At 34.9% G+C, this 72089-nt stretch overlaps 4 protein-coding genes across 4 annotated transcripts; 3 read left to right on the top strand and 1 right to left on the bottom strand.

Annotated features, from left to right (window-relative positions):
* The first annotated feature begins 9899 nt into the window (after nucleotides 1–9899).
* On the top strand, nucleotides 9900–10442 carry LOC127135942 (uncharacterized). The gene has a single exon (XM_051062564.1). It carries the CDS (start codon nucleotides 9900–9902, stop codon nucleotides 10440–10442), a length of 543 nt encoding a protein of 180 aa, XP_050918521.1.
* A 5335-nt stretch (nucleotides 10443–15777) lies between these two features.
* LOC127135943 (uncharacterized mitochondrial protein AtMg00820-like) lies at nucleotides 15778–16212 on the bottom strand. The gene has a single exon (XM_051062565.1). It carries the CDS (start codon nucleotides 16210–16212, stop codon nucleotides 15778–15780), a length of 435 nt encoding a protein of 144 aa, XP_050918522.1.
* A 27192-nt stretch (nucleotides 16213–43404) lies between these two features.
* On the top strand, nucleotides 43405–44791 carry LOC127073159 (glycine-rich cell wall structural protein-like). The gene has a single exon (XM_051014279.1). The coding sequence runs from the start codon at nucleotides 43743–43745 to the stop codon at nucleotides 44589–44591; it is 849 nt and encodes a 282-aa protein (XP_050870236.1). The 5' UTR covers nucleotides 43405–43742; the 3' UTR covers nucleotides 44592–44791.
* Nucleotides 44792–66648: 21857 nt separating this feature from the next.
* Nucleotides 66649–67137, top strand: LOC127135944 (uncharacterized). Its single transcript, XM_051062567.1, has one exon. It carries the CDS (start codon nucleotides 66649–66651, stop codon nucleotides 67135–67137), a length of 489 nt encoding a protein of 162 aa, XP_050918524.1.
* Nucleotides 67138–72089: the final 4952 nt, after the last annotated feature.

Below are 72089 nucleotides of genomic sequence, written 5' to 3' on the forward strand. Positions count from 1 at the left end.
GGAAAAGGTAAAATTCTTATACGCTTAAAGAATGGGAGTCATCAATTCATATCCAATGTCTATTATGTTCCTAACATGAAGAATAATATTTTGAGCTTGGGACAATTATTAGAGAAAGGCTATGACATCCACTTGAAAGAACATAGTCTTTTCTTAAGAGATTGTAGACATAACTTGATTGCTAAGGTGCCTATGTCAAATAATAGAATGTTCCTCTTGAACATTCAAAATGATTTTGCAAAGTGTCTCAAGACTTGTTATACCGACTCTTTGTGGCTATGACATCTACGATTCGGACATCTCAACTTCGATAGTCTAAAATGTTTGTCAAAGAAGGAAATGGTGAGAGGTCTGCCTAGTATAAACCATCCAGACCAACTATGTGAAGGATGTCTAGTTGGGAAGCAATTCCGGAAAAGCTTTCCAAAGGAATCAACGTCAAGAGCGACAAAACCGCTAGAGCTCATACACACTGATGTTTGTGGACCAATCAATCCAAACTCTTTTGGTAAGAGTAAATACTTTCTCCTCTTTATTGATGATTATTCTAGAAAAACATGGGTTTATTTCTTGAAGGAGAAGTCAGAAGTGTTTGAAAACTTCAAGAAGTTCAAAGCCCTTGTGGAGAAAGAAAGTGGTCTTTCCATTAAGGCCATGAGATCTGACCGAGGAGGAGAGTTCATTTCAAATGAGTTCCAAAAATATTGTGAAGACCATGGAATCCGCCGCCCACTAACAGTGCCAAGATCACCACAACAAAATGGAGTAGCAGAGAGAAAGAATCGGACCATACTTAACATGGTGCGAAGCATGCTTAAGAGTAAGAAGATACCGAGAGAGTTTTGGGCCGAAGCAGTGGCATGTGCGGTTTATCTAACAAATCGTTCCCCAACAAGAAGCGTGCATGAGAAGACACCACAAGAAGCATGGAGTGGAAGGAAGCCTGAGATCTCTCACCTCAAAGTGTTTGGAAGCATTGCCTATACTCACGTTCCTGATGAAAGGAGAACAAAGCTCGATGATAAAAGTGAGAAGTATGCATTCGTCGGTTACGACTCAAGCTCCAAAGGGTACAAGCTCTATAATCCAAATAGTGGAAAGATCGTCATAAGTCGTGACGTGGAGTTCGAAGAAGAAGATTGTTGGGATTGGAGTCTTCAAGAAGACAGGTATGATTTTCTTCCTTACTTTGAAGAAGAAGACAAAATGGAACAACCAATGATAGAAGAAAATATTACACCACCGATCTCACCGACACCAAGGTTAGATGAAACAAGCTCAAGTGAGAGAACACCACGACTAAGGAGTATTGAAGAGCTTTATGAGGTAACCGAAAACATAAATGACATTAACCTTTTTTGCTTTTTGGGTAATTGCGAGCCTCTAAGCTATCAAGAAGCAGTTGAAAACGTAAAGTGGAGAGACGCCATGGAAGAAGAAATCAAGTCAATCACGAAGAATGATACATGGGAACTTACTACACTTCCACAAGGACACAAAGCAATCAGAGTAAGATGGGTGTACAAGGCGAAAAAGAATGCAAAAGGAGACGTGGAGAGATACAAAGCAAGATTGGTGGCGAAAGGATATAGTCAAAGACAAGGTATTGACTATGATGAGGTATTTTCCCCTGTTGCTCGTCTTGAAACTATTAGACTGATCATTTCTTTGGCAGCCCAAAATGAATGGAAGATCTATCAAATGGATGTGAAGTCGGCCTTCTTGAATGGTTTTCTCGAAGAAGAAGTTTATATCAAGCAACCACAAGGCTATCAAGTAAAAGGGCAAGAAGAAAAAGTCTTGAAGTTGAAGAAGGCATTGTACGGACTAAAGCAAGCACCGAGAGCTTGGAATGTTCGAATCGACAAGTACTTTCAAGACAAGAACTTCATCAAGTGTCCATATAAGCATGCACTCTATATTAAAGCGCAAAGTGGAGATATTTTGATTGTGTGCTTATATGTTGATGACTTGATCTTCACAGGGAACAATTTAAGCATGTTCGAAGAGTTCAAGAAAGACATGTCAAATGAATTTGAGATGACAGATATGGGGCTCATGGCATATTATCTCGGCATCGAAGTAAAGCAAGAAGACAAAGGAATTTTTATCACCCAAGAAGGTTATGCCAAAGAAGTCCTTAAGAAGTTCAAGATGGATGATGCCAATTCAGTTGGCACCCCGATGGAATGTGGAAGCAAGTTGAGTAAGCATGAAAATGGAGATTTTGTTGATCCAACTCTTTACAAAAGTTTGGTTGGAAGTTTGTGTTACTTGACAAGTACAAGGCCAGATATTCTCTATGCTGTAGGAGTCGTAAGTCGCTACATGAAAGCTCCAACAACAACTCACTTCAAGGCGGCAAAAAGAATCCTTCGATACATTAAAGGTACAACAAACTTTGGCTTGCACTATTACTCTTCTAATAATTATGAGATTATTGGCTATAGTGATAGTGATTGGAGTGGAGACTTAGATGATAGAAAAAGCACTATTGGTTTTGTGTTCTTCATGGGAGATACTGCTTTCACTTGGATGTCAAAGAAGCAACCTATCGTCACACTATCAACTTGTGAAGTTGAGTATGTTGCTGCCACATCATGTGTTTGTCATGCAGTTTGGCTAAGGAATTTGTTGAAAGAATTAAAAATGCCACAAGAAGATCCTGTCGAAATATGTGTTGACAATAAATCAGCATTTGCTTTAGCAAAGAATCCTGTATTTCATGAAAGAAGTAAGCACATCGACACTCGTTACCACTTCATAAGAGAATTCATCGAGAAGAAGAAGGTGAAGTTGAAGTATGTGATGTCTAGAGATCAAGCTGCCGACATTTTCACCAAGCCACTCAAATTGGAAACCATCGTGAAGCTAAGGAATATGCTTGGAGTCACAAATCAAGTTTAAGGGGGGATGTTGAAATATTAAACTTGATTTCGGCCTAATTTTATTATTTGATTTTGGACTTAGTTATTTGGGCTTAGTTTATATTGGATAATGTTTCTAGAAAAGTCTTGTAGTATTTAGAGTATCTAGATATTTCTTAAGATTGTAATATTTTCTAGAATACTCTTTGAATATCTAGAGTTGAGAACTCTCTAGAATTAGTGTGTTTAGAGTTCTCCTTAGAGTACTATAAATAGAGATGTAATCCAACACTTTTGAATCAAGCAAAAATACAAAGTTCTATCTTCCATAAATAATTCTCCTACCTACCAAGTTTTTATTCAAGCCTCTAATATTCCCACACACTTTTCCTAAACACAAAAGAGTTTATTTCCAACACAAATTACAGAACAATTAGATAAATGTGGCTGGTAGTTAGCTACATTTCCAACAGCACTCATTGACAGATTACAACATTCAAGAGATTAATCAAACACTTAACCATTCTTTGGAACTAAGAACATGTACCTATCCAACAATTTTTCAAGCACTTCATGATCAAATTGGTGAACTTAACTAGCATCCATCTAAAAATAAAACTGACCATCACATACCCATTATAAAATCAATGAAAGTAAACAACAAACATCACAAAGGACATATTTTTCATTTTAGAGAATCCCATCCCTAAATTTCAGTTTTTCATAGTTAGTAAATTCACATATATAAATCAAATCATTAAGCTAGATTTAGTTATTGAAACATAAACAATGAAAATGACAGATCATTAATCTTGTGGCTCGAAAGTTCAAATAGACAAAAACCTAAACAAAATTTGCAGTCATGTTCATTGTTGACATTACCATACTAATGATATTCAACACATACATGATTGAAATCTAGAAAAACCATGCAGATTTTCAATAGCCCAAAGTAAGCCTACACACAGAAACTCATAATTGTGTTTTCTAAATAAACCACCACAAGCAGCAGCCCCCGACAACTGTAGTGTCTCCATCACAGTTGCATTTATTCCACAAATGTATGGGAGGAGTCCTAATAAATTCAATACTTCGAGGGGCTTTAGATCCATAGCTCTTCCATGGAAGCAGAAATGCATTTGGTATAATTTCCAATTAAGGACATTGAGGAGAATATATTATTGACGGTAGTGCACTAATGAATTATTTTGTTTTCAAATCTTGCCTGGTTTCTACTATATCAATTGGAGTTACTTTTTTAGATAGTGACAAATGTGATTATTAACTTGATTTAAGCTGACCAAGCTTTGTGGGAGATGCTGAGAAAATCAGAAATATTATAACTATTTATTTAGATATTTAAGACATCACTTAGCTAATTGAAAAATGCTGAGCACAGGGAATATTAACAAAAAAATACGTGATACCTCATTATTGGGGAGATATTTAAATTCATATACTTGAATTTTAAGTTAGATTTAAGAATTAAGCTTTGTCACTTATTCATGTTTTCTTTTAATTTAACTAAGTTTGGATAAAGCACACTAGGTGCTCTCTTTTATCATTTTATGTGTTTTGTGTTAGTGCAGAAGTGGCTCTAACGACAAATTATATCACACTATGAACTTAAGAATACCTCCTAGTAGGCTTTGGACCAAAAGACGCAGATAAGATTTCTCAACTTTAGTGATAATACTATTATAAAATATATCTTTGATAACATTATTTTACTACAGTTATTCAATCCATCGTTGTAATATCTCAAAGTGGAAGTGCGTGATATTTTTTTATTAGAAGACATTTCATTACGTTGTTTGAAATAATTGTGGTGATAAACTAAGTGTTACAGGCTTCGATAGCAACAATATTTTTCTATTTTCCTATTAAAAAAAGTGTGTGTCCCTAAATTCATAAGTTAAACAAAAATTGAATTTTTTTAAACTACGATTCTATTTATTCACCGTGGTATCAAGTTATGTATTTCATTACGGTTGTTATTATCAACCTTGGTGAAAGACTTTACTGTCAATTAAAACAAAACAAATTCCTTATTTACTTCATAACATGCCCTAAGTGAACCTGACGACGGCGATACCAAACTCTTCATCTTCACCATCTTCATTCATTTGGAACAAAAATCTTCACCATCTTCATTCATATGGAACAAAAATCTTAACCATCTTCATTTTATGTTCACCATCTTCATTCATTTGGTCTCTTCCTCCTCTTCGAAGTATAATATGTTACTTTACGTGGTTGATGTTATTTGCTTTTATTCATTTTTTGTTGATTTTATCGTTATTTTTCAGGGTTGATTTTCATTGATTTCATTGCATTTTTGAAACTCTATCAACTCCGTCAGAATAGTACAATCACAATGGACATAAATATTGCAGTGTTCATATTGTTCTTGGCTCATAGTTCATCGCATTTTTCGTGGTTAAATATTATATTGTTGTGATGGATATGCATATGCTTTAAGTTTAGTGTTATATTGTTGTTATGAATATGTTTTAGGTTTCAATATGCTTTAAGTTTAGGTTTTGGTGTGTCATTCACATTATTCTTTTGATATAAATTTCAGAATTTATAATGGATCGTAGTTGGATAAAAGCTGATGGATTAGATCCGGTATATGAGAAAGAAGTTCTTGAATTACTTGAATATGCTGAACAAAATCTTCCCAAAAAATGATGGTATATTTTATTGTCCTTGTGTTATTTGCGGGAATGTCAATAAAGGTACAAATGAAGAAATATTCCATCACCTATGTTGTGATGGCATATGTCAAAATTATACTATATGGACGTGGCATGGTGAAATGGATAAAACGTGAAACATAGTCACAAATATATGAAGTTGATGAAGATGAAGATATGGATGACCGACTAGAAGAAATCTGTGATATTGGAAAATCTTCTTTTAGGAAAGCTCATATTTATGATACTTTATGTAGTGATAAAGACCCTCATTTATATAAGGGGTGCAAAAATTTTACACGATTGTCTGCGGTGTTAAAAAAAAAATTTTGAAGGCAAAAAATGGCTGGTAGGATAAAAGTTTCACGAAATTACTTCATTTGCTTAAACAAATGCTACCAGAAGATAATAATTTATCAGGTCGTTGCTATGATGCCAAGAAGATATTATGTCCAATTGGTTTGGAGTATATCAAGATATATGCATGTCCTAATAATTTCATATTATACAAAAAAGAGTGAAAATTTGGATCAATGTCCGGAATATGGTGTGTTGCGTTACAAGTTGAAAGACAATAATGATGATGACAATAAAAATGTTAATATGAAGCATCCTCATGTTAAAGTGTTATGGTACTTGCCAATAATTTCAATATTCAAGAGACTTTTTGCTAATGTGAATGACGCAAAGAATATTAGATGACATGAACATGAAATCTAATATTATGGAAACATTTGTCATGTAGCTGATTCTTTGCAATAAAATAAAATTGATTCGTTGTTTCCCGATTTTGGCATTGAGCCAAGAAACCTTAGGCTTGAGATTTTCACAATGGAATGAACCCCTTTGGTAATCTGATTACTAATCATTCTTCGTGGCCCGTTCTTCTCATGATTTACAACCTATCTTCTTGGTTGTGCATGAAACGCAAGTATATGTTATTAAGTATGATGATTTCTAGACCACGACAACTTGGAAACGATATGTATGTTTATCTAAGTCCATTAATTGAAGATTTAAAATGTTTGTGAGAGGAAGGCGTTGAGGTTGATGATGAATAGTATGGTGAAAAGTTTAAGATGCGTGCAATGTTATTTTGCACAATCAATGACTTTCCTGAATATGGTAATTTGGATGGATATACTGTCAAAGGATATAAAGTGTGTCCGATATGTGAATATAATATATATTATCACCATCTTGAGTTTCGAAAAAAGACTGTTTACCTTGGGCATCAGAAATTTCTAAAACCTAGTCATCCTTATCATAGACTGTGGAATGCTTTTAATGGAGAGCAAAACTTAGATATGGCTTCTAAACCTTTAACCATGGATGAAGTTTATCAAAGACAGAAACACATTAATATTGTCATTGGAAAGAGATAAAAAGAAAAAGGTCTAGTTGAGAAAAATATATGGAAAAAGAGGTTTGTATTCTTTTGATCTTCCATATTGATCAAGTCTCGATGTAAGATATTATCTTGATGTGATACATGTGGAGAAATATTTGTGTGATAGTTTGATTGAAACACTTCTAAATATTCCAGGAAATACTAAATATAGTAAGAATTCTCGTCTCAATATGGACATGATGGGTATACGAAAACAATTGACTCCAATAAACGCAGGAAAAAAGAACTTATTTATCTCCGACATGTCACACTTTATCTAAAAAGGAAAAGAAATTGTTTGTGAGTGTTTGCATGGTATAAAAGTCCCCTAAGGCTACTCATCAAACATCAATAAACTTGTATCAATGAAATATCTCAAATTAATTGGTTTAAAATCTCATGATTATCATGTCTTGATGCAACAACTTCTACCAATGGCTATCTGTGACATCCTACCAAAAAATGTGAGAGTAACTATAATCAAATTATGGTTATTATTCAATGTTATATGTAATAAAGTATTTAATTTCAAAAGATTAGATGAATTAGAAGATGAGGCTGCCATAATCTCATGTCAATCAGAGATGTATTTTCCTCCATCATTTTTTGACATTATAGTTCACTTACTTGTTCATCTAGTCAGAGAAATAAAATTTTATGGTCCAGTTTATTTAAGGTGGATGTATCCAATAGAGTGTTATATTAAAATCTTCAAAGGATATACGAAGAATCATCACAAATCGAAAGTTTTGATTGTTGAAAGGTACATCATAGAAGAAGCTATTGAGTTTTGTACAAACTATTTGTCAGAAACAGAATCTATAGAAATTCTAAAGTCTCGTCATGTAGAGAGCCATGAAGGTAGAAGTACTTAAGGTTTAAATGTTAAGTCAATGACTCAGAATGTAGTTCTTCAAGCATATTTCTATATATTGAATAATCTTGATGATGTTCAACCTTACATAGCTCCTAAAAAAACACTTGTGAAGGAAAAAAATCCCCGAATGAATGATAAGTAATTGTTGAAAGAGCATAATAAGAAATTCATAGATTTATTTAATAAAGAAATATCTAATGATGTTAGTGCATGCCAAAATTTAACGTGATAACTTGGACGGAATACGACATTGGTCTTTTTTTCTTTTTATACAAAATCAAAAGATGATTGTAGTACAATGTAAAAAAGTGGGGTTATGGTTGAGGCATAATCCATGTATTTCTCTAGTTCGAAAGATAAGAATCCCATATTGGCATCTAGAGCGTTCTATGGTGTCATTGAGGATACTTGGGAGATTAATAATGTTATTTTATAAGTGCCTTTATTTAAATGCAAGTGGATTCCCAATAATAATGATGTACAAATTGATGACTTAGGATTCACCCTGGTTGACTTTGGCAATGCAACTTATATGACCGAACCATTCATCATGGTTTCTCAAGCAAAATAAGTTTTCTATGTGAACGACCCTTCGAACATATCATGGAGATGGTCAATCGTGCTCCAGAGAAAACACATTTCTCGTAATGATGAAAATTTTGATACTCCTTCCACTCCTTCTTACGCAACATAAGTGCCTACCTCATATGATGAAGTTGATAGAGATGATGTGCATGCTATTTGTAATGATCATAAAGAATGCATATGCAAAAATTAACAAGTAAGTATATTATTCTTTATTCATAATTTATTGTATGTTATAATTTCTAAGTTTATTTACTAACAAGTATAATTATTTGAAATTATACGGTTTAAAGTCAAGACACCAAGAGACAAGAAACTAAAACACCAACATTCAATTATTCGATGTAATGATTTGTAAATTGTAGGTTGTTTTGTGTCATTTTAGTTTTGATATAATATACAATTTTTGAATTCGATGTAATACAATTTTTGATATGATACGATTCACAAATGCGTGTTGTTGTTTCTGGTCTGACATGATTAACAAAAATACACGTTAATATATATATATATATATATATATATATATATATATATATATATATATATATATATATATATATATATATATAAAAGCAAGTGATTTCACCAGGGTTGCTAAATTCAATTGTGGTTATATGTTGAATGCTATCTAGAACAATTTAAATCCCAAAAATGACGTTGATGGGAGTCGAGCCAATAACCTTTAGACTTTTTACGGTGGTTATGCATCACAATTATGATGATAGGTAGCGTGCATTCCAGTTTTCTACAACGATCATGACTATGATCGAAAGTAACACATATACAATCACACGTTACTTAACAACAGTTATTCCTCCATAATTATATATTTTTGCCAACCATGATTATATGTATTTTTCGTAATATCATGATTGAAATAAATACATACAATCACGGTTGGCAATGATACATCCAAGCATTAAATATATAATATTGATGATTTTCTCAATTCTTATAATATTGAAAAAATTCTAATAGGCTAAGTAGGAGGAGCCGAATAAATAAGCATTAAACACTACAAGACAAACATTATACATGATTTTCTAAATTCTTTGTAATTTTTATTTTTATTATAGTATATAATATTTTCAATTAAAAAAATTGATTGAAATAAATGCATCTCTTCTTTTGGAATGGAGATTTTGGGTTTCCTTAATGCCCACCTTTTGGTTTATGTGTTTTTTAAATGATTTTTTTGGCCTCACTAGTGTTTTTATCTGAGGTGTTGACTATATTATATAGTATATTTTTGTAAGTTTTTTAATGTTTTTTTTAACTTTCCCTTTAATCCTTATTTTTATCATATTATATAATATATTTTCAATAAAAAGCAGTGTACTAAAAAAATACATAAATTAAAGTCAATTAATGATGCAATATATAAGTGGTTTCCTATTTAAGAATTATTTCATCCATCCCCTCTTGATCTTGCAAACTTTCCCTCTATTGTATCTTCCTTCTCTTTTTCTTTCAAACAAATGAGAATGTTGAAACCATTAGCATTATTCTTTCTCATCTTGTGCACTATCCACCCAAACCATGCCCTAGATGTAATAGAAGAAACATGCAACAAGACTTCATATCCTACCGAATGTGTTAAGTTCGTGAAATCCAATCCAAAATACAGTGCAGAAAATCCGGTTGAGATAGCAATAATCATGTTTAATATAATGAGAGACAAAGCCATGTCTACCTCAACCAAAATCAGTAAACTTCTTGCAGAGGGTAAAGCTCGTCCCGGTACTCCTGAACATCAAGCACTTCAGCAATGTGCTAATTCATACAATAAAATTGCAACATCTGATTTTCAAAGAGCCCGTGCAAGTTTACCTAGAGGAGATGCTAAAGTTGCATTAGATGTCGCAACTTATGTGTTATGGAAAGTCAGTAAGTGTGAGGTGAGCTTTTATGGGAGAGCTGGTGGTGACATACGCACACCCCTCACTGATGAGAACAATGATATGACAGTTGTAGTAAACATAGCTGCAGCTATTGTTGATTCATTCGTGTATACTATCTAATGCTTAATAAATTAATTTTACAAAATGTTCATACGGTCTTCCAAAATGAAGGTTATACTTCCTAATTAAACTTTGTTAGAATGATTGTGAGACAGATTATGAAATTTCATTGGAATAACTGTACATTGTAAATCAAATTTGTGTAATTCAATTCTCCATTATATCAATGCAAGCTCTCTTCTTCATTTCAATTGCATTTTTAGCTTATCTTTCACAAGGTATCTTAGACCTGTGACTACAATTTTATCATTGTCGCTGCATAATCTTCACAAGTCCCATTCCCTCTTTCATCCTTTCCTTTGCTTCTTCTTCCTCTCTTCATCATGTCTACTGAGAGTTCTTCCAGTACCGTTGATGGTCAAACTCTGTTATAGCAGAACAATTCTTCTTCATCTCTCAATAAGGATTATCAAAATGATACTCTCAATCTTTACATCATGCATCTTATTGGAAAAAATAGATAAAAGCTGTTATATTTTATTTGTCAGCCTTAGGCTGATTTATATAGTGAAGATACAACTATTACAATTGATTTTCTCCTTAATGGAGAATAAAGAAAAATAAAGGTAGTATTAAAGACAATAACAAAACCAAAAATAATATATTTTCCAACACCCTCCTGAAGTTGGTCCATAGATATCTATCATACCCAACTTGTCTATCAAATACTCAAAAGTAGGTCTTGTCAATCTTTTGGTCAGGATATCCGCAGTTTGTTGACTTGAAGTCGCGAAGGGTAGACATATGATTCATGCATCTAACTTCTCCTTTATGAAGTGTCGATCAATCTGGATATGCTTGGTTTTGTCATGTTGAACTGGATTATGAGCTATGCTAATAGCAACTTTACTGTCAGAGTACAATTTCAATGGAAGCTCAATTTTCATCTTAAGTTCTTATAGGACTCTAAGGATCCATAATCCCTCACAAATACCTTGAGGCATAACTGTAAACTCGGCCTCTGCACTACTCCTTACTATAACTCCTTGTTTCTTGTTCCTCCATGTCACAGATTACCCCCAAACATAGATACAATATCCAAAGGTTGATCTTCTATCTGTGACTGAACCTACCCAATCGGCATCGAGAAAGCAATATCAGGCCGGGTGTGTGACAAATAAATCAGTTTCACAACCAATCTCTGATATCTTCCAGTATCAACAGAAATATTACCTTCTCCTCAAAGTTTAGCATTAGGATCCATATGAGTATCTGCAGGACGACATCCACTCATTCTTGTTTCTTGCAACAAGTCTATAACGTATTTCTGTTATGAAACCACAATACCATCACTACGCCAAAAATTGGAATAGACAGCGCACCTTAGAGGGCGCTTTCTTAAAGAAGCGCACTCTAAAGTGAAGAGAAAAATAAGGAGGAATAGACAGCGCACTTTAGAGGGCGCTTTTGTAACAAAGCGCCCTCTAAAGTGAAGCAAAAAAATAATGAGGAAATGGAGGGACACCAATAGATGGCGCGTTTATGAAAGCGCCCTCTAAGGATACCCTTAGAGGGCGCTTCTAAGAAAGCGCTCTCTAAGTCCATGTACAACAGCGCACTTTAGAGAGCGCTTTTGTAACAAAGCGCCCTCTAAAGTGAAGCAAAAAAATAATGAGGAAATGGAGGGACAACAATAGAGGGCGCGTTTATGAAAGCGCCCTCAAAGGATACCCTTAGAGGGCGCTTCTAAGAAAGCGCTCTCTAAGTCCATGTATAACAGCGCACTTTAGAGGGCGCTTTATTACAAAAGCGCCCTCTAAAGTGAAGCGAAAAAATAATGAGGAAATGGAGGGACAACAATAGAGGGCGCGTTTATGAAAGCGCCCTCTAAGGATACCCTTAGAGGGCGCTTCTAAGAAAGCGCTCTCTAAGTCCATGTACAACAGCGCACTTTAGAGGGCGCTTTATTACAAAAGCGCTGTCTAAAGTGAAGCGAAAAAATAAGGAGCAATAGACAGCGCACCTTAGAGGGCGCTTTTTTTCCACAAGCGCCCTCTAAGGTCCCCTTTAGTAAACATTAAAATTATAACATACTGCGCGTTTTGTTATTTCACTCTCTGTTATTTTCGTTCTTTTTCACGTTAGGGTTCTAAGGCGTTCTCCTTCCACCTCTGTTAGATCTACGACGTTTCCTCCTTCTGGCACCAAAGGCACGTTTGTTTCGTTTTAGCTTTGCCCTATTTCTTGCTTTGTTTTAGCTTTGCCCCATTTCAGTTTTATGTTATTGTTGTCTATGCTACGTTTGTTTCAACCTGTAAAGTTTCAATATTCATAGTCATTTTAAATTTGATAGCGCATGCGTTAAATTTCAAGCCCTACGTTTGTTTGGGTTTATTAGGCAATTGACGGTTGGTTTTTAGTGACCATGATAGCGCATGCAATGGGACTACATTACCCAGTAGTTAGGGTTATACGACCTATGAATATCTGATTTTGTGTCAACACCAGTATCATTAGAAACCTAGGTCCGAATGTGTTTGAACTCTTCTGAAATTGTTTTTTGTTTATTCTAATTAGTAATGGATAATACATGGATGTCTTCCAATCGATTGTCGAGAGAGTACGAGAATGGGGTATTAGAATTCGTTAAGTTTGCCATTGCGCACGCCGAAGACCCCAGTAGAATGATATGTCCTTGCTTGGGTTGTTGTTATGGGAAACGGGTTGACGCAGTTCAGTTGACATCGCATCTAATGAGGCATGGAATTGATCGAAGTTATACATGTTGGAATTTGCATGGTGAGAAAAGTAACGAGAATGTTGAACCGGGGGTTTTGCAAGTGGATCTTAATAGGGTGGGATACAAAGATGAGTCTTTTATTCTAGCCTCTCAAGCTAGACAAGTGTTCTATGTCAATGATCCGAAAAGTACGAAATGGTCTATAGTTCTTTTTTCCAACAAAGTAATTGATGAAAACACTGGAGATCAAGGTGATATTGATGTTGAGATTGAATCGTTTACCAGAAATGATCAAGATGAGAATAATATATCAAATGATTCATATATTAGAAATGATCATAATGAGGGTATTTGGATCAAATGATTTTAATTGTTTTCTTTATTACAGGTAAAATGACTTTTATGATTTTAATTGTTTTTACATTTGTCATCTGATTTTAATTGTTTTCTTTTTTACAGGTAAAATGGCTACTATGAAGTCAATCATTCGTGCAAGGGGCAAGGGATGCTCGAAAGTATCAATTGATATTTGTTTAGATGGAGATGCTCTATTATCGTCAAGCCTCATTCACGTAGATGATGATGCTGGATATTTGAAAGTATCCCTCTACGACAATGGAACATGTCCATCTAAACATATATCAATTCTATCTTCAAAAGATAAGGGTTCAATGTTGGCAAGTTACATTGGTTTCCTTGTTCGACAACATATTCCGATTACATGTGATAATTGGAGAAGTCCGGACTTGAAGGTTGGCAAAGAAAAAATATGGTCGGAGATACAGGTACTTACCATATATTGTTATATGTTTTTTGTTGCATCAACTTTGCAGCCCTGTATTGTAGGCAGAATTTAGGACTTCTCAAAGTTGATTTCTTGTTACTTTGTCGTTCATAAAATACACCACTAAATTCTCTGCGTTTAATTTTTAATTTTTTTTCATCAGGCTTGTGTCTCAATAGAGGATGGGTATCTACCTAAAGTTACTTTTGTAGTGGTCCAAAAGAGACATCACACCTGTCTCTTTCCTGTCAACCCCAAAGAGACCGATAGAAGTGGAAAAATTATGCCAGGTTTTTTCAATATATTTCTCAACGCAGCTGGTATATATTATCATTTGAATTTATCACTTTTTGCTGATTTTGTTGTTCTAAATTGTCAAAGGAACCGTGGTAGACACCGGCATTTGTCACCCTAGGGAATTTGATTTTTACCTTAACAGCCATGCAGGAATTCAGGTAATATTAGCTATGTCATTTAACTTTATGCCATTGTTTACTATTTGTTGCTCAATCGCCTTTTGACAGTTCTGTGTTATTTGCATTTGGACGTGTTCTTTTTGCAGGGGACTACTTATGCTGCCATCTGTTGTTTTGGTTGAGCCTTATTTTGTATGGATGTGCGATAGAACTACTAGACAGCTTTTGGATATACAGAACATGTTTGCCACCATGGGTGGATGGGCGTTTTTGTTTAGTATTGGTTAGAACTACTAGACAGCTTTTGGATACAGTGGTCACTGGGTGTTGGTTGCTATGTTTTATTCTCTTAATTGTAGTACTTTGAGAATATGTTGTTGTATATTGTTGATCAAAGAATCATATATTAATGTTGTATATATGGAGGATTAATGTTGTATATAAATGGATTCATGTTGTATATATCAATGGATTAATGGTGTATAACATTGGATTAAAGGATGAAATCAATATGAATTTTACACTTTTGCAGCATGCGAACAGGTTACCAATTAAATATATATCCACTGTTTTTCAAACAAACTTTTTTAAAATAACTAACACTTTAGAGAGCGCTTTGTCCAGAAAGCACCCTCTAAACACTTTACATTGACAACTTTAGAGGGCGCTTTTTCCTGAAAGCGCCCTCTAAACACTTTACATTGACAACTTTAGAGGGCGCTTTTTCCTGAAAGCGCCCTCTAAACACTTTACATTGACAACTTTAGAGGGCGCTTTTTCCTGAAAGCGCCCTCTAAACACTTTACAATGACAACTTTAGAGGGCGCTTTTTCCTGAAAGCGCCCTCTAAACACTTTACACTGACAACTTTAGAGGGCGCTTTTTCCAGAAAGCGCCCTCTAAGGTGTCCCTGTATGGACCACTCCAGAGGGCGCTTTTTTCTTAAAGAGCACTATAATGTGGCCACTTTAGACAGCGCTTTCTCCAGGAGAACAAAGCGCTGTCTTTACCTATGCCAGCGCCAGATTAGAGGGCGCTTAAAAGCGCTGTTATAGGCCAAAATAAGCGCCCTCTTTTCCCTTATTTGGCGTAGTGCATTTTTTGACCGAGCAACCTCCATACCTAGAAAATTTCTCATGAATCCCAAGTCCTTGATTTCAATGTCTACTACTAATTTCTGTTTTACTCTTGCCATTTCCATTGTATCGTCTCCAGTAAGGACAATATCATCAACATAAACAATCAGGACAATAACTTTCCCATCGTGGGAGAATTTTGTGAACAAGGTGTGATCAACATATCCTTGGATGTACCCTTATTTCTTCATGGACTGAGTGAATTTTTTAAACCAAGCTCTAGGGTACTGCTTTAATCCATATAAAGACTTATTTACTTTGCACATATTCGATCCAAATTTGTTTTCAAATCCAGGAGGAATGCCCATATATACTTCTTCTAGATCGCTATTAAGAAATGCATCTTAACATCTAACTGATGCAAATGCCAATTCATGTTAGCAGCAAGAGACAAAAGAATTCTGATAGTGTTCAATTTTGCAACAAGAGAAAATGTCTCTGAGTAATCTATACCATAGGTCTGAGTAAAACCTTTAGCCACCAAGCGAGCCTTGTACCTTTCAATTGACCCATCTGAATTATACTTCACAGTAAACACCCATTTGCATCCAATTGTCTTCTTTCCACTTGGTAGTAACGTAACAATCCAAGTTTTATTCTTTTCAAGAGCTTTCATCTCCTCAAGTACAACTTCCCTCGACTTTGGAATTTCTAGAGCAACCTGTACAATTTTTGGAATTTCTACACTAGACAATTTTGAAGTGAAGGCAGACATAGATGAAGACAAATTTGAATATGATATAAAATTGGACATGGGATGTTTAGTGCAAGATCTGACGGGTTTTTCTAATGGAAACATGATCATCTATATTAGGATACAAAATACGACTCTCAGAAACAGAGATAGACTTACCTTTTCTTATGTTAGGAAATCAGTCACCCAGTTCAGATTCTTGATAGTGTTGAGATGTGGACTGATCCTTTCCTTTATGGTGTTTTTTCACAAAAATCTTTCCTTTCCAAGTCCTGTTTCCTAATTCAAATTTGTTTTGTTGAAGTGACTCATTATTTTGTGGAATTTCAATTAGATCATCATTATCATTGTTTTTAGGATTCTCATTGTTTTCTACCAATGTAGGCTCGGATTCACAAGGTTCCTTACTCATAATAGAAGTAGGATCAGATAAAGAATCATGACCGTTTTTTGTTGGTGCATGTGTAAAAATCTCAGAATTTTGTGATACTGGAAAAGATAAGTTATTTAAAAAACTCATGCCCTCAATTTGAAACGAGTCTTCGTTTATCTCCCCCCCTTAAAGATGAGTGTCATAAAAGAGAGGTTTATTTTCAAAGAATGTAACATCCATAGTAACAAACATTTTCTTATTTTTTGGATCAAAACATTTATATCCTTTTTGGGTTGGGGAGTATCCAACAAAGACACATTTTATAGCATGTGGCTCAAGCTTTCCAACATTTTTATGTTCATGAACAAAGGTTGTGCAACCAAAGATTTTTAAAGTCAAATCAGTTAAAACACGAGTACTAGAAAAACATTCTTTGAAGACATTAATAGGAGTTTGAAAATTGAGAATTTTGGAGGGCATTATGTTAATTAAATACGCAGCTGTTAAAACAGCTTCGTCCCACAAATAATTTGGTACTTTATTTGAAAAAAGTAGAGCTCTAATAACCTCTAGTAAATGTCTATTTTCCCTTTCGACCACTCCATTTTGTTGAGGAGTATTAGGACATGAACTTTGATGTACAATCCCATTTTTTAGAAAAAATCACCCAGGATAGTGTTAAAATATTTTTTGCCATTATCACTTCTAAAGACTTGGATATTTGTTTGAAATTGGTTCTGCACCATTGAAAAAAAATTCTTTACAGCCTGACAAACATTTGATTTCCCCTTTAACAAGTACACCTAACATACTCTTGTATGGTCATCTATAAATGCGATAAACCATTTTTTGAGAGAGAGTGTACTTGTACAGTTAGGGCCCCAAACATCACTATGAATAATAGAAAAAGATTTTGATGGTTTATAAGGTTGTATTGAAAAAATTGGAAACGATGATGCTTTGCAAACTCACATGCTTCATATTTAGACGGAGAAAATTTTTTATTGTGAAATATCTTAGGAAACAAATGTTTTAAGTAACGAAAACTAGGATGACCTAATCTTAAATGTCATTCCATAATGTTGTCATCTTTATTATTCAAAACAGAAAAAGACTCAAAACAGGAACTTATTATTTTTGAAGGTAGTTGTGATGCAGATCTAATGTCAAGGTAGTAGAGCCCTCCACTCTCCTTAGCATTGCCAATCATCTTCCCCGAGTTCAAATCCTGAAAGACACAATGAGATCGAAAAAAATTAGTTTAACAATTTATATCTTGGGCTAATTTACTGACGAACATTAAATTACAAGATAAATTTGGAATATGAAGGACATTTTTAAGAGTTAACATTGGAGACAACACAACCGACCTTTTACCTGCAATGGCTGAAAAAGAGCCATATGCGATTTTTGTTTTTTGATTACCTGCGCATGGACTATATGAAGAAAACAAAGTAGATTCACCTGTCATGTGATCGGAGGCACCTGAATCTACTATCCAAGTATGACTCGGACTGACACTAAGAAATGCAAAATTACCTTTTGTTGCTATAGAGTAAGAAGGGTTTGGAGACTCGAGGAGTTTGTACAGTATGTCTAGTTGCTTTGTAGTGAGTGGAAACTGAGATGGAGGAGGTTGCTGCCCTTGATCATAATTACTAGCCTGAAATGCACGACCATTTTTATTCTTCCAGTTGGGAGGTTTGCCTTTGAGCTTCCAACAAGTTTCACGTGTATGCCATTCACATTTGTAGTGATCACCCCAAGGAACTTTGTCTGACCTTCTTCCCTCGTCAAGGTTCCTAGTAGCCATAGCTAAGCCTTCAGATTCAGAATTCCGTGGTGTCTTGCCCATCATAATTCCTTGTCATGTCTCTTCCCTTCTTATTTGTGCAAGAGTTTCACCAATAGTTGGCAATGGTACTTCTCCTAAAACTCCACCTCTTACCTCATCAAGGTCTTTATTGAGCCCATCGAGAAACATGAATACACGATCATTTTCTTGCCTCTTGAGAAACAAAACACTGTCTTTTGTACACCTCCAGCTGTCATCATAACAGAGATCTAACTCTTGCCATAATGTCAACAACTCATTTTAATGAACAGTTACACTCCTGTCACCTTGTTTCGCATGCTATAACTTTGATTTTAAACCAAAAATTTGAGAGGAGTTTTGAATATCAAAGTATCTTTTCTTAATAGCTTCCCACACATCCTTTACGGAAGGTAAAAACATGTAAGGCTTACCTATTCCAGTTTCCATAGAGCTTACCAGCCACACAATAATTAAGGTGTTTTCCGACTTCCATTATTTGTAATGTGGGTCTCTTCTTGCCGGTTCAGCCACTGCTCCTGTTAAGAAACCAAGTTTTCCTTTGCTATCCAATACCAACCGAACAGTTTAAGCTCATTCATTATAGTTATTCCCATTCATTTTAGGAATATTGACCTTGAGGGAGTATGAGGAACCCTCTTGATTATTACCACATATGTTGGAATAATTGTCACAAAAAACAATGTTGTTCTTGTTTCCATTGTTGCCATCATTACTGCCATAGTTTATCACCATCAGCGGTTCCTCTCATACGCCATTTCCGCGACCACCTTCGTTTCTGTGACCACCTTCGTTTCCGCGACCGACGCCCGACTCAGGTTGCGGTTGTTCGCCATGGTTGGATCCAGTGTAGGCTTGTGATGGGGAAGGCCACATGTTGTTGTTATTCCCCATAGGAGGCTAAACGGGTATGTGAATCGGGTCGGGTAAGAAACTGGGTCGAACAAAAATATGTTGAGGAAAGTTTTATGGTAACCCCTAACCCAACAAAAATAGGTTGAGGAAAGCTTTATGGTAATCCCTAACCAAACAAAAATAGGTTGAGGAAAGCTTTATGATAATCCCTAACCAAACAAAAATAGGTTGAAGAAATTTTTACGGTAACCCCTAACCCATTTCTCTTAACTTAATAACAATAGGTTGAGGAAAGTTTTACGGTAACCCCTAACTCAGTTCTCTTGATACCATATTTGAAAAAATAGGTAAAAAGTGTTATATTTTATTCATCATCCTTAGACTGGTTTATATAGTGCAAATACAATTATTACAATTGATTTTCTCCTTAATGGAGAATAAATAAAAATAAATGTAGTATTAAAGAATAATAAAACCAAAAATAATAGATTCTCCAACACATCCTAATGAAAATCTTGCACTTGTGTTAGTTACTCCCTTATTGAATGCTGAAAATTATCAATCTTGGTCAAGATCCATGGCAATGGCATTAAGACCCAAGAACAAGCTTCATTTCATCCATTGCCTAGGATCTATGTAACACAATAATTATGTCCTTGTTAAATAACTCGGTGGGATCTGAAATTTCTCAAAGTATCATGTGGATGGAGACTGCTTCTAGCATCTGTAAGGAATTGAAATATAGTTTTTATCATGGTGATGTCTTCAGAATTTTAGATATTCAGGAAGAAATTTGCACTCTCAAACAAGGTTATTGTTCTACATCCTCTTATTACACAAAATTGAAAATGCTATGGTAAGAATTAGACGATTTTTGCCCAATTCCTACATGTGATTATGATGTATCATGTATAGCCATTGACGCAATTCGGGCATACGAACATTTTGCTCAAGTCATAAGATTCTTGAAAGGTTTGAATGATCAATATTCTACAGTTAGATCACAAATCATGTTAATAGGTCCCCTCCCAGACATATGCTAAGTTTATTCTTTACTTGTTCAACAAGAAAGAAAGATGGTTTCTCCCATTGATGAACAAAAAAATGTTGGCTTTTCCCTCTGGTCAATTTCAAGGTAGTGGTTCTTCCTCATTTTGTCGCAATAATTCTTGAGGTGGCATATATTTTAATGGCAGAGGAAGAGGTACTAGAGTCTGCATACATTATGGTATAACTCGTCACCCTATAGATACATGCTTTAAAAATCATGGTTATCCTCCCCACTGGAAACAATGTCATATCAATAATATATCTCATGATCCTATCCATGAAGATGATACTCATTCTGAACATATTTAAGAGCAACACCATGATCCAAGCTCAGGGTTCATAGGTTATTAATACTAGAAAAAATACATTTAACCTCGGACGAAAATGCATTTAACCCCGGCTACAGAGGCGAGATAATGAAATGGCATCATAAAAAGTGAAAAATGTACCTCTCGGTTTTAAAAAACCGGCGGGTATGTGAAAAGGTCATGGGTTTGATTCCTAGGGAGACCTTTTTGAAATTCTGAAATGGCGAAAACACGTGTCCCCTCAGTTATCTCATAAAATTGAGGGGTAAAATAATTTTGAGTCTATAAAATCTAATGTGGATTTCTCATTTCACTAAATCATATATTGAACATATAACTTCTAAAAATTGGTTAGGAAAATAATTATATGAACAAATGTGTTATATTTGAAGAACAACTTACACTGCTTGTGATTTTGAAGCATCATGCAACTCATCATTCTTCTCACGTTTTTTTATGGTTAAAATCTCTCTAATGTTTCAAGTTCTATATTCAACACTTCCTTTTCTACTAATTCATTCTAGAAAACATAAAATTTGATGCTTTCAAAGATCAACAAATATGGAAGAAAGTGGAATGAAAAATAGAAGTATTGGAGAGATTTTAACTATAAAAGAACGTGAATGAATGATGAGTTGTAGAATGCTAAAAAAATTATTAATCAATGTAAGATAAGTTTCAGATACAACATAAGTTTGCATATGATTATTTCCAAAGTCAATTTATTAGGTTATATGTTCAAATAGGGGTAAGTGAAATAAATAATCGATATTAGATATAATAAACTCAACTAGACGGAACAAGATGAGAGATGTACTACTCCGGCCTGATTTATAAGCAAAAAATATAAGTTTTACGTTTATTAAGAAATATACTTAAGTGCATTTAAGTTTCTTGATTTTATGTTAGAGAGACAACACAATTACTAGTATACCCTCAATTAAATTGTTTTCTAGTAACAATAAATTAAATTAATACAAGGATACTTTTGGAATAAAGGCATTAAATGCACCTAGATTTGTTGACATTTGCTTATATTTAAGGCCAAAAAAATTAGAAAACTTTTGCTTATAAATAAGGCCGGAGGGAGTACAAAGAATCACAACAAACATAATCTCAATATTAATATCAACAACAAAAATAACAAGAAAACAACAATAATATCAAACACAATATCAAGAACAATAACGACAATAAATAACAACAATATCAATAACCATAATATCAATAACAATAACGTCAATAAAAAACCTCTAGTGTTTAGGGTCTCAACAACAAGAACAACAACATCGACAAAAACAACATTAATAACAAAAACAAAAACAACAACATCGACAAAAACAACATTAATAACAACAACAAAAACTCTAGGGTTTCGAATCTCAACAACAACAACAACAATAACAATAACAACGACAACAACAATAGTAACAAAAACAACAATAAGAATATGACAAAAATATTAGTAGTGATGTTTGACATACCAGATCTCTGAAGAAGAAGTAAAAGAAAATGATTTGGATCTCTGAAGAAGAAAATAGAGTCTTAATCACATAACATCTTTGTATTGAATATGGTATGTGTTTATGACTCTCGATGTTTAAGGCTCTTCGTTAGAGTTCTGTTTGTGTTGTTTAGACAAATGAAACTGAATGCTACAAGCTAAAGCTATATATATATATATATATATATATATATATATATATATATATATATATATATATATATATATATATATATATATATATATATATATATATATATATATATATATATATATATATATATTAGAGAAACATATTCACATCGGTTGGTATGAAAATCGAGGTGAAAGGTAGTGTACTTTTTTTATTAAAACTAAAATATTCAAGAATGCGTCACTTTAATGAGATAAAAACTTAAACTGAGGCTGCTGGGATTTGAAGCATGTACACTTAATAGGTTTTCCCCTCGGTTTTCCAGATAACCGATTAAATATCTTGTATAGTTTTTATAAACAAAAACAGGGTGCGTCCAGGTATTTCACCTCGGTTTTTCAATACGTAAGGTGAAATCGTCATCATGAAATGTATTATTCGTTGTAGTGTTTACTCCTGATCAACATAAGGCTTTATTGGCATTACTTAAACAATTATCACAATCTATATCTCATAGTGTCGATCATTTCATTACTCCACCAAAATCCAACACACATATTATCTTCACTTTACCTATCCATAACACTCTTGAATCATTCATTCTTAACACTAGTGCTACTGATCATGTGTGCTTCTCTCAATTTTTTCATTTTTTTGAAAAGAATTCCCCCTATAACTGTTAAACTTCCAAATGGTTCCTTAGTTACAACCAATTTTGCAGGAACTGTTCTTTTTTATGGTCATTTCATTTTAACCAATGTGTTATACATGTCTTAATTCACTTTTAATATCATTTTTGTCCCTAGGCTAACTCATAGTCTTGATTGTCAACTCATTTTTAACAATGCTGCTTATTTGATACAAACATCCTACTCCAAGAAGATGATTGATGTACTTGATTTGAGAGGTGGATTGTATATTGTCAATCATCCTCATGTTGCAGTCCCATACACCAAACCAAATTTTACTGATTCATGTATCAATTCTTTATTTTCACATTACAATACCAGTTCTTCTAAAAACTCTAAAAGTACATGTAACATTTGGAATTAGAGACTTGGCATCCATCTCATGCCAAATTGATTTAAGTAAAGAATAATTTTCCTTTTTCCAAAATTGTGTAATCTTATATACCTTGTGATGTTTGCTCTTATGCCAAGCAAAAGAGATTACCATTTACTGATAGCAACCATAAATTTGCTGACCTTTTTGACTTGGTTCATATGGACATATGGGTTCCATTATCTATTCCTTCAATAAATGGCCACAAATATTTCCTCACAGTTGTTGATGACAAAAGTCATTTTACAAGGCTTTTCCTCATGAAAATAAATCTGAAACACCACACCTCATCAAAGCTTTTGTTTCTATGGTTCACATCCAATTTAATAGAACAATCAAATGTATTAGATCTAATAATGGTAATGAGTTTATCCTTAGGTATTTTATAAGGAAATAGGTATTTTACGTCACACTTCATATGTTGTACTCCTCAACAAAATGACATAGTTGAGATGAAGCACCAACATATCCTTGGAATCACTAGATCCCTCATGTTTCAAGCTCAATTACCTAAACTTTTCTGGTCATATGCAGTTAGCCATGCTATTCACCTCATTAATAGAATTCCCACACATTTATTTCATAACAAGTCATCTTTCCAAATTTTACATAATTGTTTACCATACCTTAACCTTCTTAGAGTTTCTGGCTCTCTTTGTTTTGCCTCAACTCTATATGCCAATAGAAAGAAACTTGACTCTAGATCAAGGAAGTGTTCGTATTTGGGTTTGCAAATTGGTGTAAAGGGGCACATCTTGTTTGATCTGCAATCTAAAGAGATTTTCCTCTCTAGAGATGTCATTTTCTTAAAAACAATTTTTCCTTACAAGTCATCCACTTCATCACACCAATATACCTCACATAATCATTCCTCTCATCATAATTGTTTACTTGATTTTTCTTAAATTCATGATTCCCAATCGCATACCACACCATCCACTAATCACCCTAACATTTCAGATGCACCACCTACGGGTAATCATGATATTTCTCCAATTTCAGCAATTGCTCAGTCTCCTACTACACATATATTCTCTAGTAACACCAGTCCTCCATATACTATATCTCCACCATTTAATCATAACCATCACCCTATAAGACCCACAAGGGTTTCTATACCTCCCCCATTTTTACAGAACCACCATTGCAACTTGATTGTGAATAAAATTAAACCCACTACTTCAGATGACACTCCAAAATCTTCTGAAAGCAAGTGTCATTTATCCTCTTTGATTTCTTATTCTAATCTTCACGTGGCACACACTCGATATATTCTCAATATGACATCCATTACTGAGCCTGCAACCTATGAAGAAGCCATTTGTGACGAGAATTGGGGCAATGTCATTCAATCTGAATTGACTGTATTAATGAAGACGAACACATGGAAATTAGTTCATCTGCCTACGCACAAGAAGGATATTGGATGTAGATGGGTTTTCAAACTCAAACTATATGTTGATGAATATATGGAAAGATATAAGGCACAATTGGTAGCAAAGGGGTTCACTCAAACTGAAGGCCTAAAATACGTAGACACCTTCAATCTAGTTGTCAAAATGGCAACCATAAGAGTTTTTATGGCCATTGCAACTGCTCAGAAATGGCCAGTGTTTCAGTTTGATGTTAATATAACATTCCTACATGGTGACCTTAATGAATAAGTATATACACAAGCCCCTACATGTCTTGATTTGCCTCACCCTGACATTGTGTGAAAACTTCAAAGATCACTTTATGGCTTGAATCAGACAAGTCGACAATGGAAGACCAAATTGAGTGAAACTCTCTTACAGTAAGGCTATGTTCAATCAAAGTCTGACTAATCCTTATATACTAAGTCTAATGGTGCATAATCCATAGTCATCCTTGTGTATGTAGATGATTTAGTCTTAGAGAGGAATGATGTTGATGAGATCACTAACATTATGACCCTCTTAAATGACAATTTTAGAATCAAGGATCTTGGAGTTCTAAAATACTTCCTAGGTTTTTAGGTGAGCAGATCAAAGGAAGGCATTACACTATGCCAAAAGAAGTATACACTAGACTTATTGCAAGACACATGTTTGAGTGGAGCAAAACCTTGCAATACTTCAATGCAACCTCACTTGCAGTTGCGCAAGGGGTCTAGAAATATCCTTTATGATCCTACTACATATAGAAGATTTATTGGGAGACTCTTGTACCGAACACATTCTAGGCCAAAGATTTCTTATGTTGTAAGCAAGCTCATCCCATTCTTGAGTGCACTAACTAATGAACACATGGTGGCACGTTTGTGTGTTCTGAAATACCTCAAAGTTAATCCTGGTAATGGTTTATTCTTTAACTCATCATCAACACTAACACTTAAAGGTTTTTCTGAATCTGATTGGGGAGCATGCTCTGAGACTTGAAGATCTACAACAAGCTTGTGTTTTTTTTTCTTGGAAGCACTTTGACTAGTTGGAAAAGTAAGAAGCAATTAGTTGTATCTAGGTCTTCATCTGAGGCTAAATATAGAGCCTTAGCACAAGCCACATGTTAAGGACAATGGATCCTATACTTGTTGTAGGATTTTCAAATTAAATACTCCTTTCCAACTGTGACAAGAAGCTAGCTCGTCACATAGCAGCCAATCCAGTTTTTCACGAGAGAACTAAGCATGTAGAAATCAATTCTCATGTCGTTAGAGACAAAATGTAGGAAGAAATCCTTCATTTACTTCCTATTGCATCAAATGATCAAGTGGCATACATTCTGACCAGTCCATGCACATAGAACCTTTCAAAAACCTTCAAAGCAAGCTAGGAATGATTAACATTTATTCCAACTTAAGGGGGGATATTAAGCATGATGATTAGTTGATGCTTAGTGAGATTACTTATGTAACAAGTAATGACTAATTTTCAATTATTAGTTGTGAGTTAGTTACAAGTTAGTTAGAAAGAATAACTAATATTGTTACTATAAGTAGTCATATCTTGTACCTTATAAATTAGATTTGTGTAATTCAATTCTCCATTAAATCAATGTAAGCTCTCTCCTTCATTTCAATGGCATTTTTAGCTTAGCTTTCACAACTTTTATTATATTTTGGCTAATGTAACTTATGTCCTAAAGTCACGAATTAAAAATTTAGATCCAAAAACTGTTTTTGTAAATTGTGTATTGACTTTTTCAAAAAGGTAAACTTTGTTTTTTTCAATACAAACATCTCTCATTTTAGTAACTTTTTTTCTTAAGTTAAGCTATAAATAAATAAGTTTTAATAATTTTATTTCAACTAAAGCCTTCAAAAATAGTTTTTATATTTTCAATTTATCCATTAAAATTATATTAAAAGAGTTTGATTTATTGCATATAATGTTCAAAAAAAGCTTCATTTTGGTTGACTTGTGTGTTGATTTATTTCTTATAAAATTAAAAAAAAAACATTGTGTGTAAAGATATATATATATATATATATATATATATATATATATATATATATATATATATATATATATATATATATATATATATATATATATATATATATATAAAAGAGAAAATTTAAGCACCTTAATTTTTTATTCCCTCTGAACCTATTTATAAGAGAAAATTTAAATTTTAGATTTATTGAATAATCAATGTATCTAGTCTATATAATAAATTAGATACATTGCTTATTCAATGAGTTTAAAAAGTAAACTTTCTCTTATAATTAACAACATAATGAGTATTTATTTAATAAAACACTTTTCACCAATTATCAATTGTGGTGATATATTAAGGATTACAAGCTTGGATTCCAAGCACCAGCACCAGTAATTTTCCATTTTTCGTTACAAAAAATGGTGTCTCCCCTTAATTTGTTTATTTATATTAAAATTAAAAGATTTTTCACCATAGTCATTTATACCAACCTTCGTGAAATGTGGCATTCATTTTTCAATTTCAGTCAAATTTTTACAAACTCAAAGAGAGTTTAGTTTTCGCAATAACATGGTTTAGTTTTCATAGATACATTTTTTAGAATCTTAGATACACTTTGTGTGCAATATCTTCGTTCATTTTTTCAATATACCTTGAAAAAATTGGCATTAAGTATCAATGTTAAGATTCAAATATATCGTTTACTTGATAAAATAAATTTTAACATTAATTTTTAAATCAATTTTTTCAATATACTATATGAACTTTTGAATAATGGAACATGCAGGTTTAAAGCAAAATGAGTTAGGTTTACTTGATAAAGTTGAATGATCCACTTGTTCAGTTTTATAGACAAATCTCAAAATAATTTCAGCATGGTTGTTAAAGGAAACCGTGGTAATATGTATTATATATCACTTCTGTTATTTTTGTCAAACATGTTGAAAAGTGTTTCTAAATAATTAAAACATAACACATTTTATTTTATTTCATAACACAAGTGTCCGGGCGAAAGAAAAGAATAAAGTGTTAGCACAGACCAACGAAACACCATCATTTTAGGTTCAAATCAAGGGATGGAAAGACGAAGCTTCAAGAAGCTTACACCGAATTCATTTATATTCCTCTTCCTCTTCTCCATAGTTACGATATATTTTCTATTTTATTACCATTCATGTTGGTTTAGGTTTTTTCTATTTGTTGAGATAATTATAGTTTTTTATTGTTATTTAATGTTATATGTTGTTGTAGTTGAGTGAGATTGAGATTTTTTTATGTTGTTGAGAATGTTATATATTGTTGTTGTAGTTGTTTCACTTATTGTGTTCTTATATTGAGATTGTTATGGTGTTGTAGACATTGTTGTTGTAGCATTGTTGTATTATGGTGTAGATTATTGTTGTAGTTGTTAAAATTGATTTAGTAATTTGTTGTATTGAGAATGTTGTTATGTTGTTGTATTGTTGTATTGCTAAATAATTTAACAAACTTTTGATATAAATTTCAGAATGTATTATGGATCGTAGTTGAATGAAAGCTAATCGATTAGGTTTGGTGTATGAGATATGAGTTCTTGAATTCCTCGAATCCGCTGAACAAAATCTTCTTGACAATTATGAAAAAATTTATTGTCCTTGTGTTATATGCGGGAATATTAAAAAATTCAAAGAAAGAAATATTGCATCACCTATCTTGTGTGGAATTTGTTAAAGTTATAAAATCTGGACGTGGCATAGTTAAGTAGATAAAAAACGGTGAAGTTACAAAAACATGAAGTTGATGTAGATATGGATGACCGACTAGAAGATATGATTCATGATATTGGAGAATCTTCTTTCAGTAAAACTCATATTTATGATTGTTTTAGTGACAAGGATGCACCGTTATATAAGGGGTGTATAAATTTTACACGATTGTTTGTAGTGTTAAAATTGTTTAATTTGAAGGGAAAAAGTGGGTGACAGATAAAACTTTCACATAATTGTTTGAGTTATTAAAACAAATGCTACCAAAAGATAACAGATTATCGGACCGTAGTTATGAGGCCAAGAAGATATCGTGTCCAATGGGTTTGAAGTATATCAAAATACATGGTGATACCAAGAAGATATTGTGTCAAATGTAGTTATGAGGAAAGAGTATGAAAAATTAAATCATTGACCGAGTTATGATGAGTTGTGCTACAAGGTGAAGGATAACAATTGTGACGACGATGAGGATGATACCAATACACGTCCTCCTACTAAAGTGTTATGGTACCTGCCAATAATTGTAAGATTCAAGAGATGATTTTCTAATGTGAACACAAAAAATATTAGATACCATGCAGATGAAAGAAAATGTGATGGCAAAATTTTCCATTTAGTTGAGTCTTTGCAATGGAAGACAATTGATTCGTTGTTTCGAGATTTTGGCCAATAGCCAAGAAACCATCGGATTGGACTTGACACCGATGGAAAGAACCCCTTTGCTAATTTTAGTACTAACCATGCTTCGTGGTCTGCTATTCTCGTGATTTACAACTTATCTCCTTGCTTCCTCTTCGGATAAGTTTAACGTTCCCCTTCAAACTTAAGCTTATCTCCACCAACTTAACAATTTATGAATGCATGGCATGGAAAAAATGCAACTAACACACTTGTCATTATTCATGTCGTGATCCATAATCGATCACACAACTACAATCATGCACAACATAGTCCACCCTTCTGGATTATCACAATCACAAGTGAACAAACAATTCAAATGATTCACCATGTCATAACAATTGCAACAACACAAACGTTATCACATTGAACTGCATAATTTCCTATACATCATCAACAAGATACTTTCACATCGAAACCAAACATCAAACCTAATATTATCATCAAAACACAATAATCAAACAACCTGCAATCATATTAAAAATTTAGCACATCAATTTATCAATAGCAGAAACTCAATGTTTCGCTAAACGGTTCATAACATCATCAATAAAACCACAACAGTACACACATAATCATAGTTTAATCATCCAAACTCTCTCTACTACTGTATAGTTTAGTGTGTTATCTTTCCAACACTTCGAACGGCATGAAAGTAATGACCAAAATCGTCGGGATATGTCAATAATTCATTAACCGAACATATGAAAAAAAAAATCACCCACACAGTAGGCATAGTAATGATACTCAAACAATTCACATATCGCTATCATATTATAGCTCTGAGCATTAACTTTCTAACACTTCAAACAACACTCGATTTGGACTTACAAATAATAAGTTATGACCGAAACCGTATTGGAACCCAAATCTGCCTTGCTGCGACGACTTCAATGACGCCCGCCACCACTATGACATGGCGTCCACCATGTTACCATAGCGACTTCCATGAACCTAAAAACCAGAAAAAATATGTTTTTCACTGTTGGAGCCCTTTCGGAGCTCCGATTTCGTAAAAAGTTCCGATCTCAGAATTTGAAATCCAACACTCATCGAATGATTAAAACATCAAATTTACGATTTATCACATATTAGTATCGATTAAATCATATATTTCATAACATTATCAATCCCATATAAACCTTCAAAACTCTCAACAATGGTAAACATATTTTAACTCGTCAAAATAGAATTTATGCACATATGATAACAACGAAATTTTGCACCAAATTCATCATACAACAACGATTATAACAACAACTTCAGAATCAAGCATTAGAATACCCAATTTTATTGGAGGTTAATGACTCCTCCTTCTACCCCTCCTTCTTTAACACCCATTAAATAAGTAATCTCCCTCTTACCTTGGTTCTCCTAGCAACAAAAGGAAATCTAAATTTCTTGGTGTTCTTCCCTCTCCCCTAGCTCTAAGTTTTCAATTCTACTTTTACCTCTTTTTCTCTAACTCCCCAAAACACGTATTTTAACCTTTATCCCCTCACAATTCTCTTTTTTTATCCAAAAACCTAATTCCCTCGTTAGGTTATCCCCATATTAACCTTAATATTTTTCTATAATGCCTACTTTATCTTCACTTACTCAACATAAGCCCAATATTGCCCTTAAAATCTCTACACACTCCCTTTTTCTTATTATTTTATTAAATAATCAATTAAATCATAGTTATTTTAACTATCTAAAAAAACTCTAAATTATTCTATATTATCCTATGGTTACAACCCCTCAATTATTCTTCCATCTTCATGACACATACCCCACCAACACCCAACCATAAAATAATCATAAAAATACATAATTCTAACAAAATACATGATTAAATCAAAATGACTTGCATAAAATAATTACTAAAATTTGGGTGTTACAACTCTCCCCCACTTAAAGAATTTTTTCCCTCTAAAATTACCTCAAGTCAATAGATTTGGATGTGAATCCCTCATCTAACTCTCAAGCTTCCAACTTATGGTCCCACCAGCTGGTCCTCCTCCCATTACCTTCACCAAGGAAATCTCTTTACCACGCAGTTGCTTCACTTCCTGACCCTCTATCTGTATGGGTGATGCCTCAACAGTCAGGTTATCTCTCACCTGTACATCATACACTTGGATCACATGAGACGGATCCGAAATGTATCTCCTCAACTAACACTACGCCAAACAAGACCTTAGACAGCGCTTTTTTTAGCCTTAGACAGCGCTTTAAAGCGCTGTCTAAACCTCCGCTGCTAAAGGTTTAGACAGCGCTTTTTGAAATCTTAAAAGCGCTGTCTAAGCCCCCCCCTTAGACAGCGCTTTGGCCTAAAGCGCTTTCTAAGACCCTCCTATTTTAATTTTTTTAGGTATACCTTAGACAGCGCTTTTGCCTAAAGCGCTTTCTAAGCCCCCCCTTAGACAGCGCTTTTTCCAAAAGCGCTGTCTAATGTATACGAAAATTTTTGTAGCTTTTGTTTTAAACCACATTTTTTCCAGGTTTATAAACCAGAATTTCTACCTGTTTTCAACCAGATTTTGACAGACAGAATCACATTTTATACATGCCATTTTGGCCTTTTTTCTACCAATTTTTGGCTAACAAATATATATATACCAATTCAAACCAATTTTGCCTTAAATGTATCAAAATATATACAAATTTATGTACACATTTACAAGTCATTACCTATACTACAAATTTATGTACACATTTACAAGTCATTACATATATTACAAGTATACTACAAAATTACACAAATTTATGAAAAAACTTTGAGCTCTATCATGAATTGACACCACTCCTCTTTGATTTCGTCCACTTGATCCTTTGTATAAAATGCACACTTGAATTCCTCAAAGTACTACATATGAAGCAAAAAATATTTTGAATTAATTCCAACTATTTAATTATATGAGATATGTGTAAATATAAAATTAACTCATAAGTTAGTAATACATACATCGGTGGGAATCACTAATCGGCCCAAAGCAAGAGTATCCCGCATAAACCTCAACACGAAATACCCGCAATCTATTTGATTACGTTGTTGAGGACACTACATGAAAAAAAAATATGGATTATAAATCCTAAGTTTTATCAAGTGTCATCACTAATATAATAAAAAATGTGGTAATTAAAAATATACCGCCACTTTAATCCATGTAATGCGGTTGGCGCCCCTCCTTGAGGTTTGGATATCTCGTTGGGCCCGAAAAGCTTGTAGGATGCTAATAAAATAAAAATGAAGCAATTAGAACAATTAACATAAACTAAGAAAAATTTTGAACATTCTCACTTACGTGTCAATTAGGCGCTTCATATCCGGGTATGTTGTCCAATCATTTCCTAACGAGTCAAGATAATACACAATTTCTCGGATAGGATTGATTGCGAGCAACAACCAATGTCCACTGTAATGATTAGGCAAATGTTAGATGGTAACTTGGAAAATAATTATAATATATGAATTTAGAATGAAATGCTAACCCGGTATTAAACGGTATAAAAAACAACTTCTCCGCATTTTTATTGTCATTGAGGATCCGAAGAACGTACTCCGTCACGGAATCCGGGTTATTTAAGATTGCACCTAAGTTGATGCTCGCTGGTGCTAAGAATCCGAATGACTCGTCCAAATCATTGGGGCGCATCATTTTGTCATACAAAAACCTAATATAAAAACATCATTAACACCTCTTTTGAAACATAAAGTAAACCGGATTAACATAAAGTAAACCGAATTAATAAAACAAAGTAGACCGGATTTACCTAATATATGTATTGACAACGTTGACGCCGATTTCTTCATGACCAAAAACTTGCATGAAGTCTTCATTACCAATCATTTGGTCGTGAGCAAAGCCGAAAATCCCTTCCTCCATATGTATAGTCCGAACACCTCCGGTCGGTATATCGGTCATCTCTATAAATGTCCTGAGGCACGACCTATACTTGGTGGTAGGTTTTTTCCTAGCTACGGTCTTCTTAGCACCAGAACTTTTTACCCGTGCGGAGGCGTTCTTAACCTCCTTTATTTGTTGTGCGGAGGCATTGCTAACCTCATTTTCTTGAACCTACATGTCATATAAATAGTTAGATCAAATTAAGAATGTAACAACTTCCATGAATATATGTCATATAATTGTATATTACCTCTTTTCTTGATTTGGATTTTGTGGGAGTCTATTTAACATAATCAAGGAAAATATGTAAGTAAAATTTTAAGCATAAATTTTAAACTTTGAATATACACATTAAAGTTAACATAAGTTTTAAGCATACCTCATATCCTACGCATATGAGGTTTGTCGGCCATGCAACAAACGAACCTACTGCTTCGTGCACCGTTGTTGCATCCGAATCATCGCTAGGATATGGTAATAATGCATTCGGGTCAACTGCAATATCAACTGATACCTTCAAACATCCAGCAGGGAGCTCTCTAGTGTGGAGTAATACTCCGCTAACGTTATGCACTTTTCCCTTGCCAACCATCCGATAGTGTGGTGACGACAAATACAGCTGACAATGGGAAATGCCCTAAAACCAATAATAACAAGAAATCGTTAATGTGTATATATGTCAAATACATAATTTAAGCAAACAGTTCAATTTAAGACAATTATATGTAATTACCTCTGGAATGTTCGGCTGAAAGGTACAGTTGATACTGTTTTTGTCCGAAGCATCTCTGTATACCGTTGAGGCGCTAGTCTCTCTTTCTCTCCTCAATGCATCAAGCTCAGCTTGCATGGCTTCCAATCTTGCATGAAGCTCCCGATTACTAGGAGCCTTTCCTTTTCTAACACTGAGGGAGGTCGGAGTGACTCCAAATCCCTTACCCCTCACCCGACCAGAATACTCAGGGACATCTAATGCCCGACTAAGTATGCTCTTAGTATCATCGGGAGATAGAGACTGAGATAGCTCCTCCTGAAAAATCAGATGAATATCGTATACTTGTCAAATATGTGTATAAAAATGTTATTCAATTAATGAAAAAATATTATACTTACACATTTCTGGTATACGTTTAAAACTTCTTCTTGTGGAACTCCAGATTTGCCCACACGGGCTTCCTTCCACAAAACATGTGCAGGAAGAGATGTTTCTGAACTTTCCTCCTTCTGCAGCTACACATTAAGTCATACAATTTGATCAGATAAAACTAATATATGATGAACAAATTTGTTTTCGCAATTTATAAATACTTACCATGGATTGTTCTAAGCGTCCATATCCGACACGTCCTTTTCGGTACGGATATGCGGGACTTGATGCTCTTTCCCGATTTGTAGCACTTATTCTTTGAAAAGTCGGGTCTTGTCTTTTGGATTTGAAAGCTTCCCATTCTTCAGCCGATATCAAACTTTCATATTTTCTAGGAAGCTCCGCATCCACAAAATTACCATCCGCATCCTTAAGGAACTTGGATGATAAAAATGTCCGAAACCCTCTAAGAAGCTTTCCGGCCAATTTCATGCAAAACCCTCTTCTTTCTTCTTCGATGTTAAAACATCGCTAAGAAAAACATACAGATTGATAGTTAGTATCGGTAATTGAAAAAAACATAATTGATACGGTATAATTAAGGCCCAAATGATTGTACCTTTATCTCACTCCAAATTTTTTCTTTGGACTCTTTCAACTCTTTATTTCTCCAATCATCACACGTAATGGGAATTTCATTCCTTACTAGTGCACCGATGAAACTAGTTAAGGTATGCCCATTAGGTTCTATAAGTTGTCCCTGGTTGTTCCAAGAGACATCTAGTATGATGCCTCGAGATCTTCCTTGGACCACCCTTCGCATTACTGTGATGCCTCTTCGGATTTCTTCTTCCGCGGATACTTTACTAACTTCCTCATGTTGGTCATCAGCCATGTCTAACCTGTAATAAACCAAGGAAACCATCAAATATCAAATATAACTTATAATCAAAACAATTGAAAACAAAAAAATAAAGAAATCATGCATTATCAGATATAACTTATAATCAAAGCAATTGAGTACAAAAATATAATGAAATCATGCATTACCACATATAACTTATAATCAAAACAAATGAAAACAAAAAATAAAGAAACCATGGATAATTTACCTAAGTCACTAACATCTCTTTCTTTTCTTTGTTGGAATATTAATCACTTGTTTCTTAGCAATGCGTACGGATGAATTGATCCAAATTCCCTCATTATGATCGTTTCTTATATATGACTCATCCGGTATAAGATCCTCAACTTCATCATTTCTATTCAACTCATTCCGTCTAATGCATGACTCATTCTCAACATCAATATCACATTGATCGACACCGCTATCATCAGTCACTTTGTTAGAGAAAAGCACTATAGACCATTTTGTACTCTTTGGGTCATTCACATAGAACACTTGTTTAGCTTGAGATGCTAGAATAAAAGGTTCATCTTTGTACCCCACCCTAGTAAGATCAACTTGCAAAAATCCAGACTTATCCATTCGTATGCCACTACTATTCACCCACTTGCAACCAAAGATGGGAATCTGAAACTTCTCGTAATCAAACACCCAAATGTGCTCAATAACTCCAAAATATGACAAATTTGCATATTTGGGGTTTAAGTCCTTCATACTTGATATATGCATTGCTTCAGCTAGCACGGTGACACCACTATTTTGCATAGTACTCTTATCATCTTGTTCTTTGGTATAAAATGTGTATCCATTAATTGAATATGCGCTATGAGAAAACACATGCAAACTTGGACCATATGCCAAACATCTCAACCTTTCTGTTACCGAAGAAGGATCTGAAGAGCGCTTCAAATAAATATGATCCTTCAACCATTGTATGAAACTTTGATTGTGCTCTATAACTATCCAATTTTCATTTCTGTTCGGATTTAACCTTCGGAGTACATCCTTGTGCATTTCAACATATGGCTCAACCTCATTATTATTGTGCAGAACATACAAATGAACTTGATCCCGTTCATCCCTTGATATTGTCACAATTTTATTCCCAATTAATTTTTTACCTTCCATTTTGTCGAAAATCTGAGCTCTGGGGAGTCCAATCGATTGAACGTTAGACAAATATTCAGTACAAAACTCAACAGCTTCTTCAACAATGTATCGTTCAACAATACAACCCTCTGGTCGACTTCGGGATTTCACGTACCCTTTTAATATTTTCATATACCGTTCAGCAGGGTACATCCATCTCATATAAGCTGGTCCACACAACTGTGTCTCTTTCACAAGATGAACAACTAAATGAACCATTATGTCAAAAAAAGACGGAGGAAAATACATTTCAAGCTCACACAAGGTAATTACAATCTCTTTTTGTAGTGTTGGTAAGATCTCGGGATCGATCACCTTACTACAAATTGACCTAAAGAAAAAACACAATTTAGTTATGGCACTTCTTACTTTTTCTGGCAAAATAGAACGTATACCTATCGGTAGAAAATGTTCCATTATAACATGGCAATCATGTGTCTTCAAATTCTTCAACTTGAGGTCTTTCATAGAAACAAGTCTTCTGATATCAGATGAGTATCCTTCTGGAACCTTAACTTCACTCAGAGACTTACACAAAAATTTTTTCTCCTTTCTAGATAAAGTAAAAGCAGCAGGTGGTAGATATGTTCGTCTTCCTTTCTTCACGGGTGCTAATTCAGTTCTCATTCCCATTTTTAACATGTCCTCCCTTGCTTTAAGGCCATCCTTAGACTTGCCTTTTATATTGAGTAATGTACCGATAACACTTTCAAATACGTTTTTTTCAATATGCATAACATCGAGAAAATGTCTCACGTACAAAGACTTCCAATATGGCAATTCAAAAAATATCGACCTTTTCTTCCACCCACCTTTCACAATCTTATGTGCAAAAGGCTTGCCAAACTCAGTACGCACATCTTTCACCTTTTCAAAAACTTGTTCACCTGACAATGCGGGTGGAGCTCTACGATGTTCGGTGTCTCCATTGAATGCTTTTCTCCACCCACGGTAGTGATGTTTAGAATGTAAGAATCTACGATGACCGAGAAACACATTCTTCTGGCAAAGTTCCAATCGAATCGTATCGGTTCCGTCTTCACAAACAGGACACGCACGTTGACCTTTAATGCTATACCCAGATAGATTCCCGTATGCTGGAAAATCATTAATTGTGCCAAACAACATCGCCCTCAAATTGAAACTTTCTTTCCTATATCCATCATAAACCTCCACACCGTTCTCCCACAAAATCTTTAAATCTTCGATCAGAGGTGTCAAGTATACGTCAATGTCATTCCCTGGTTGTTTAGGCCCAGAGATTAACATAGATAACATCATGTACTTACGCTTCATACATAGCCACGGAGGTAGGTTATAAATCATAAGAATCACAGGCCATGTGGTATGTGAGATACTTTGAAGACCATGTGGGTTCATTCCATCAGTAGATAATGCCAATCGAAGGTTTCTTGCTTCTGATCCAAACTCAGGATAATCATTATCAATCTTCGACCACTGTGGTGAATCAGCCGGATGCCGATACATTCCATCAATAATTCTTTCATCTGCATGCCAAGTAAGATGTCTTGCATCGGTTTCACTACGAAACATGCGCCTAAATCTCGGAATTATCGGAAAATACCATAAGACTTTTGCGGGAGATAATCTTTTCTTATATCGAGACAAACCGCATTTAGGGCACTCAGTTAACATTGCATATTCGTTACGAAACAAAATGCAATCGTTAGGACAAGCATGTATCTTATCATAGCTCATGCCAATAGAGCACAACATTTTTTTTGCCTCATAGGTTCGATTAGGAAGAACATTATCATCCGGTAGCATTTCTCTCATAAGGGCCAACAACTCTGTGAAACTTTTATCCGACCATCCATTACCCGCCTTTAAGTTGTACAACTTTAATACCGCAGAAAGTCTTGAGAATTTAGTGCAACCTTTGTACAACGGTTTCTCAGCATCGCTTACCATCCTCTCAAACATTTCAGGACAATCATGAAGATCTTCTTCCAGTGCTTCTACAATCTCTTCAACTCGATCACAATCGTATGTTTCCGTGTCTTTGTCGTATGAAGCATAGGTCGTACTACTTTTTCCACTCGATTCAACATTCTCGTTAATTTTCTCACCATGAAATATCCAACACTGATAACTTTGATCAATTCCATGCCTCAGCAAATGCGATTTCAATCCATGTGCGTCAACCTTACCAATATAACAACAACGCAAGCAAGGACAATGCATTCGTCTGGGGTTTTCAGCGTGTTGAACAGCATACTTAACGAATTCCAAAACCCCACTCTCGTACTCTTTGGTCATTCGATCGGCACAGATCCATGTTTTATCCATGGTTTTCCTACTTATTAAAGTAAACAATTAAACCATGTCGTATAAAATTATTAACAAAGTGGTTGTAAATAGGTTGAAGATTATTATTCCTCCAACTATCTCTCCTTTTCAATCACGCTTTGTATTAGGGAGAAATATTCATGATAATATTATGATGGCATAAAAAATGGATCATAACATACATAAGATAAAAGGGAAGATAAGATATTTTGTGATTAAAGTTTATCATAATATACATAAGATAAAAGTGAAATATTTGTTATTTTTATTGTTAGTGAAATATTTGTGCAAATTCATAATTTAATCAAGCGAATTCTTAAATTTTTCTTCTTTTATTAATTGATTATATTGTAGTCTCTATTTCTAATATATTTCTAAGTTAATTGAAAAACCATGTTGAAACAAAGATCGAAGGTGGACTGGCTCAAACTGGGAGATAGTAATAATAAGTACTTCTATGCTTCTCTCAAAAGTAAGCAAAATCAAAGTAATATTAGTTCCATGACTATGGAGTATGCTAATATCTTAACTAAGCATGAAGAGTTTGAAAGTGAAATTATGAGGTTCTATAGCAATTTAGTTGGCTCCACTGCAACCAACCTCCAAGGCATTTGTTAATTTTTACCAGGGGATATCCAACATCTATTAAGTTGGTCATGCAGAAATTCAACGAGTTTTCTCAAGTTACTGGTTTGGAGGTTAACCCTAACAAGTGCAGTCAATAAACTAAATATTTCAATAACATTTTTATTGGTCAAGATTTCAACAGGGCAATAGCAAAACCATTAACAATGACAGTTGTGGTGGATAGTAAAAATTTGATCAAGATTGCAACAGGGCAATGGACAAACCACAAGCATTGAGTGTAGATTCAAACAGGACAGCCATATGCTAACACCAAACAAGCACATTTGAACTCATTGCATTACAATCAAACAAGCACATTTTTAGAGCAGAACGTACCGTGAGAGGCGAGTGCGGCGGTCGAATGTTTCGTTGACGGCGGATAAAAGGGTTTTCGGAAGTTGAAGGAAAATAGGGTTTTCGTGTTTTGGAGTGGAAGGCGTGATGTTGTGTGCTGTCGTCTTTTAGAGTGGAAGGTTGCTGGAGATTGAGGGGAATACGAGTGCGGCGGAAGCGCTGTGAGGTGAGTGAAAGGTTGCTGGTGAGTGAAGAGGCAAAACAAAAGAACAGAGAACGAAAGCGCTAAAGTCTGAAATTTTATTTTTATTAGACCTTAGACAGCGCTTTTGGGGAAAGCGCTTTCTAAGGGGGGCCTTAGACAGCGCTTTCCAAAAGCGCTTTCTAAACCCCCCCTTAGACAGCGCTTTTGGTTTTATTTTTTTTTTAAAATTTAAAGACTTTAGACAGCGCTTTTTCAAAAGCGCTGTCTAAGGTCTATATTTAAAAGCGCTTTCATTATTTTCTTGGAACATTTTCAGCGCTTCATTTTAATTTTAACCTTAGACAGCGCTTTCTTTTAAAAGCGCTGTCTAAGATGCGCTGTTAATAGTCCTTTTTGGCGTAGTGTAAGACACACGAAACATATTATGAAGATTAGCAAGCGACGGTGACAAGGCAATCCAATAGGCCACCTCACATATCCTCTATAGAATCTGGTAAGGACCAACAAAATACAGTGTTAGTTTTCGAGACTTCAAAGATCGACCAACTCCGGTTACATACCAACACACAGGAGTCTTACACCTTTTACCATACAATGCCTCAAACGGTACCATTCCATACTCGAATGGAAATTGTGGTTGTATGTAAACTCAATCAACGGTAAATGCTATCCCAAACACCTCTTTATTCAAGTACACAATCCCTCAACAAGTCCTCTAGTGACTGAATAGCCCTCTCAGTATGACCATCTGCCTGCGGATAACAAGTGGAACTCAACTTCCGCTTAGTTCCAAACACAACTTGCAAACTCTCCCAGAATCTTGATGTAAATCTCGGATCTCTATTCAACATAATACTTGAAGGTATATCATGCCGCCTCACAAAGTTCATTGAAATGTTATCCCATTTCAACTCTAGAATATTCAGCGGTTACATCAGACCTAACAACTTCTGTTGTTCAATCTTCGACTTCTGGCAAGTCAAACACAAATACACAAACTCAACAACATCTTCCTTTCTTCCTGGCCACCAAAACATCCTCTTAAAATCTTGATACATCTCTATAACACTAGGATGAATAATCAATCCACTTTTGTGACCCTCCTCAAGAATACTCTTCTTAAGCTCGTGTACATTAGGAACACAAACTCTACCTCTGGATCTCATTACACCATTTTCATGAATTCTGAAGTTGTCACCCGTATTCTAATTGATTAATATGAGACTATCTATATAACTCAAATCAGATCTCTGATCCTCTCTGATCTCTTAAAGGATACCACTTATGAGCTTCAAAATACCCAACGTCACACTATTAAGAGTTTCTTCACGCACCAAACTCATATCTCTGGATTGCTTAATCAATTCTAACTCTTAAACCATAAGCATCAACATGTGTAAGGACTTTCTACTCATCGCAACAGATACAACATTAGATTTACCTAGATGATAACTCAAATCCAAAATCACAATCCTTCAGAAGTTAAAGTCCTTAACAGGAACTTCATATAGTTGGTTTAAAATGAAATGATTTCTAAATTTAATGTAGAAACTTGGACTGCTTACAACATTAGTAAGACAATTAAATGGATGTCATGCATGCCTAAATTTAATGTAGAAACTTGGACTGCTTACAACATTAGTAAGGTTTCCTTTTATACAAAATCAAAAGATGATTGTAAGACATTAAAAAATAATGGTGTTATGGTTGAGGCCGAATCCATATATTTCTCTAGTTCGAAATATACAAACCTTATAATGGCATCTAGAGCGTATCTTGAGGTCATTGAAGAGATTTGGGAGATTGATTATATTTTATTCAAAGTGTCTTTATTTAATAGCATTGGTGTACAAATTGATGAGTTGTGATTCATACGGATTGACCTTGACAAGACAATTTATATGACCAAACCATTCATCATGGCATCCCAAGTAAAACACGTGTTTTATGTCACAAGCCCTTCAAACAAAAGATTGTAAATTTTTCTCCAAGAAAAACACATTTATCATAGTGATGAAAATCATGATTTAAATTTTGATATTAGTGTGACTCATTGTTATGCAACACACATGCCCACTTCATATGAAGAAGTTGATACATGTGATGTGCATGTTATTCGTTATGATCATGAAGAAGGCATATTCTTTATTCATAGTTTATTTTATGTTATAATTTCTAAGTGTTATGTAGTGACAAGGATTGTTATTTGAAATTATAGGTGTTTAGAGACGAGAGACCAAAATATGTCCCCGGTCACGTTGTAGATCTTATTTGAAGAATGTGTTGCACAATAGTTTTGTAAGTAGATTGGTTTCTTATTTTATGTAATGATGTGTAAATTGTATGTTGTTTTAGTATCATTTTGATTTTTGATGCAATACATTTTTTTATTCTTAAAAATTGCCAATTTGTTTTTTATTCACAAATGTATTGTGTTCCTGTTTCTGGCGTGTTTCTGATTCAATAAAATACAGGTTAAAACATGGGAATTCTGTAAAATCAAAAAATATATATTAAAAAAAAATATTTCACCGCAGTTGGTTCTTGTAACTCTAGTGATATGTAGTGTGTCATCCGGTTTAATAACTCAAAAAAATGGCATTGTTAGGTGTCGAGCCAATAACCTTTTGTTGTTCCTTTAGGATTGACTGTATTTTACAAAACAACATCATGGGGAAGTGTTCAAGTTTGTCAAGCTGCTCCAAGATGATTTTCTGATGCAGAAGGGACACATGCTGCACGCGATGTCACAACATGGGTGTACGACATCTGGGTTTATTTCTTTTATTGCAGATTGATGCGTTTGGACTAATCTTTTGTTGAAGATTCAATTAGATTTCATTTCTTTTATTTAGAAATATGATTATATGATTTGTTGGATAGCTGTGAAGATCAAATCAAATTTAAATGTGATTTAAATTTGAATTAAACAAAATCATATCTTTCTGTTGAAAATACTTATGGAACAAATAATATTCAACTGATTGTGAAAAGATTCTGAACAAAATTACATGCAGATTCACAAGAAAAGTCCATCTCTTCAAAGATGATAGAAAGGATTTGGGGGAAAGTTTTTTTGTGATGAACATATGCCCATTCAAACCATCTCAATCATAGACTCAATGTTGTAAGAGCGCTTCATTCACTAACGTATAGGTAGAACTTCATTCTAGTATGGGAATGCACAACATTCCTCTTCATCATGATCGTTAATCTGCATTCAACGATGGTCTGCACAATAAGTTGAACAAACCGGGAACAATTCTAATTGTCTCCTTAGTATAACGGTGACCCAGTCACGGGTCACACCATGAATTCTTTTTACACACTTGCAAAATTACACCTCATTCAAACACTCTCTCGGACGTTGAATAGCTAAAGTTTTGCAATTATCCCTGCATTTTACTAGAATACCATAACCACAGTACATAATACTTCACTACAGTGGCTATCTTATCGTTTCATCTATTTCTCTTCCAATATGGAATGTATATATTTTTTTGGTTCGACTATAAGTTGTGAGCTTATTAATTTTGACACCGATATGATGGCTGATATTCTACCCGATCACATTGCATGCATGCTTTTGGGCTAACAATTATACACATGGTGGGGACAAGCTTGCCAGTTATACATGACAATAGCTATATGAAGACGCGAGTTTTCTTCATTCATTCATTAATGCAATATCTTATTTGATAGGTACTGTACAGAGTTTACTTAGAAACTGAAAATAAAAAAAAATAAAACAAAAAGTTAATTAATGCTTCTATATACATCCTTGATATAGTCAACATACATTATGATGGCCTTGTTTTATTTTGTTTTGGAAACTATTTTATTAAAGTGAAAATAAAAAGTTTATCGGATGTTTTGTTAATTATAAATCTCATGGAGATACGCTAGAATATATTGTTTAGGAAAGAGACTAAGGTTGTTGATGGTTGGGGACATGGCAATTATGAATATACCAGCCAATACATTGTTTTCCAAAAAGTTTGAAATTTAGGCCATGTTAGTTAGTCAAAAGAACAACAGTATATCAGAGATGTCCCTAAGTCTTTGTGTATTAATGGTATGTGCTCCTATAAATAGAACTCCAGTTGCCTAGCTTTCTCATTACAAGAGCAAAGCAAGATTTTACGGCTCTACTACATTTTTCTTTCTTATTAAGATGGGAAATTTACACAAGTATGTTGGGTTACTTGCTTTTATATTTGTGTTGGTGATAGGAACATTTGAATGCCGAACACTGAAAAAAGAAGAATTTGTTGATAACTTTGGTGGAGGTGGCTTAGGTGGTGGTGCAGGTGGAGGTTTTGGAGGTGGTAGTGGTGGAGGTGTTGGAGGAGGACTTGGACATGGTGGAGGTGTTGGAGCTGGTGGTGGGTTTGGAGGTGGTAGTGGTGGAGGTTTAGGAGGAGGAATTGGAGGTGGTCATGGTGGTGGTGCAGGTGGGGGCTTCGGAGGTGGTAGTGGTGGGGGTGTAGGAGGAGGAATCGGTGGTGGACATGGTGGTGGATTAGGTGGAGGTGGCGGTACGGGTGGAGGCTTTGGAGGTGGTAGTGGTGGTGGTGCAGGAGGAGGAATTGGTGGTGGACATGGAAGTGGATTAGGTGGAGGAGGTGGTGCAGGTGGAGGTTTTGGAGGTGGTAGTGGTGGTGGTTTAGGAGGAGGAGATGGTGGTGGTAGCGGTATAGGTGGTGGGGGAGGTGCTGGAGGAGGTATTGGAGGTGGTTCTGGAGGAGGTGTTGGTGGTGGCTTTGGAGGTGGACATGGTGGTGGTGCAGGGGGAGGAATTGGCGGAGGTGGTGGCACTGGTGGAGGTGCTGGTAGAGGCTTTGGAGGTGGATCTGGAGGAGGTGCTGGTGGAGGCTTTGGAGGTGGATCTGGAGGAGGTGCAGGTGACGGCTTTGGAGGTGGATCTGGAGGAGGTGCAGGTGGCGGCTTTGGAGGCGGTCAGGGTGGGGGTGCAGGCGGTGGTTTTGGAGGTGGTGCAGGTGGAGGGGCTGGTGGTGATTGAGTGTAAATCTAACATATTCATGATACGATGTTATTATGAAATGTAATGTGTTATTTATGAAAGTAATGAAATAAATTATACTTTTTATTAAATATGGCATGGTCTTATACGTAGAATTGATTCAAATTTGAAAATGTTTCTTATTAACTATAAGAATTGTATTTGAGTAATAAAAAGAAAGGCAAATCAAATTTTTTTAATCTTTTTAATTGATTTTGAATTTTATTTTGATTACGTAATCTGTATCTAAGAGATTGCGGTAATGAGTAAATTTCGAGTAACTAAAGTGACATACATATAAAATTGTTTTGAATCTCTCTTTTTAAAAGACCTTAGAACCTATAAATAAACAATCAAAACGCATGAGAGTTTGACCATTAATATTCATAATCATTTAGGAAGCTTTCATAAACTATATAATTGATAAAGAGGCCTTAATCAATTGATTAGAGTAAGACAAAAAACTTCTTAATTGATTCGTAGCACTCCTAATCGGTTAACACAAATAGACATTGTAGTATTTCTTTTTCAGAGTTAGGATTGTCATATTTTTTAAGCTTCTAATCGATTAACCTTATGACTTAATCGATTAGATCATTTAAAGGTCCATGGATCATTTTTCTTTTTGATCCAGATTTTTCTCTTATAAATAGAGGATTTCTCCTCATTTTTAAACACACCACAAAACTTATTTCTACATACTTTCTTACTTTCTACTCTTTCCTTTTTCATTTACTATTTTTTTTCAAGATATTAGCTTAGTGCTTTGATAGGGAAAAATATCAATAAGGCTTTTTGTTTGTTCTAGTACTATGGAAATTGTTTGTAATTGAAATTGAGGAAAATACACAAGAAGGAGGGGTGGGTTGAATTGTGTATGTGAATTCTTTTTCACTTCTGAAAAACTAACTTCAAAGTCTGAATAAGTTCAGAATCTGGTCTCAAAGTTGCTAGCAGCGGAATGAATAATATTCAGAAACAAGAAATAAAGCAACACACAGAGTTATTCAGGTTCCTCCCACAAAATGAGAGTAATCAAGTCCCCTTGTCCAACAAGAGATTTCACTATAATCAAAGAAATTGCATTTTGCTTAAGAAAACAAGCAAGAGACTTCAACTGCTCAATCACACTAGAAATAGACTTCTGCCCAAGTACACAAGCAAGAGGCTTGTGCTCAAGCACACAAAAAAAGGCTTCAACTACTCAAGCACACAGGCAAGAGACTTCCACTGTTCAAGAAAACTTGCAAGAGACTTCCTATAAATAGTTTAGTAGAATAGATAACAATTGTACTTGATGTTAAATCAGAAGTATAAAAGTGATACAACACACACAAATTTTCTTAAACACTTAAGATTTCTAGGATATACAAATTTAAGAAATCTCAAGAACTTGTGCAGTAAACAGTTATAAAAACTTTAGCTCAAAGTTGTACTCAGTGTTGTTCTTATTAGATGGTTAGTTGACTTCTTTCAAATCTTCAACTCCCTTTATAGGTGTAGAAAAAGAGACGTTGAAAGGTAACTTGCACAAGTGATCTTTGTTGAGAAGAAGTTCCAAGAGAGACGTTAGAAGTTAATCCTATTAAGATCTTCATCGTTTCTGTAATAAATTTATCTACTATGTCTTTCTCATACAAGGTATCCACCAAGATGTTGCGGAAGACTTAAGAGAGCATGTCAAATCTCATTAATCCTTGCACTAAGAAACTCTAATGGACTTTTTTAATAATCTGAATTTGACAAGATCAGTCTGCTTTAGAGACAGAATACGGATCAAAAGCAGAGTACCTTTAGCTCATGTCTTCAGAATCTGAGTTATTACCAGAAGTTGAGATACCATGTTCTGAGTCATCAGATTCTGATCCTGCAGAATATGAGTCCTTTAGTTTCTCTTCATATGCTTTTACCAGGATCAATCCTAAGTTGATTTTTAAGCTTATGATCATGCACACTTGAACATATGTTACTATATCCAATTTTTCTTTAAGTGCTTTGTTATCATCAAAACCCAAGGCATGTGAGAAATTTTGTTCTAACAGTAATTTACTCAAAAGGGTTTGTCTCTTGTGTAATATCTTCGGAATAAGAAATTGTTTGGTTCTTGATTTACTCCAGTTTAATGCTTTGTTTGATATTGAGATTAGCCAAGTGAAATATATGTTTGGTTTATGAGTTAAGTTCGTCAAAAGCTCTCGTTTGATTATTGAGTTTACCCGTCAAAAACTCTGTTAGCTTCCTGAGCTAAACCTAATGCAAAAGCTTTGTTTGGTTATGAGATTATCCCAGTGTAAAATATCTCATTTTATTTGGGGATCAACCAGTGTGATATCTCATGTTTGGTTGCAAGAAGGTTCAAAGGCACAACCTATCAAAAACTCACTTCTTATATAGTGGAAACTCTTAAGAAGAAATTATTAGGGACATGAGTAGGTCATGTGGTTAGGCCGAACCTGTATAATTCGTTATTGTATTTTTGTTTTCCCTAATATCTTTACAATTTAGTTATTTATTTCTTACTATGGTATTTCCATCTATTCTCTCTGACTTTCTTTATTATGTTTCCTATTATCTGGTTGATTTATAAAATTTCTTTGAACGCTCTTATAAATCAAGATTTTTATAAGTGGTCATCTTTTTTTCATCCCACACAATTCGTCCCCCATCTTATGTTTGAATTCACTGATCCAACAAACTTCTCTTGTGTGATCTATTTGTAATAAATTTTAAGGTTGCAAGCTAAACCTAAAAAAACTTGAATAAAGACTATTGAATTGAGCCTATCTAAAAGTCCTGGTTATTTGTTAAAGGTTTTTGGGATGATCCTGTGCAAAAGATCAAGTTATTGTTGAAGGTTTTTTGGGTTGATCTTGTGTAGAATCTTGAGATGATTATGTAAATCTCAAGAGGAAACTCACTATAGAAAAAAATTTGATTTATGACACATAACATGCGACGGTTCAATAGAAACCGCCTTCTTCCACTTATTACGATAGTTGTAGCAGTGGTTTTAGACAACTACCCTTAGGGAATGACGACTTTGAACTACCCTCCTCCAACGCCACATATACCACCTCCAAATAAAAGGGGCTGCGAAGGTTTTTGAATCGCCCTCCCCAACGCCCTACAAAATTCAACCAAATAAAAAGGGTTGTGAATGTTTTGGAACCGTCCCCTTCCGACGACGCGCAAAATAAGATTCTCAAAATAAACTAGGGATGCGACAATCAGTGGCGGAGCCAGATAAAAAAATTTGGGATGGCCGCTAACGTAAAATAAAGATTATAAATAAAATGTAAATAGTATTTTAAATAAAACATTAAAGTTAAAATAAATACAAAGTTAATTACTAAAAATTTAAATTACATGACTTAAAACTACCTTAAAGTAATGCTTTACACGTTCTGAGTGACTTGAAATCGTCAATAATTGACTCTGAACTAATGCTTGCACTAATCTCCTTTTCAATATATACTGTCATGCTATCTCCAAGAAACCCATCATCCATCTTGTTTCTCAACTTAGTCTTAATAATTTTCATTGCTGAAAAAGACCTCTCAGTTGTGGCCGTAGAAACGGGAAGAGTCATGATAAGACGAAGTAGTCTATCAATCAAGAAGTAAGTTTCAGCCTGTCCAGATGCAACCAAACATGAACATAGTTCTTGAATAGTTGATAAATTATTCAAGTTTGATGCTTGACGAGCAACAAATAGAAAATGTTGGAGTTGAAATTGCAAATTATTCTTCTCTTGATCACTAAAATCCATTAGATAATATTTTTCAACTAAAGAACAAATAGTATCAATGCTAAAAGCTTTATATCCATCCTTAGGAGATAAAGAACAAGAAAGAGTTAACAAATCCATTGCCTGCTCACTGAATCTGTTATTCATCTCTTGTAATTGTTTGTCAATGATAGTGAAAAAGATTTCAACTTTAAAGTAATGTTGAATTGTGACTTGATTCTCTTCAAGACGGGAGCGTCCAAATCTTGTTGTTGAATGAAAATCATTAAGATCAGGAATCTCAATACCATACTTTTCACAAAAAGATACCACTTTAGTAAACAATATATCCCAACCATTTTCTCTCAAACCTTGAATAAGATATTTTGTTGAACGAACCAAGTTCATAGCATTAACTACATCTTGATTTTTTTGTAAGGCTTGACAAAGCATATCTTTTATTCCCATGATTTCTTTCATCAAGTGCAACGAGTATCTCCAGCTCGTTTCAATGTACCAACTTGATTTGCACCTTTACTAGTTACAATCTCTAACAAATAAGCAATTTCTTCTAATTGGGCAGCTTGTAACTCATCATGACGCTTTGTAGAAGAACAAACAACATTCACAACAAAGATCATCTTCTCAAAAAATTTATGAACATATTTGACTTCTCTTGATGATGTAACTAATGCAAGTTGCAATTGATGAGCAAAATAATGAACATAGTATACATAAGGATAATCCTTCATAAAGAGGGCTTGTAAACCATTCCATTCTCCTCTCACATTGCTAGCACCATCATACCCTTGGCCACGAATATTAGAAACATCAAGGTTATGTCGAGAAAGTATATCACATATTGCTTCCTTAAGAGTTAAAGATGTGGTGTCTTTAACATGTGCCACATCAAAAAATCTCTCTTGTATTAAATCAACTTTATCAACAAATCTTAATACAAGAGTCATTTGTTCCTTTTTTGACTCATCACGAGCTTCATCAACAACGATACAAAATTTGGAATCACCAATTTCCTCACGAATACTCTTTTTCACCCTACTAGAAAGAATTTGCAAGAGCTCTTTTTGAATTTGATGTGAAGTATACTTGCAATTTTGTGGAGCATTTTCCAACACAACTTTTGAAACTTCATCATTGTAGGATGCTAAAAGTTTCAATAACTCAAGAAAGTTACCTTGATTTATTGATTTGCTACTTTCGTCGTGACCCCTAAAAGCACAAGCTTGTAGTGTTAACCAACGAACAGTGTCAATTGAAGTCTTGAGTCGTAACCGATTATTCATTCTTTGACTTGAACTTTGCACTTGAATAATATTTCTAATATGACCATATTGATTCAACAAGTCTTGACAAGCTTTCATTGCATTGTTGTGTGGTGAGCAAGGATCCTTCCCTATGTGTTTAAGAAAGGAACAATGTTTTCCATTCCTAACTTTCTTCCAATTTCTAAAACCCATAGAAATAAAGACAAGTGATCCCGGACGTCCACTTAGTTTTTTGCTAAAAAGGTAACATGGTAAGCAATATGCGGCATCTTCAGATGGTGAATATTCTAACCATGATGGAAATATGCTAAACCAAGTATGTTGAAACCTTCTCGGATGATCCTCGTTATCGGACAAAGGATAGTTTTCTAAATAAATTTGATATGGACCCCATTTTAGATAAGCTCTTTGTATTGCATCCACTTGATTTGGTGGATATTGTCAAATCGGAGGACGCTTTCTAGGATCGCGTTCTAAAGAATTTTCAAAACCATGATGCTCTTCAATTGTTGGATTCTCAAGAACTGTTTCAGATTCGGATGTCGGGATTATAATTTCTTCATCTCTCTCTTCTCTTTCAATTTCACATGCTTTCCTTTTGAAAAAAAAATCAATTTTCCTATTATTCATCTTTACTCTTCCTATAATATCATATCAGATCCGAAAATCAATTTAGAGAACATAAAAATTCAAAGAGAAAAAAATTAATAAACTTAATTAATCAACTTTAATCCGTTTTCAAATACCGGTAACTTCACTATTAGAAATTAGCAGCAACAATGATTAAATAAATCTTATTACAGTGTATAACTATACTTGTAAATTACAGTGTTATGAATTGGCTTAATAAACCTCATATAGATTATTTTAACACATCAAGAAAGAAGAACCCTAAAAATCTCAAAAACACAAATCAAACAATCACTTTAATTTGTTACTTTTTATAAAAGAAGAATGAATAAAGTTTTTTACCTGTTAGATGTCGATCACTTTAATCTGTTCCGATTCCGGTGCCGGTAGCAAACACATATGAGAAAGAAAGGAAAGGTAGGAATTTTTTACCTTATCTGTATTTTAACCTAACTTTGAATGAAAAAGAAAAAATAAAAATTAATTTTAATTTAAAATAAGGATATTTTAGTAATTAAATATATATGAATTAAAAAAAATAAAAAGTTGAGGGGTGGTCGTGACCTTCCCACGTCCCCCCTCAATTCAGCCATTGACGACAATTGAGAAATAAACTATTGTCATCCAACTTATTCTTCCCACTCAAAATACATAGAAGAAACTGAAACATGGCTCTGAAGATATAAACGTAACTGAAAAGATCTTAAAAATATGGAACTAAAGCTCTCAACTGGAAAACGCAAACGCAAATATCCAAGAAAATTCCATAGATTAGTCTATTAAAATCCTAAAACCCTAAGTTTCTTCTTTTTGTTCTAAACTTTTTATTTTTACATAAACCCTATGTCGCATTTTGCATCTGAAAACACGATTCTTCTCTATTTAATTTCTTACTTAGGTTACATCAAAATTGGTGTTGAAGTTTATAGATGTTTGTTAGAATAACAGCTAGTGAACATATGTTGTTAAACAATTTCTACAAGTATAAAAATAAATAATTAGTATCACTATAAACTATTATAGAATGTATTATATTAAGGTTTGAATTATCACAGTTTGTTGTAATAGCCTTTAGTGGTCGTTGTTTGTATCCGTGTCGGTTGGGGTCTGGATCTGAGGATCGGCATGTATGTCTTTGTTTTTGGCAATAAAGATTATTATTATTCCAAAAAAAAAAAAATTATCACAGTTTGAACTGTCACAATTCACATTAGTGACGGTAACAACTGTTGTAATAAGCATTCAAAAACAATACACCAAATAAAATTGAAGGCGGTTTAAAACAGTCGCAAATAAATTTTTAAGGTGGTTTTGTAATTGTCGCAAATAATAACAACGATTGGAGCAACAACTTTTGCAACAGTTAAAAAACCTGCAACCCAAGTATTCCAACAGTACCCACCACATTAACAAAAAAAAAAAACCTCTGCAAAACACTTTTTTTATTGTATTCTCTTAGGAATTGAAGTAGGCCTCTTGGTTTAGGATGAACCATGATAATTCTTTGGTGTGATTTTTCTATTCCTTATCTCCTCCATTTTCAAGCATTTATGTTTATTTTGTTGCTAATCTCTCTACTTCTTCTCATCTGTATTATTTTTCTTCTATTATTATCCTTTATTATGTATTCTAACATAAACAGTTTTAATAATTTGAATTTAGTTTTCGAATAAATTAGTCTTTTATATTGTGTTTAGAGTCACTTGGTCAATACATGTTTGTTACAGGAATGAGGCCGGTCATCGGGATTTCTCCAAAGGTAAACCAAACACCAACTTTTTCTATCATAATGGAGGCAAGCTTCCTATCTCCAAAATTTACTTCAGATTTACTAGTGGAATTAACTTTTCTCACGTCTACATCACAAATGTCTACAATGAGAATATAAAAATTTGGGTTCCTTAGGTTTTCCATATTCAAATAAGATGGAAAAGTACTTAAATGAACAAAGGAAGATGACACAGATACCTTGTGTTAATATGATGTCTAGTAGCTTGAAGCGAGATTGCAAGAAAAACTCAAATGTGACTGTCCAAATCCTAGAAGTTTAGGCAAACAAAAAAGTGGGTCACAATTGAAACTTTCTGTGATATTGTTCAAGAAATGAATAAGAAGGAGAAAAGGGAAATTGAAACTCAACTTTCTGCATTATAGGCACAAAAGGCATCATTTTGAAAGTTTCAAATTATTAGAAGATCAAGGATTACTTCCAAGACTCAGATGAAGGCTCAAATTTGTAATTTTTTTGAGTGCACTCGAGTGGTCTCACTCATTTTTTTAATCAACAATCCTTTCTCAAAGATGATAGCAAGGATTTGGGGAGCAATTAATTCGGGTTAAGAAAATACCCATTAAGACTAACTCAATTTATATCTAAATGCAATAAAAGTTCTCCATTCACTAAGTTATTAGTGTACCTTCATTCTTATACATCCCACACGCCACAAGAAAACTCAAAATTACCAACGATGTATTAGCCGTTGGCTTATGGTCGTTAGTAATATTTTAAAGTATGCAGGGATAAGCCATCCTTTTCCATGAGGAGGTAGAGCGGGCAGGGAGACCAACATCGAGCGATTCTCACTGGAAACATATGGTTGATAATTCATGGTTGGGCAATAGATAATTCAATTTGTATTTCAGAGTGGCAATGTACAGGAGGTTTCTCTCCGTTATAGCACACTTCTGCCTTGAACAGAAATATGAGGAAGAGTCATTTTATCATGTTATCCTGTTAATAAAATATTACCTCTTATTTATACAACTTTGTAATTTATTCTGGATCACACAAAACATTCGATGCAATCATAGTACATAATTGTCGACAAAATTGTAACCATTGGAATTTAACACTACCAGAGATTTCATTAGGTTAAAATTTTTGATATGATATGGAAAATTGAAAAAAATACCGATAACATATCATATACCTACCGAAAATTTAGTTATGACATTTTCATAAAATTTTAACCCGAGACAATTTTGAAATTAAAAAAATATATGAGAGTGGCAAATTAAATCCTCGTTTAATGATCATTGTTACGTAGGAGAATGAAAACGATAACGATGTATAATCATGTCTATAGTTTAAATTTACAACATACCTCAAGTTTGTTTTAAATTTTCTTTAGTGTAGAATATTTTCGTTGACATAAGTGGGATTTGCTTGGTTCACTGCTTCTTCTATGATTTTTCTTGTGTGTATCATTTGTTAACAACTATTTAATATTATCAATAAACAAGTATTTCATTATCTAGAAAAGGAGTACTAGATCTTAACTTTTCGTAAGATCTCTCACCATTACATCTCTCTTCGAACTGCATTGTTAAAATATTCCCAATTAAAAGGGCTTTATTTTGACCATTATCTCCATGAAAAAACATTGAATTATCAGGATTTTATATTTTAAACATTTTTTTCTTCATATTTTATCATTTTTTCACAGCTAAAATGTAAAACAAAAAAAAAATATTAAGCAGTTTTTATCCTTTAATTGCCTTATCGCGATCTATTTTAACCACTTTCTATTTTCTTAGACGACTAATATTTTATCGTTAATTTCCAATAACATCATGAAGATATTATCATAATAATACAGTATACTCTTATAACATCATAAAGATATTTAATATGTTATATTAAATATTAGGAAATTAATTTTGGAATGATTAGCCATTCTATTCAATCTTATATATATATATATATATATATATATATATATATATATATATATATATATATATATATATATATATATATATATATATATAAACAACATATGAAGACTCAATGAAAAGAATGATATTTCATCTCAGATCAATTCTGTTATGGTATCAGAGCCTTCAAAAATGTATGTCCTAGTCTGCGATGTAATAAGTCCAAAGAAATTTTCCTATTTATTTTCAATGCAACTGCTTTGACTATTCTCTCTTTACTCTACAACATGCTTTCATATGAAAGATCTTGTCCCTTTAAAATATTTTCTTGGCCTTGAGGTGGCTCGCAATTACAATGGGATTTTCTTGTGTCAAAAGAAATATACACTTGACATCATCATCGAAGTTAGGTTGTTAGGAGACAAACCTGTTGGTTTTCCCTTAGATCATAATCATCATCTTCTATTGGTCACTGGAACTCCTCTTTTTAATCTAGATTAGTATCGAAGACTAATAAGTCGTTTGGTCTAGTTAACTATCACTAGACCAAAAATTCATTACTCTGTTCATATGTTGGCTCAATTTATATAAAAATCTTTAGAAGAGCATTGGAACACAAATCTCTGTGTTGTTAGTTATCTCAAGGGAAATCCTAGCCACATTATTCTTCTCCAAGATGATTGTGATATTCAAATTTATGTCTGTTGTGACTCGGATTGGGTGGGATGTCCTTTGACTAGGCGCTCTCTCACTGGATGGATTTTTTCCCTAGGGAACTCTTCTATCTCTTGGAAAACCAAAAAACAACAAGTGGTCTCACGTTCCTCGATTGAGGCAAAATATCGGTCCATGACTACAACCACATGTGAGCTCAAATGGTTGAAATCACTTTTGCTCTCCCTCGGCGTCCTCTAAACTCTCCCCATGAAGATATATTATGATACCCAGTCAACATTCCATATAATTGTCAATTCAATCTTCCATGAGCGGACAAAACACATCAAAGTTGATTGTCACTTCTTACGTGATGAGCTTCTCAAAGGAAACATTTCAACGAACCATGTGTTCACTAATATTCAACTAACTGATATATCCACTAAAGCATTGGGAAAAAAACAATCTACATGCTCCAAATTTAGGGGTTAGGGGGGGGGGTGTCTTAGGCGACTGATATCTTGCCATTAATTTCCAATAACATCATGAAGATATTGTCATAACAATAAATTATACTGTCATAACATCACATTATGCACCAACTGTACATATCTCCAATTTAGTATTTGTAGCATCAATGTAAGTGTAAATGACTTTAATATTAGGAAATTAATTTTGGAATGATTAACGATTAGGTTTTATTTGAATCCCTTAATTTTCCCCTTTGATGATTGTGCATTACTTGAATTGAAGTTACTTGTTAATTTTACGGCGAATCAATATTACCGCTATACTTAATTCTTTGGTATACAACTCGCTAATTTAGACAACGATTTCCTAGTTCTTTAGGTGAATTCAAAGTGAAACTAGGCGTTCTATGTGTGTTAATTCTCTAGGCACAACTTATCATTACCTATTCCTAGTTAATTACTAAGTTGAACATTTTCTCTATTTTCTATTGGTAGACTTGCGGTCGATAATCTTTACTCATTTAATTTCACTTTGCGCGCTCGTTAACACCCAAAGAGAATTAAGAATAAAATCAATTAAATAGATATTTTAAATATATTAATAGAATATGGTGTTGTGGTGCCTTTTTATATTTTATATTTTTAATTAATACATACACATCGATTTTCCATAAAAATCGATTTGATTCCTCTTTTGCATGAAATACTTCAAAAAATTATACTTTAACTTTTCATTTACATATCAATTATCTAACTTCATATCGTTGTTCTCTTCACAAAAACCATCGGCAATTTTCATCGTCACTTTCATCAAAATAATGCCAACAGTAGTAGATATTTGTTCGCGAGATTTTGAGTCTATCGGAATAACTAACTGCAAGTGTATATTTTATCGCGTAGCTTTAAAAGGTATTGATCCCATAGAGACCAATTGTCGAATCTATCGTTTCTAATTGTTACAGTGTTTATCTAAGGCGGATGAATTAAGAATGGGACAAGAAAATAATAAAATTTAATAAATTCGAACAAGTAATACTAGAACGTAGTTCGCATCAATTAACTGCACTCTTGATTGCTTATAATAGGATTACTATACGAGGAAATATTTTCTACCTTGAAAAGAATTCAATTAAACAGGGACTTTCGCTTCATTGTATTCAGAATCAGATTTTACTCTTTAATTTATACCGTCCATTGTCACATATAACCGGCGCTAATTGCGTCAAAGTAGTAAACCCTATTTTAAGGAATTAGATTCTTTACTTAATTGAAAAGTGATTTTGATTGGTAAGTTTAAATAAAAAGGGTCCCTAGCTTCCTCTCAAGTGACCAGGTTCTAACCCTATAGGCACGCGCGTTCATAAATAATTTTAAAACCTTCTTCTAGAAATATTAAATCTCCTAAGTAATTAATAAAGTGCTTTCGTGGTATTTACTAACTAAAAATAATCAATTTTAATCTTCAGAGTCAGATGGCTTTCGATCTTACCTGACGTTATCACTATCCTACGTTCGTAGTAGCGGAATTAATAAAGTTAGGAAAAATTGCATTAAAACCAAAACAATCCAAAATTGCAATCCTAAAGAAACAACTGACAGAGTACCGTCAAATGACAGTTTTTCACATTCTAGTACGAATAAATTAGCTAGACATGATCATAGTAAGTATAAACATAACGACAATTTTAAATAAAGTGGTTTAAAGGCAAAGGTGAGGAAATAAAATACGTTAAATAAAATATGGGAAAATAAATCAAAAATAGATAAAGCAATTAAAGCGTAAATAAAGCTGAATAAAATAAGAACCTGTTCCAATCAGAGATTTGAATGTTATAAAATGCGGGTAGACAGAAATAAACTCCGACGGGATGTAAATGCGGAAAGATAAATAGCTTAAAAAATGCTTCAAGCTTGATACACGAACAAAATGCGATAACCCTTTTATGTACGGGGTTAAAGCTCTAATGATACTGAGTTTATGGATTCTGTTGGTACTAAGCTTGGATTCCTAAAAAGAAGAGTAAAATGACTATTTATAATGATCCTAAGCCCTAAAATATCAAGTGAAACATTCTTGGTTCGTGGGAGAAGAAATAGGGGAACAAGGGTTGGGTGGAACACCAAGTAAAGCCCATTTCCGACTTCAGCGCAAAACAATGGGTGGCGAGCGCCACCTCCTACATGGAGAACGCCATCTTCGTAACATGGACGAGACCAAGTCTTCTGACTGTTGAAACGTGCGACACATCATTCTCCTGGTGGGCACCTCTATGGCGAACGCCATGTAGGTAGTTGTGAGTGCAATTTCCATTTTTTTTCATTGTTTTGCATTCAAATTGTTTCCTTTCTTTGCACATGGTCCCAATATGATTATATACCTGAAATAAAGACAAAGTACCCACATAATACTGGAAATAAAGAGAAAATGATAATAAAACGAGTCAAAATAGTGGTGTAATTTGGTGTTATCAAACTCTCCCACACTTAAACCTTTACTTGTCCTCAAGCAAGTAAGCATATGAAGAAAATAGTGATGTCCTTTTGACTATTCTAGGCTAAAGACTCTAATTCGCTCAAGGCCATATTGATAGCTACTAACCCAGAAACTAAGAGTATCGTGACAACACATTCCTCACTTGCGGTCATAAGTCTCCTTCCTATACAAACCAATTTGCATCATGTCATAATGCCCAGGCCTAACTTACTCATGCCATGTTTTATCCCATTTTCATTCAAGCGTAATCACACTGAGCTCATTATCTATTTACACATGGCAACCAAACCTATTAGTGACCCTGATCCATATTATGCAAAACATTCTGGTAAATATTCAATATTCTTAGTGGTTTCACTACCATTAGGCTAAATGATCGGGTGAGGATCATCTAACTTAGAAGGTGGATCCCTTTTTTTCTTACTTTTTAGATTTTTGCTTTTGTTTTCTTTTATTTTAAAATGAGATCATTCACTTATTTGCATCAGTCCACTTACTCAATGGTAATTCATATGATGCTTACTATTAGGATAAACTACTCAGAGACTTATTTAGGGGGAGAGATTTCAAGGCCATGGTATAACAAGTATCCAAATCGATCTTTATAATTAGGAGACTTACAGTGTTTAGACGATACTGATCTTTTGGGGGTTTTCCCAAGTCTCTATAACTTATCCGTAATTTGTCTAATAGCCTAAAATTCTCAAATTAAACACCTGTTTTCTTTTTCAGTTTTTATTTATTTATTATGGCTCATGAAATGGGAGAATTAATAAACAGTAGAAAAACCACATAAAGACTCGACAGTGAATGAATTGACACAACAGACAACCTAATACTGAAAACAGCAAAATACAAAATGAAAGTAAAAAAAATGAAAATAGCAAAACGAAAATAGTAAAGTTCCTCTCCCACACTTAAACCCAACATTGTCCTCAATGTTTCGATAAAGGTAAGAGAAAGGAACGGAAAAACCTGGAGGAGATACTACTTATGGCCCCCACTTTCCTCTTCTAGCTGATCGGGATGTAGGGGTTCACAACTTCGACTCCGGTGACGTGAACCCTGGGAGATCTGGAGCTGCTGGACTCAGGCTGAGAGTGAGGCATTGGATTCCTGTAGACTCTGGAGGTTCCCTATTATGATCGCCTGGTTGGCATTCACAAGATCAAAGTCACGTGCAAGTGCAGCTTGCAGACGCATTTGTTGTGCGACCATGGTGACTTGGGCCTCTACCATTGATCCGAGGGTGTGGTCTGTTTGGCATTATGATTCTCGCATGAACTCTATCATATCCTGTTGTTGTTCATACATGGCATAAAATAAGCCATCACGCTCTTCCTCGCGTGCCATTTGATCCCGGTACATGTCCTCAGTGTAAGTAAAACCGGATGAGGTACCTGCAAAGGGGTTAGCATAACTAGGTGCAGTGTCTAAGACCTAAATTTTGATCCTAAGATCCCTCATGGTATCCAATCATTTCCATTGGCTTTGGGATCACACCTTGCTATCCTTCTTACCCCTCATTCATTGGGTTTGCATTGGGAGAGATCATCAAGCACATTTGATTGTATCATAATTTATTTTTCTTTCTTTACTGACCAAAAATACAAAAATATGTCTATGTATGGCTTTGTTTCTTTTGTAGTGTGTGCATACACCAATGCCTCATCAAGCTCACAACTAGGGTTTAAGACCCTTAGTGCAAGAGATCAATTAAGGAAAGATTCTCATTTGTTCTAAACATCATATATGGATCCCCATGTTCAGCATTGTCATTTTTGATCAATAATTCATCAAGAGTTTGAAGCTTATTTGTCTTGGAAGCCCTAATTCATCTAGGTAACTTGTGTGACTTCCTCAACAAGTTTCTTCAATAATTGGTTAAATATATCAAGTGATACTTCATTATACATTAAATTATGCATATATTATCCTCCATGAGTCCCAAAGATCAAGAGAACTTCAAGTTTTCATGTTGGTTCAAAGAGGTTGATGAGAGAAAGTCAACTCGTCAAAACCGAGGTTCCCTAGACCCTATCTCCTATATATTTTGTCATATGAAAATTATTCCAAGATAAAAGTTACTATCTATGACATTCCAAACAACTTTCATGTTGACATCAAGTGCTAGTTTTGCTTGGAAGGTCATTTTTTATGGATAAAGATTATAGGTCATTTTGTTTGTGCCCTAGTTAGGAGGTCAACTTCCAAGGACCCTAACTTGCTCAATTTTTATGATATTAAGGTCATCAAAATTTCATGATCAAATTAAATGTGTCCTCTCCAACTTTGCTTCTTTGAGAAATATCAAAATCAACTTGAAAGGGCATGTGCCAAGAGGAAACATTATAGGTCATTTTGGGCCATTACCATTGAACTAGCAACTTTCCTCAACTTATAAAATGCATAACTCCCTCATGACAAATCCAAATGATGTCAAATTTGTGACCAAATTTAATATATATGAAAGATCTACAACTTTGGTGAAGAAATCATTTTCATTTGAAGCTCATAGCAAAATTTATTCAAGGTGGAAGAAGTGGTCATTTGACTTCGTACTTAGAAAAATTTCAATTATGTTTGATTTCTCAAACTTCCACCTTAAATTTCATCGTGATCCAAGATCCAAATTTAAATGTGTTCAACATCAGAGTTGTTCCCCTTGGTGTCACCTTTCCAAAAAGTCCAAGGTCACCTCATTTGGACAATAATTGAGGGACTTGCGCATGGTTCCTTTGATGGGTTTGTTTTCGCAAGTTTTGAATTCAAGTGACCATTTCCTATTGCATGCTTACATGTTATTGTTTTAGTACTCATTATGCACGAATTGGAGTGAGACTACATCATGAATTGGGCCCAAATCAATGCCCATGCATCCATGCACCAAGGTTGCTAAATTTGGCAAAATTTTCAAGTGTGTGAAAAGAAATGCATAACCCTATAAATACATGTCTGTTGTGATCAGAATGGGGATCCCTTCTGCCCAAGCTTTGAAGCATTGTATCCCTAACCTCCATTAAAGGATAAACTTGAAGATTTCACTTGAAATCGAGTTTTAATTCTCCTTCTGTTTTGAGATTGAAACTCCAAGAATCCAAGCCTTTCATTGATCCATTTCACTTCCTGCAAGCTTCTAAAGTCGAGCCAAGGTAAATTGAAAGCAAGATCGAGCCAGATTCAAGCTACCCGGAGGTGAATTTTTAGAAACCTTGAGCCTTCGTTTCTCTCTCAATTCTTTACCATTCTCTTTGATTTTTGGTTGGCTGAAGTCCTACCAATGTAGGAAACAAGATTGAGTTGCTTTGAGGTCAAATCGAAGTAACTCAGATCATGCACCTCAAATTTCAAATCCATGTATATTTCAATATACTTAGAATTGGATGAAATGGAGGTCAGATTCAAGCTCCTGAGCATTTTTCCTTTAAAGTTATATCTTTACTTTTTATTTTGATGGTGGTTTGCGGTGGACCAGTCTGGTGAGGTCCACCGGAGAAGATTCCGGAGCTAGGGCTCCGGTGATGCGCTGGAACATCCCAGGCCATTTGATCTCACGTTTTAATCATGGCCTTTCCTTTTGATTACCACGCGTGTGATGCATTGACTCAAGTTCACCATGGAACACGCACGCTTGGCCATCAGATCTACCGCCTCAATTAATGAGGGAGATCTGATGGCCCTTGTTTTTCTCATTTATTTAAATTTCTGATTTTATTTTTAAATAGCCTTATTTTGTTTAATTCATAATAAATCCATTTTTAATCCAAAAAATATGGGACTTCACCAAAGATCTTTAAATATTTTTCTCTTTCATATTTTGAATTAAAATTATTTTTTAGATTTATTTTGGAATTTTTCATGAATTAAATGTTTTTTTTGCATATTTTTAATTGTTTTAAAATACTTATGACTTTCTAAAAATTGTGAACTTTTTTGTCTAAGGTCCTTTGACCTTGTTTTATCTAGAATAAATCACTTGGCCATTTATTTGGTGTTTTGAAAGGATTTGAGGTTTTGTCCAAATTAAAATGCATTTTAATTCATTTTTAATGTGATTTTTAATTGAACAAGTGTTTAAAAATTATGTTGAGCCATTTTCATGGTCTTGTGATGTTTGACTTTCTGATTAGGCCTTGGTCATGGTTGATTTGACTTTAGTTTAATCTAAACCATTGGATTTAGGGGAATGATGAAATGTACATTTTATCTCCCAAAATGAGTGGATGGTATTTATCAAATTAAATTCCTCTCATGATTAATTTGTGTTTTTATTTCCCCTTCCCTCTTCAACTTCATCCCCATTCATCCCTATTCCCTCATTTGACCAATTAGATGAACCATTACAAGTTTGACTAAGATAGGTCCTTCCCATTTTCTTTTAGTGTGTGGTATGTTTTAGGAGTTTTGGTTCTTTGTACCAAATCTCTAAAATGCATTAACACCTATATTTTTATTGTCCGACCTCAGATAGTTGTGACTTCTACATAAGTCCAATTACGGTTGCTTGACATAGAGCTCAATTTGATCAAGAAGGTGTATCATTCTAGTAAGTGAGATTGTGAGTCCTCCATTCTTCATGGCATTGTGTGGAAACTTGACCTTTTTCATTTCATGAGAGCTAGTGGCATACTTGTTGAATTATCCAAGGTGGAGCCCTTCTCATGGAAGATGTCTTGGTTTAAGGATTCATACTTGTGAATGAATGGTTGAGTGTTCTCCAAAGAATAACCTAAGCAATTAAAACTCAATAATAACTTTTGAATAACCATTGACCAACTTCTTAATTAATATTGCTTTACTTTCAATTCATTTATTTTATGCACTTTAAATTTCAAGTACCTTTATCATTCATTTCCATTTACATTTCATGCAACTTGTTTATGTTTCAAGTCCTTTTCACTTTGCTCACTTGAGCCATATCTTGTGATTGTATATATTGTTTGCTTGCTTTTGTTTAATTTGTGGTCTTAGGACCCTAAAAACACCTAATAACAACAAAAATCCTAAAAAACATTTGTTGGAATATTGGGACTTGATCTTAACTTTTGGACTTAGAACTAGGCAACATTCCCTGTGCTAAAGGACTTTGCCAATGCCAACATCTTAGACCGAGTTATCTTTATTTGTGCCTTCATCTGACGCAAGACCTTGGATTTATTTGATTCATCTGCTACTTTGTCTATATGCTTAATTGTTTATTTTATTATTATTGTCTATGTTTGATGTTTTATTTTGAGTTGATCAAGGAATATTTCATCTGATACATTGGAAGACACTGAAGACTGCTAGCTATTGGTGTGCTTGCTTGGTTATAGCTATCTTTATTTGATGCCTTGGTCTTCATATGATGATTGGATATTGCTTATGCTTGTTGTTTGCTAAAGTCCAAAGGAAAATGGGTTTCTATATGACATTCTTGTCTGTTGGATTGCATCCCATTGGTTAGATCTTTTCAACTCTTAAAATTCTAAATTTTGCTTAGGATAGTCTCTTCATATCCTCCCACTTTCTTTAATTTCAAAATCTCTTCCTCTTTTCAAAAGCTTTCTTTGCTTGAGATTCCAAACTTATACATGTTTTAATGATTAAAAACTTTGGCCTTATGCCATTGAATTTTTAAACTTCTTTTCTTAAATCAAATTTGTAAATAAACTTAACCATATTAACTTAAATTTCAAAAGACAAAAAGAACTAACAACCCCATTCAAATCTTTGGCCTTTTGTGCCTTTTCATTTAAACCTTTATTAAAATCAACTCACCAATTTTGAAATTTTTACCATGAACTACGGGGTTTTGATCCCTCATTTTTATGTTGGTATGTAGGCATGAGACCAAAGGTCTTGTCAAACACAAAAATATAATCAATGAATTATTTTGTCATCCCCACACTCTTTATTTTATCAAACATCATTTAGACCAAAAACATATGCACACAAAAAATAGCTCCCTAGGAGAACCTAGGACACTTTGGGTGCTAACACCTAATCAGTCACCATTTTCATTAAGTTTTCGTTACTGATCCGACAAGAAACCGAGGATTTTGAGACACTGTGCAAGCATTTTGGTACTTTTCAAGGAAATTTTACTTCTCATATAATATTTGAGCATTTCCATTCATTGTCATGTTTTACTTTATATTTTTGTGATTTTACGCGTAGGATGTCTGTGTTTTTGTCCAACAGGTCCAGGTGGAAGAACCGAGGAACTCGGAGCGAGACAGTGCAGAATTTCGACAAGCAAAGGAATGGAAAAACTTCAGCACAAGAGGCCTGACACGGCCACCCGTGTCAGGTATAAGGAGGATGAAAGCTAAAACAGTAGTCTGACACGGTCGGCCGTGTCAGCTGACACGGACTATATCAGGCCTTTTCCTTAGCCGTGTTGAGCCCCCATGGGCATGTCAAGTGAAGCAGTACGCTAACACGGGCCGTGTCAGCCCATGCCAAAAAGTTTCCCTTTTTTTACGGGCTTTGGATCATCGGGCTTGTGAAGATATTATATGAGTTGTCCACATGTTGCTTGGAATTTTTCACTATATAAGAGAACCTTCTACCAAAGAAAAGATCATCCTGGAATGAGGCAAACACCAGAATTATCAAGCAATCAAGTATTACAGAGATCAAGGTATTCAGAGAGCGGAAGGTTTTCATGAGCGGAAGCGATTGAAGATCCAAGTCATCCAATTACTTGTAATGTGTAATTTTTATCTTGCATTCATTTTGAACAATATGAGTAGCTAAACCCCCCAATGTTAAGGTGGTGTCCCTGATTTAGAATTGTAATGACTTTGAGTTTACAGTTGCATTTATAATATTATTCTTACGGTAACCTTTTGATGTGTTTAATGCTTTCTCTTTCGAACCAATCGAGATTGTTCTATGGTTATCAATTAGGCTGGACCTCCATTGGTAATGTTTTCATAAGGTTACTCTGCAGTAGATATCACCTAGGACTAGGGATACCCTTTATGAATCAGAGTATTCTTGATATAATAAAGCTTAACTTCACCCTAATTGCCTATGGACATAGAAATTAGGGTAGAATGATTAAAGGTTTTCTCACCAAGGACTTGGGAGAAAATACCCTTGAGAATTGGTAGTAATTGTAATTTGTTGATGCCATAGTGACTGAGAGTTGTTACATGGATAAATCATACACCTTCCCTGACATTGTTCGTCTTACCTTGCAAACCCTTATTCTTCATTATTATTTACCTTTGCCTTTATTATTATTAAAAACCCCAATTATAACTTTTGTTTAATTGAATGATAATTTGAACTCGATATTGACGTGCAGTCCTTGAGATCGACATTCGGAGAATTTTCCCTTTATTACTATAACAGACAAAATAATACACTTGCTATTTTTCCGATCAAGTTTTTGGCGTCGTTGTCGGGGACTTCCAAAAATATAGAGTTTAATTTTAAAGTTCAATTAAATTTTTTTCGCTCTGCAATAAATTTTTTTTTGTCATTTATAATTTATTAATTTGTGTATGCGAGGAGAACCCTCAGCTGAATTTCTTTTTAACACAGAGATCGAGAGGACCCTTCACCAGAGACGCAGGAACGCAAGAGTGGATTCCAAAGAAAAAAGTACCTCTAATTACGCCAAATTCAAAGAACCAATGGTTGATGTTCCTCTGATTCCACCTCCTCCACCTCCGGTAAGACTCCTAGGTGACTATGGAGGTGCAAACGCATTAGGTGGTCGACTAACCATTGTCAACCAACCGGTAAATGTGACGAATTTTCAACTACATCCTAGCACAATCAATCAATTGGAAAGAAAACCTTTCACTGGAAAGGTTAATGAAGATGCCAACAAATACCTCCAAAGATTTCTGACCATGAGCACCACGTTGAAAATTGATGGCCATACTGATGAAGCAAAAAAAATTAAGAATGTTCCCGTTCACTTTAGTTGAAGATGCAGAAGAATGGTTCTACTCTCTTCCAGCCGGCAGTATCACATCATGGGAAGAGATGGAAACTGCATTCTTAAATGAGTACTTTCCAACATCAGTTTTCCTGAGGAAAAGGTATGAAATCCTAAATTTCAAACAGAAGGATGGTGAATCATTGGGTGACGCCTACAAAAGATTCAAAAGGGTCTTAGTAGCGTGTCCAACTCATAATATGGATCAGACTGAACAAATGCAGATGTTCGTTAACGGGCTGAAAATAAAAACAAAATAGTTGATTGATACAACAGCTGGTGGCTCAACAAATTTCTCAACGGCCACTGGTATTAAAAGGATTATTGAAGCAATAGCTGCCAATGAGCATGTAGAATTATACGACAGGTGTACTAGTCAGCAAAAAGGGGTAATTGATCTAAAATTAGAGACAAATAAAATCTGTCTGGAAGACACAGTTGTCGCCGAAGTAGAAAAGAAATTAAAAGCTATGAATATAGGTACTCAATAGATAGCTCAAGTCCAGCCGACTCAGGCTAGCACTTGTGAAATCTGTAATGGACCTCATCACACGGTTTATTACTTTGCTACTCCCCAACAAATTAAAGAGATCAAATTCTTGAAGCAGAATAATCCCTACTCCAACACTTACAACCCAGGTTGGAAGAATCATCTGAATTTCTCCTGGAAGGATCAGAGAGGGAATGTTCCGCAACAAGGTACATGGCAATATCAGACTCAGTATCAACAACAATAGCAACAACAGGAACCTAAAAAGTATGAATGGGAGATGGCCATTGAAAAATTAGCCGCCCATGACATGCAGTTTCAAGAAAAAACTAGAACCAATCAGAAAAACACCACTGCCTCCATAAAAAATCTCGAAGTCCAAATGGGTCAGATAGCACAACAGTTAGATTCAAATTCTTAAGCTCCGGGCACCCTACTCAGAGGTACGGTAAGAAAATCCGTGGGAATATAACAATGTTAACGTTGTCGTAACTCGAAGTGGGAAGTCAACGGAAGAAAATAGTATGGAGGAAGATGGATTGTTAGAAGTGGATTTAGAAATCAAGGAAACCAAGTACCAAGATAAAGAAGTAGTACTGCCACATGTCAAGGAGAAAGAAAAAGTTCTGAAACCAATCATCAAACTCCCTTACCCTCTAAGACAGAAGAAGAAAGATCAACATGAAAAAAAAATTGAGAGGTTCCTGGAAATGTTCAAAAAGCTTGAAATAAACATCCCTTTTTCTGAGGCATTAGAACAAATGCTAATATATGCCAAGTTCATGAAAGACATCATCTCCAAAAAGAATTCCACTGATATAGACCCAATCATCCTGACTGAAACATGTAATGTCATTCTGCAAGGTATGAAAATCCCAGTGAAAAAGAAAGATAGGGGATCAGTTACTATTCCATTCACTATTGGTGATAGAAAATTCAAGAAAGCTCTGATTGACTTAGGAGAAAGTATAAGTTTGATGCCATTATCCATCTACAAGAAATTAGGCATTGGCACCATTCAAGATACTCGAATGACACTTCAGTTTACTGATCACTCTGTTAGGCGACCATATGGGATTGTGGAAGACGTTCTTGTAAAAATTGACAAGTTTGTTTTCCCAGTTGACTTCGTCATTCTGGAAATGCCCGAAGATGAGGAAATTCCCCTCATATTGGGCAGACCATTCTTGGAGACATGACGATGTATGATACACATAGAGGAAGGAACAATGACCCTCAAAGTCTATGATGAAGAGCTAAAAATAGATGTGCAGAACACGATGCAATACAAAGATGATATTGGCACAAGCCACACTATAGAGATAATAGATCAGGTAATTACTCAAGAAATTGAAAAACAAATGCCCCAGTCATCGTTAGAATGTTTCTTGAGTCTATCGATTTTTGAAAGTGATGAAAATGAGGGTGACTCTGAGGTGCTCATTATGATGGAAAAACAACTTGAATAGATTAGATCTAAACCATACCTGTGGGAAGATTTAAGATCACCGCCACCATCAGATATCACTACAGAACCCAAAACAGGGGCAGATCTGAAGTAGCTACCAGCAAATCTGAAGTATGTATTTCTAGATACTGAGAAAAAATGCCCAGCTATTATCAATGTCAGTCTAAAAAGTGTCCAAGAAGCAGAACTCATTCAAGTGCTAAAAACATACAAGGGCGCAATCAGATGGGCAATCGAGGATTTGAAAGGTATAAGCCCGACAGTTTGCATGCACAAGATCTTAATGGAAGATGATCACAACCCGGTGGTGCAACCACAACAAAGACTTAACCCAACAATGAAAGAAGTGGTACGCAAAGAGGTTGTAAAATTGTTGGATGCGGGATTAATTTATCCTATTTCTGACAGCTCATGGGTAAGTCCAGTCCATGTGGTACTAAAAAAAGGGGGCACTACGGTGATTAAAAATGAGAAGAATGAGTTAATTCCAACCAGAACTATTATAGGTTGGAGAGTGTGCATCGACTATAGGAGACTGAACATGGCAACACGAAACAACCACTTTCCGTTACCATTCATTAATCAAATGCTGGAAAGATTAGCCGATCATGACTACTATTGTTTCCTCGATGGGTACTTGGGACACAATCAGATTGCGGTTGCCTCTAAAGATCAAGAGAAGTCCTCCTTCACATACCCCTATGGTGGTTTCGCTTATAAAAGAATGCCATTTGGGTTGTGCATCGCACCTGCCACTTTTCAAAGGTGTATGACATCAATCTTTGCTGACATGAAAAGCATACGGGAGTATTTATGGATGACTTTTCAGTATTCGGTTCTTCATTTGATAAATGTTTAACTAACTTGTCACTTGTGTTAGAAAGATGCCAGCAAACAAATTTGATCCTAAATTGGGAAAAGTGTCATTTCATGGTACGTGAAGGGATAGTATTGGGACATAAGATTTCCAACCGAGGCATCAAAGTGGACATAGCAAAAGTAAAGGTAATAGCTAATCTACCATCACCAGTGAATGATAAAGCCATCTGAAGCTTCTTGGGACATGCGGGGTTCTACCGTAGGTTCATGAGAGATTTCTCCAAGATCGCAAAACCACTAACTAGCCTACTGGTGAAAGACACACCGTTTCTTTTTGAGAAAGAGTGCAGGGAAGCCTTCGAGACCCTGAAGAAGGAACTTGTGTTTGCCCCCATAGTTATTGCCCCTGATTGGTCTCTCCCTTTTGAGATCATGTGCGATGCAAGTGATAATGCAGTAGGGGAAGTATTAGGGAAACGAAAGGCGAAGCTTCTGCATGTGATCTACTATGCAAGTCACGTATTGAACCCCGCTCAAATGAATTATGCAACCACCGAGAAAGAGCTCTTTGCTGTTGTGTATGCTTTTGATAAGTTCAGATCCTATTTTTTGGGATCAAACGTAATTGTGTATACTGACCATGCAGCTTTAAAATATCTTTTTTCCAAACAGGAATCAAAACCATGGTTGTTGCGATGGATCCTACTTCTACAAGAGTTCGACCTGGAAATCAGAGACAAAAAAGGGAGTGAAAACACTATTGCTGATCACTTGTCTCGAATGACTCTGATTCAAGAAACAGAAGAAAAACACCCAATCATAGATGAGTTCACTGACGAACATATCCTAGCTGTTACGAATATCCCCTAGTTCGCAGATTATGCAAACTTTGTGGTAGGTGGACTAATACCTGATGATTTTGACTCTAACAAAAGGAAAAGGTTTTTGCATGATTGCAGGTTTTATGTGTGGGACGATCTGTTCTTGTACAAAAAGGGAATAGATGGCCTGGTGAGGAGATGTGTTCCGGAGGAAGAGCAAAAGGACATCCTCAAAGCTTGTCACAAATCAGAATATGGAGGACACTTTAGCGGAGATAGAACCGCAGCAAAAGTCCTCTAGTCTGGACTGTACTGGCCTACACTATTCAGAGATGCACATGAGATAGTGAAAGAATACGACAGATGTTAGAGAAGAGGTAACATATCAAAGATAAATCAGATGCCTCAGAATGCCATGTTAGAGGTAGAACTGTTCGATGTATGGGGAATAGACATTATGGGACCCTTCCCACCGTCCTTTGGAAATCAATACATTCTGGTCGCAGTTGACTATGTGTCAAAATGGGTGGAAGCAGTAGCATTACCCACAAATGATACTAAAGTGGTGATCAATTTCCTAAAGAATTATATCTTCACTCAGTTCGGGGTACCAAGAGCACTAATTAGTGACGAAGGTACCAACTTTCTGAACAAACTGATGGAGAACCTGTTAAGGAAATACAATATAAAGCATAAAATCGCCACACCGTACCATCCCCAGATACGTGGACAGGTTGAAGTATCAAATCGGCAGATAAAGCAGATTCTAGAAAAGACAGTTAGCGTGTCACAAAAGGATTGGTCGATCAAGCTAGAGGATGCGCTATGGGCATACCGAACAGCGTTCAAAACCCCCATAGGTATGTCCCCGTACCGACTAGTCTATGGTAAAGCTTGTCATTTGTCTCTCGAACTCGAGCACAGGGAATTCTGGGCTACCAAATTTCTCAATTATGATCTGTCCAAAGCGGGGAAGTCCAGGATTCTTCAATTACAAGAGCTGGAAGAATTTTCAGAAATCGAGCATATGAGATTGCTAAGATATACAAAGAACAAACCAAAACATGGGACGACCGACGCATTTAGAAGAAATAACTTCAGGAAGGACAACTGGTATTATCATTTAATTATAGGTTGAAGTTGTTCCCTGGCAAACTAAAGTCGAGATGGTCAGGACCCTTTATGATACAAAAAGTATTCCCACATGGAGCCATTGAACTGAGAAACCCGGCAAACGGAGACACGTTCAAGGTAAATGGGCAGAGAGTCAAACCGTACCTATAAGACCAGGAGGCTGATCTGATAGACAAAGTCCGTCTTACCTGAAAAGAGGAGGGACCGTCGAGTCATGCGACGTTAAACGAAGCGCTTCGTGGGAGGCAACCCACGCAATTTTAATTTTAATCAGTGTGTGTATGTTTGTAGGTTTACACGAGAGCTCTACAAAGGAGGGAAAAATCACTTCAATAAATGTATAAGTCATGTTGAACGAAAGAACGCTACCAGAAGTTGAACGGAAGAAAAGATCCGAAAAACGGCCAAATTTGCAGTCTGACATGGTGTTCGTGTCAGCTGACACGGCCCGTGTCAGGATCTTGGACAGACATGAAGAAAGAGTAAAAAATAATGGACTGACACGGCCACCCGTGTCAGCTAACACGGGCCGTGTCAGGAGCGCTGAAGGTTGAGTTTTTTAGGCGTGGCAGTGGCCTAACACGGGCCATGTTAGTAGCACTGAAGGAAAATGCATTTTTGGGGTGTGGCAGTGGCCTGACACGGGCGACCGTGTCAGCTGGCACGGCCCATGTCAGGCAGACGGATTTTGATTTTTTTTTGAAAAATGAAGTTTTTGTGGGACCCACCCTTTTAATTACCTCTTAATCATATTTCATCCACCTTTTCACCTTATCATTAGTCGGATTTTCATCACAAATCCACCTTGTCTCTCACAAACTTCATCATTCTCACTCTCTCTCTAAAACCCTTACCAAACCTCCATTAAACCTTATCCCTCAAAGCTTCATTACCACCACTTTCATTACTTTATCGTCATAACACCCTTCACAACTATTACTCCATTCTTCATCCTCGTTCTAACCACGATTTCAGAATTTTCTAACTCCATATATCATAACTTTCATTTTTTTTGCAGGTCCAAAATGCCTCCGAGGAGAATTTTAACGAAAAGCAACAACTAGCTGAGATGTCAAGGTCATGGAAGTGACCCAGCTGTAACCCAAATCCGCGCAACATTTTATTCGACAATCTAGAACAAGAAAAGCGGTATCAAGTCCACCGGAAACAAAAGCTCACACCTACCAGGTATATGTGCGAGCACACTTTGAACGCTTTAGGGATAAACATTGAAGTGTACAGGATGTTCCACGTATTAGGGATATTGGAGTTTATGAGCCTTGAAGCGCCGACATATGAGCGCATCACGCTCGAATTCCTCAGAACGCTGGAATTCCAACTCGAAAAGAGATGGATCGACACCACCAGGTACTATTTTGGGACTTTACATTTCCGTCTTTTCAATAACTATCATGAATTGTCTGTGGAAGAATTGACAGGGATACTCCGACTCCCATTGTACGGACTGGGAGCGGTCCTAGATGGGTTTTCTCCAAAGGACTTCTGGATTGCCATCACGGGAGGACGAATTACACCTCCAAGGGTGCTAAAGCCTCCGACATCCAGAACCCGTGTTTCCGTTATGCCCAAAAGGGTTTGTCTTACACCCTGTTTGGACGAGGTGATAGCACAAGGGTAGCCACTGAGCGGGGATTATTTTTTATGTACTCGATGGCGCAAAACAAAGCCATCAATGTAGCTTCCTTTAAAACTGATTATCTGGGCAGGGTTGGCCGAGCAGACTCTGGAGGCATCTCTGTCGGCGACATGATCACCCAAATTGCTAAACATTTCGGGTATCAAGCGATTTTACTTGAAGAGACTCCGGTTGCAGATAAAACTAAAATTGACATGTCAGCTCTAATACAACAATGTATGATTGTCGTTTCTCCCACTTATTATTCTATTC

The sequence above is a fragment of the Lathyrus oleraceus genome, chromosome 4, assembly GCF_024323335.1.
Source record: "Lathyrus oleraceus cultivar Zhongwan6 chromosome 4, CAAS_Psat_ZW6_1.0, whole genome shotgun sequence".
Lineage (NCBI taxonomy): Eukaryota > Viridiplantae > Streptophyta > Magnoliopsida > Fabales > Fabaceae > Lathyrus > Lathyrus oleraceus.

Bases quoted from the DNA above. Each gene is read 5' to 3' on its own strand.
- LOC127135942 (XM_051062564.1), top strand. From the start codon at position 9,900: ATGAGAATGTTGAAACCATTAGCATTATTCTTTCTCATCTTGTGCACT.
- LOC127135943 (XM_051062565.1), bottom strand. From the start codon at position 16,212: ATGTCCAATTTTATATCATATTCAAATTTGTCTTCATCTATGTCTGCC.
- LOC127073159 (XM_051014279.1), top strand. From the start codon at position 43,743: ATGGGAAATTTACACAAGTATGTTGGGTTACTTGCTTTTATATTTGTG.
- LOC127135944 (XM_051062567.1), top strand. From the start codon at position 66,649: ATGTTCAAAAAGCTTGAAATAAACATCCCTTTTTCTGAGGCATTAGAA.